Source organism: Gossypium arboreum, chromosome 5, assembly GCF_025698485.1.
Source record: "Gossypium arboreum isolate Shixiya-1 chromosome 5, ASM2569848v2, whole genome shotgun sequence".
Lineage (NCBI taxonomy): Eukaryota > Viridiplantae > Streptophyta > Magnoliopsida > Malvales > Malvaceae > Gossypium > Gossypium arboreum.
Window position 1 is genome coordinate 31,062,189 of NC_069074.1, and position 72,089 is coordinate 31,134,277.

A 72,089-nucleotide genomic window follows, 5' to 3' on the forward strand; every position below is an offset into this window, starting at 1 on the left:
GTAAACGTTTTTCAAACGATCTGAAATTTTACATAATATTTCTTGACACTATTTTAGACTATACAAAAATATTTTTCACAAAAAAAAGTGATCAAAAAAAGAAAGAAAAAAGAAAATATAAAAAATATATATATTAAAAATTTTTGTGGGTTGAATTTTGTGCTGAAGTTTTCCAGATCAAATCTACATTATTTGAGGAGACCCCGGTTTAAATTTCATAATTTTTGGAAATTGGGAACACCTCGAACGAAAAAAATTCTAGTTGTTTTCCATTGTTACGAGTTTTCGGTTGGGTAGTTTATTTTCTTTGATTCTAGCATTAGGTTTTCTTTTGTTTTAGCTTTTTATTATTATTCTATTAAGCATTCTAATACATTTTCATTTCTTGTGCTAATAGGTGCGGAAAGAGTTATCTCTCCTTTCTCCGCGCAACTTACTTCTTTTGGAGTCGAGTTCTTCTTTGGCTTCTTAGAGCCTTAGGTCAACTTTGTTAGAGGGTGATCCCACATCTTTTGTAATATTATTAAGTTTGATTATGCTTTAAAAGTTACAAGCGAGAAAATCTTAATTTCTTTTCTTTGTCTCTTAGAGTTTTTTTTATTGCGAGTGTATAACGGTGAGATTTAATTTTCTTTGATCATTTTTTTTTCTAAGTGTTTTTTATTTCAACCTCTAATAATGTTATGTACACGTAGTAAGGATGATAAGCATGATCTATCCATGGTTATTATGGACCAACTTGCAACAATGCTCAACGAACTTCGACAAGAATTCGAAGAGGCACAACAACGCTTGGAAAATAAGTTCACTACATTGGAAGCTCAAACCCTTCATCACAAAGTGGTCCAACAAAATTTCAGTCAAACTTTAGCTCAAATGGAAACTAACAATGGTGATGATGATGAGCGGCCTCTTCACCATGATGATAAGACTGATGATTATGGTGATGGTTATGAGCCACAACGATCTTCTGAACATATTAAATGTGGCTCGTGTACTCGTGATGCAACCTTTGGTACTAGTTCTCGTAGCCACTTTTCTGTAACTAAACCAAAATTCAGTCTTCCACTATTTAACGGCAAGCATGATCTTGACATCTATTGTGATTGGTAGAATAAAATTGAGCTGTTGTTTGAATATTGCAAATGTTCAGAGGAAGAGAAGGTTTCATTAGCTACCTTCGAATTCTCCGACTATGCTTTAAGTTAGTGGACTCAGTTATTATGGTCCCAACCAACGAACCATGAGAGATCCATTGACTCGTTGGATGATTTACAATGAATCATGCGAAATTAGTATGTACCACCTCATTACTATAGGGACAATAAACGGAAGCTTCAAAATCTTGTTCAAGGTAATAAATTTGTGATGGAATATTTTCATGCAATGAAAATTTTAATGCAACAAGCTAATAAAGATAAAGATGAGGTAGATACTATAGCTCTATTTGTAAATGGGTTGAATGAAAATATCACTGAGATTTTGGATCTTCAAACTTTTATTGATTTGGACGAAGCGATTCAAAAAGCTTGTACGATTGAAGAACGATTGAAACAAAAATCTAAAAATTGATCATGGGGTCGTGCGTCTAATTTGAGTACATCAACCTCTACCTTTTAGGGCTCGAAAATTCATTCTTCCATAAGTGAATTGTCTACCTCTATCTAAAGATGAACCCAAGTGACTTAGTTGGAAAGATGGGGCGCTACCTAAAGGTACTTCTTCTATTATACCTTCTAGTACTTCTTCTAAACCTACTTCGAATCGTTCTTGTGATGTTAAATGCTGCAAATGTAATAGAAATGGACATTATACTTGTGATTGTCCCAATAAAAGGGTAATGTTGATAAGTAATGATGGTACCCTTATTTTTTATTGTGAGAATGACGATTTAAATGCTACTAATGTTGTTTGTCACTATGATGATGAGAAAGACTATGAAGAGGTTTTGGAACCTCCTACTGATGGGGAGGATTTGCTTAAGTCCCATTTTCTTGTAGTGCGACAATCCCTTAGTATTCAAGTAAAGGACGATTCTGACGAAGTGCAACGAGCTAACAGATTCCACTCGAGGTGCTTGATTCAAGGAAAGTTGTGTTCTCTTATTGTTGTTAGTGGTAGTTGTACCAATGTGGTGAGTAGTTTTTTAGTGGATACTTTATCTTTACCTTGTCACAGACACTCTAAGCCATGTCACTTACAATGGTTTAAGGAAGGTTCAAAAGATAAGGTAGTTAAACAGTTCTTAATTGCATTCAAAATTGGGAATTATTCTAATAAGATTTGGTGTGATGTAGCTCCCATGCATGTCGTCCATTTGCTTCTTGGTAGACCATGGCAATATGATCGTGATGTGGTGTACCATGGCAAATTGAATCGTTACTCCCTTCTGTTTAAAGGGAAGAAATTTACTTTGGCCCATTTTGATCCAAAAGATGTACAGAATGATCAACTCAATATGAAAAAGTTTTATGAGGGGGTTATAGTGAAGAAAGATATAATTGAAAATACAGAGAGAAAAGAAGCCATTTGTAACACCCTGTACCCGAGACCGTTGCCGGAGTCGGACACGAGGGGTTAGCAGACTTAATTCACTTATTCACAGTCCATTTTAAAAATTTCCAGACAAGCTGGCTAACTGCGTCACTGTCACCTTAAAAATCATATCTTGAGTTCAAAAACTCGAAAATCAGTTTCGTAAACTTTCCCTGAAACTAGACTCATATATCCATCTACAAATTTTTTTCTAGAAGTTTTGGTCAGGCCAATTAGTACAGTTTATTAGTTAAAGTCTCCCCTGTTACAGGGTTCGACTGCTCTGACCTTCTTGCATTACGACTTATATATCTCCCCATACATGGCTTCAATACTTATGTCGTTTGTTTCTATTGAAACTAGACTCAAAAAGGAATCTATACATATATGGCATGACTTCTAATTATCTCTGGTTAATATATAATGAATTTCCAAAGTCAGATCAGGGGATCCAGAAATCGCTCTGGCCCTGTTCCACGGAAACTTACATATCCCTTAAAATACAACTCATATGATCGTTTCGTTTCTTCCGTATGAAAGTAGATTCATCAAGGTTCGATTACATAATTTATTCACTATTTAATTCAATTCCCACTATTTTTAGTGATTTTTCAAACTTACGCCACTGCTGCTGTCAGCATCTGCCTTTAAGGTAGACTTTACCTATTTCATAGTTTCCATGATTCAACTAGCCCTTTAGCATATATAGCAAAAATTATGATCATGATTAACCATTCCAATGGCCAATCATTGCCAAGCATATCCACACCTCTCAATAACCATATACATACAAAATGATTATAACACTATGCTTAAAATATATAAGCCATTTTCGCATGGCTATCCAAATATATACAACACCAAAGTACTTGACTAATAACACAAGGGCAGTCCTATACATGCCATTTTCAGAGTTCAACCAAAAGTGTACCAAAAGGGGCTTTGATAGTGTGGACAACTTCGACTTCGACAATCCCGAGTCCGATAGCTAACGAACCAAAATCTATAAAACAGAGATTCAAAGAAACGGAGTAAGCATTAAATGCTTAGTAAGTTTTGAGCCATGAAATTAGACACAACTAAAGTGTAGCATTCATATGGCTAAACGGATAATTTCATATGCACAAATTCTCAATATCATACTTACTTCACATTACTAACCCTTATATTCATACATAAAAGATCAACTTAGCCAAAGGCCGGTAGCTCATTTATCGACTGAGCGAATACTATTTGTAAGGGATCAACTAATTCAAAGCATATACGAAACATACCTCATCGCTGGGATTTTACGAGCGTATTAATTGAAACTATTACAGCAAGGTCGCTCATTCCCAAGCCAAGTACCTTCGGGATTGAACCGGATATAGCTACTCGCTCGAATACCTTCGGGACATAGCCCGGATATAGTAACTCGCACAAATGCCTTCGGGACTTAGCCCGGATATAGTAACTCGCACAAATGCCTTCGGGACTTAGCCGGATATAGTAACTCGCACAAATGCCTTCGGGACTTAGCCCGGAACTAGTCACTAGCGCAAATGCCTTCGGGACTTAGCCGGTTATCATCCAAATATTCATGCACATATCAATAAATCATGACACATCTATATTTCATTTTCATAATTAGAGTTCAAACACAAGTCACGTATTAAGCAATCCCATTTTCGGCTCACTAGCCACATACAAACAGCATGGTTTAGTTTGCTTTATGACACGATCTCTATGCACATACGGCTACCCGTCATACGTATAGACTAATTAACTCAACATATAATTCAAGTAGAATCATCATATCACCGTATATTTGTTATGCTCATACGTCATGACTTAATCAAATCGTAAACTAAGTCTCGTTACTCGAAAACTTACCTCGGATGTTGTCGAACGATTTTGATGGCTATTCGACCACTTTTTCCTTCCCTTTATCGGATTTAGTTCCCCTTTGCTCTTGAGCTTAATTTAACGAATAAATTGATTTAATCATTTGAGCATCGAAAAGAGGAACTCAAGGTACTTAGCCCATATATATATATATATACATTAGACATTAAAGTCACATACATATGAAATCATGAATCAACTCAACATATTAACCCACACTCCCTTTTAGCCGATTGTCTAAGCCAAGATAAAAGCATCAATATGCTTGCCTCTAACCGAATACATGCAACACCAATCTTCTTCCTATGGCCGAATATGCATGTCTATGTTGAGGCCGATTATATGCTTAATACTTCCTACAAGTATGGTTACTTGTATTGATTATATATCATCATGTTTCAAGTTCAAAACTCGGCTAATACGCATATATACACTAGTAATCAAATACTAACATTTTGCACTTCACCTTACTACCATTTCACATCTACTTTCTACCATGGCCGAATGCATCAAGACACCATACCATTCAATTTTGGTCATGGGTTACACAAAGAACTTAATGTCTAACTCAAAAATGCCAAAAAGAAAATCCAAGAGTCATCAATCACCATCACATGTATCATTACAAAGCTTTACACTTAGCATGCAAATGACATCAACACAAATCCACCTTAGCCGAAACTTAACTCATCTTCATGCCTCATCACCACAACATCAAACATCAACCAAGAAGACAACACCCATGGCCGAATATCATCTCCATCTCATAGCAAATATTTAAACCATGGGCTAGGTAGAACTCAAACTAACAACTAAAAACATGCATGAATCTCATGGACAACATCAAACATACCTTAGTCTAGCAAACCACCATAGCCGATTTTCTCAAGCTCTTCCCCCTTCTTCTCTTTCTTCTATTCGGCCAAGAACAACATGAGAGCCTTTCTTTTTTTTTCTTTTTCTTTCTCTTTTCTTTTTTTTTCATCATCATTTACCTTTCCATTATTATTTTATTACCCATACTTCTTATTTTATTTTTCCTAACATAAATCATTAACATAACATGTTTATGACATGTTTTGCCCATAACATTTTGTCCACCTTCCTTGTCATGGCCGGCCACTACTAAATTAAGGGGGAAATTGACATGCAAGTCCACCCTTTTATTACATGCACTAATAGATCCTTATAGATTAACCTATCACATTTCAAAAGTGTCACACATAAGTCCTATTAGCTGAATTCACATGCAATCGACTAAATCGAAGCTTAAAACTTTCACACATTCATATTCACATATTTTAGACAATAAATATCATATTCAAATAATTTGGTGACTCGGTTTAGCGGTCCCGAAACCGCTTTCCGACTAGGGTCACTTTAGGGCTATCACACCATTAGTGATAAAAGTCAAAATAAAAACGACCCAATGGTGAGTAAACCCTCTAATGGTAAAAACAGAGTGCAAAATTTATTTGTAGGTAAAAAAGATGTGAAGAGAGCCCTATATTACAAACAACCTTGTATCATTGTGAGGTTTAGGCAAAATTATTTATCTTTAGCTAACCTTAACGATTTTTTCCCTAGTGTCTTTACATATCTTTTATAGGATTATGAGGATGTCTTTAATGAGGCACCTGAAGGTTTACCACCTCTACGAAGCATAGAGCACCAAATTGACTTAGTGCTTCATGCAACCATTCCAAATCGTCCAGCTTATCAAAGCAATCTAGAGAAGAAAAAGGAGTTACAAAGGCAAGTGAAAGAGTTATTACAAAAGGGGTACATTAGATAAAGTTTGAGACCTTGTGTCGTCTCTGTCCTATTGGTGCCTAAGAATGATGGTTCATTCTGAATGTGTCTTGATTTCCACCCAATCAACAAAATAACAGTAAAGTATAGACATCCAATCCCTAGACTTGATGACATTTTTGATGAGTTACAAGGTTCAACAATTTTTACTAAAATTGATTTAAAAAGTGGTTATCGCCAAATTCACATGAGGGAAGGGGATGAATGGAAAACAGCCTTTAAAACTAAGTTTGGATTATATGAGTGGCTTGCTATGTCTTTCAGATTAACTAATGCACCTAATACTTTCATGAGATTAATAAATTATGTTTTAACTCCTTATTTGGGTAAATTTGTAGTAGTATATTTTGATGATATTCTGATTTACTCTACTTCTTTAGATGGTCATATTTTCCATGTTAAATCTGTTTTGGACATTCTGAGATCTGAAAAGTTATTTGCCAGCCTTGATAAATGCACTTTTTGTTATGCTAAACTAATCTTTTTAGGTTTTATAATAAGTACTTAAGGTATTCATGTCGATAAGGACAAAGTAGAGGCAATTAAGGAGTGGTCCACTCATAAATCAATTATCGATGTGAGATCTTTCCATGGTTTAGAAAGTTTTTATAGATGTTTTGTGAAGGATTTATCCACTATTGTTGCCTCATTAACTGATGTTATTAAAAATCTTGTGGGTTTTATGTGGAGAGAAGTTCAGGAAAAAGGTTTTTCAAGCCTTAAAGGATAAATTATGTGCTGCTCCGGTCTTAAATTACATGATTTTTCTAATACTTTTGAACTTGAATATGATGCTTCAGGTATTGGAATTGGTGTCTTGTTGATGCAAGAAAAAATACTAATCCCATATTTCAATGAAAAACTGAATGGGGCGTGTCGAAACCATTTTTTTGAAAAACGGGTCGACTTTGGTTTTGAAAATGATAAATAAAAATTGAAAGTCGCCACCAATATTTTTTGTTTAGGTGTGATCGGATCACCTAGAAATTTGGTCATTTTAATAAAACATTTTGATTTACTAAAACAATGATTTGGTCTACGAAATTTGAGAAAAAAAGTTCGGGAGTCGGTTACGTACGAGGAAGGATTAGCACCCTCGTAACGCCCAAAATTGGTACCTAATTGATTAATTAATGTCTTAATGTCGAAATTTAAAAACTCGAAAAAAAATTAGAATACGATCCATTTTTTTATGTTGATCTATACGAAGAATTTGCTTGAGTAAATCGAAATGGATTCTAAAGACCTTCTTGTCCTGAAGTAATAAAATGCCACATCTAGTACGTTAGGACGCAACATTTCAGACCCTCGAGAATAAGTTGGTCTTTTGATTTTCAAAACTCGCGTGTTTTAATTTTAAAAGGTTATTCGGTCATTTGGATCAAACGAGAAAAATCGAAACCCAATATGTTAGGGCACGATCTCTCGAATTTCCAAATACAGAACATTACCTTACTCTGAATAAAAACGAATGCAACATTTAGCAATATGCGTTTATTTTGTTTGGAATAAAATGAAACAGTTTAGTATACATTTGAGCTTGATACATGATATGATTTGAACTAAATAAAAAAATAATAATATGTGAATACGACATTGTACAAGTGAATAATAAGGATAATAATATGAATCGTGCAATTGAAATATACAATAACTTTAATCTCACCATCATATTTTAAAACTAACATTAATAATCAAAGACTAATGTAATCCTAAAAATTTAACTAATAAGAACAAATTAAAATACATATAGCGCAACATGCTTTTAAATGTGGATGAATAAATTTTAAAATAATAATATGATAAAAGCAAAACTTGAAATCAACACGATATGAAAACAGTTTGAAAAAGAAATGTATAAGAATTTAAAATAAGCCATACACATAATAATACATAAATGATTTTAAAAATAGATGTTATGTATGAATAAATTTGAAAAAATAATATATGAAAAAAAACAAAGCAATTTAAAAAACAAACCATATCGATTTAAAACTAATAATATGCATGAAATGAAAAACTCAATATAAATGATGTATGAAAAATACTAATATACTGAAAATGTTTGAAATGAATGAAATATACAATTTAAAATATGACCTTTAAAAGAGATAAATTATATACATAAATAGATTTAAAAGAAAATATATATATATATATATATATATATATATATATATATATATATATATATATGTAAATAGATTCAAAAAAATGTATACATAAAACAGCATGAAAATGGGTAAAACCAATTTTAATATAAACTATATATATATACAGTGATACATAAAAAAATAATTAAATTAAATACTACACAACATTTTAACAATATGATATAAAAGAATATAATTAAACAGTAAAGAAACAAATAAAAAACAAATTAAAACAAGGCACAACCATCAAAATAATTTCAATGTATATCTAAATAATTAAAAAAATTGTTAAATAAAAAAACTAGAGTATTATGCCTATTGAAATAAAAACTTAATTGAAACAGACTCAAACTAAAAGAGATGATTTATAAACAAAATAAACCATTAAATAAAAATAAGGACCAAAGTGCAACACAAGGGAAAGGGCAGGGACCAATAGGAAAAATATTCTCATTTTCGAAACTGCGCAGTTCACATGGGGATTAAAATGAAACAGAAATAAAATTCTAGGGTAAAATTAAAAAAATAAAATTTAATAAAACACGAACTTAAATGAACGCGCGAATAATATGGGAGGACCAGATGGGAAATTAACCCATCTCCCAAAAATGCGTAGTCAATTAAGGACCAAAATAAAACAATGAAGAAATTTCAGGGGTAAATTTGAAAAATAGAAAAGGCTAAGATGAGGAGCACATTAAGAACCACCTCAAAAGCGGAAGGACTGAGGGCGCAAATAGACCCACATTCCAAAAACACATGGATCCTAGGCGGGTATGGGTCGGGTCAGATGGGCATTAGTAAAAATGACGCCGTTTTGGCCTTTAGTGGCCTAGGTGAAACGATGTCGTTTCACAAATGCTATATAAACCCAAAAAATAAAAAAAAAACACATTTCTTCATATTTTCGAAAAAAAGAAAAAGGGGGGGAGGGAGAAATTCTCTCTGGGCACCCATCTCCGGCGATTGGACCACCATCCGTCCGTCGCTGGCAACCGCTGTGTACGGCAGCCAGATGTGCAAAAGTGGTCCATTTCAACCCTTCGGCTCTCTCCACTCAGATCTGAGTCTCAAACACCCAAAAAAACCACGACCGTTGAAAGAAATTGAGAAAACCATTCGGTTTTCTTCTTTCTAGTCACCCCTAAAGGTAAGAAATGGTGCCCTCTGTATATCTACATGTATGTATTATCTTTGATATGTGTAGGCTAAAAAGCATGGAAATATACCTTCGAATGAATCTCCTTTTGTTATTTCGATTTTTTTTTGTATTTCAAATCTCTTTTTTGTATTCCAAAATAAAATAAAAAAACCCATTTACAATCGGTTCTCCCTCTTTTCTCATAGCCGAATCATCCCTATTTATTTTGCTACCTTCTTCTACTTGTTGCTTGTTGTTTTTTCTTTACTTTGCGTGTCTCTCTACTTTTTTCTTGTTTCGTTTGTAGGTCTAGATGAAAGTGGTGGGATGCGGTTAGGGCAAGGACGAGCAGAGGGGTCAGGCCTCAGGGCCAGGCGAGGACGGTGCGCTCGAGGCACGTGGGGGGAGTAGCGCGACGCAAAGGAGGCTCAAAAACCCTAAGGTTTCTGAGTTGGTTTAGTTTTTGGGCTAGGTGGGCTAGGTTTTTGTTAAGTTTAGATTGGGTTTGGGCTGTTGGGGTTGTAAGGCCTATTCTGTAATTTGGACCTTGTAATAATGGACTGTTATTTGGTTTTATTATTTTTTAATTTTGATTTATAACGGGCCGGGCAAATTGGGCCTATTACAGCTGACCCTCTTTGCTCGTTGTCGTGTAATGAGAATGGAGCAACGACCTTAAGAGGGTCAAATTTGCCTGGACCTGCCGAATCTTGACTTCTTCAGTGCCCTTTTTCTTCAAGTCGACTCGCTCCAATCCACTGCATCCTCAGAGGCATAAGAACTGTTGCTTTGATCTACTCCACTGCGACTACTCATAGCTTTAACCTGTTTCACTGTAACTTCAGGGAAATAAGGTTTGTGGCTTTAAATTATAGCTTGATCAGCTCCATTGCAACTTTAAGGAGATAAGGTCTGCTTTCTTCAGTTTGCTCCACTGCAACTTTAGGGAGATAAGACTTGTAACTTCAACTTGTCCCACTGCAACTTCGGGGAGATAAGGTTTGTGATTTATAGCTTCAATCTGCCCCACTGTAACTTCAGGGAGATAAGACTTGTAACTTCAACCTGCTCCACCGTGATTTCCGGGAGATAAGGCTAATGGCTTCGATCTGCTCCACTGTAACTTCAGGGAGATAAAATTGGTATCTTCAGTCTGCTCCAATGCCATTTTAGGGGGAAGAGATTTGTAGCCTCGATCTACTCCGCTGAAACTTCAAGAAGATACGAACTGTGTCTTCGAGCCGCTCTTACGCCATTTCAAGGAGAAGAGATTTGCAGCCTCGATCTACTCCGCTGAAACTTCAAGGAGATCTACTGTGGCTTCGAGCCACTCCCATGCCATTTCAGGGAGAAGAGATTTGTAGCCTCAATCTACTCCGCTGAAACTTTAAAGAGGTATGAACTGTGGCTTCGAGCAGCTCCCACGCCATTTGAGGGGGGAAGAGATTTGTAGCCTCGATCTACTCCGCTGAAACTTTAAGGAGATACGAACTGTGGCTTCGAGCCGCTCCAATGCCATTTCAGGGGGAAGAGATTTGTAGCCTCGATCTACTCCGCTGAAACTTTAAGGAGATCTGCTGTGGCTTCGAGCAGCTCCAACGCCATTTTAGGGAGAAGTGATTTGTAGCCTCGATCTACTCCACTGAAATTTCAAAGAGATACGAACTGTTGATTTCAACCTGCTCCACTACTACTTAGGGAGATAGGATGGTGGCTTAAATCTTCTCCAATTGCTTAGGGAGACAAGATTCACCGTCTTTGATCTGCTCCACTGCAACTTCAGAGAAACAAGCTCTACAATCTTCAGCCTACTCCACTACTGCTTAAGGAGATAGGATGGTGGCTTAAATTTGTTCCACTACTGGTTCGGGAGACAAGATTCACCGTCTTCGATCTGTTTCACTGCAACTTCAGGGAGACAAGATCTGTAATCTTCAGCCTACTCCACTACTGCTTAGGGAGATAAGATGGTGACTTAAATCTGCTCCACTACTGGTTAGGGAGACAAGATTTGCCGTCTTCTATCTGCTCCACTACTGCTTAGGGAGATAAGATCTGTGATTTCCAACCTGTTACCCTACTTCTTAAGGGGTTAAGGCTTACCGTCTTCGATGTGCTCCACTACTGCTTAGGGAGATAAGATCTATAATCTTCAGCTTGTTAGCCTACTGCTTGGGGGTTAAAGCTTACTGTTTTCGATCTACTCCACTACTACTTAGGGAAATAAGATCTGTAATTTTCAATCTACTTCCTTGCTACTTCGGAAAGATAAGACTTCAATCTTCAACCTGTTTTCTTACTATCTCAGAGAGATAAGGCTGGTGAATTCACCGATGTTGCTACACCGTCTTCTAGAGACATGAGTTGTAGAATCGGTTTCATGTACCTATGCTTATGCCAAATGATTAGGATGCTATGATCGAAATGAATCAAATGCTCCTAACTAGATGTGATGCTTATGTCAAATAATTAGGTTGCTATGATCGAAATGAATCAGATGCTCCTAACTAGATGTGTTATGAATGATATATGAATGTAGAAATAAAAATGATCCTTTTTAAAAGGCTTAAGGTATCATTGCTCGTTGTTCATCAAGGCCTTATCATTGACGTATTATGCTGCCGTCTTATTCAGCTGACATTCTTGATAGAAAACCCAAAGAAACAATCACAATCTGCTGGTCAAGCTTGCCCCACTGAACTTTAGGGAGTTTTTTTTTTGCTTATCCAACCTACGGCAACTCAGGGTGTATGATTTGTTTCATTTTCAATCAATTTGATCTGCTACACCATTCCATGGGTGTAATAACCAGATGTATATGTCTGATATTTGTATGAATGCAAAGTATCATTTTTTTTCCCGAGAAAGATCCCCTTTTACACTTGGGTTGACATTACTCATTATTTGTCGAGGTTGTATCACCGACGAAATGTCTTGTCTTTTGTTCAACCAATAAAAAGTCCAAAGAGATAATCATCTTTCTCCAATATTTCCAACTCTTAGCTTGGTAAGTTCTAAATAATAGTCCTGTTTCAGGTTCTTGTATCATTTAGAAGCTTCTAGAGTAATATGCAGAACTTCTTTTGTGAAGTATTATTGGTCCATTAATCGTTATTTCAATGCAAAGTGCTTGAAAAAGATGAAAACAATGGACAAGAAGGAAATTGATTGGGAGTATAGTTCGAAATGAATAAATTATTCACAGATTGCAAATGCAATAAGAAGGAATTTAACTCAAAATGAATAAGTTAATCAAAGATAGCAATGCAATAAGAAGGAAATTTATTGGGACATATCTTGAAAAGAACAAGGTAATCAAAGATAACAAATTCAAAATAGGTAAAATGGAAGCTAGGTGCCTTAGATATCGTAGCCTAAGCTTCTATGTACCAACTTCTTGAAGACCATTTTGAGCTTAATCTGTGTTTAGGGAATCTGGAGTGCTTTGTCGATGCCTCAAGATGTAGCATATTTCTTCGTTGTTAATTCAGGCATAGCAAGACTGCTGTATGCCTGACCTTGATCCAAATTTGAGCCACCCTTTTTTGAGTTTTCAACTCAAACCCCCTTTGTTCTCAAGGCACCCTTTGCTGGTTTTCACCTTGGCCTCTTTCCTTTTAAGTAGAATACTCTTTGACTGGATTTGAGTTCACCGGATCAGCCAAATCTTTGCTATCAACGCTCCTCTAGAATAAGCCTTCTTTACCACATAAGGTCCTTCCCAGCTTGGCATCCACTTTCCTCTGAAGTCTTTTTGTATAGGAAGGGTCTTCTTCAATATCAAGTTTCCCTCATGGAATTCTCTAGGACAGAACTCTTTATCGTAAGCTCACAACATTCATTTATGGTGCATTGGACCATGATAGATAGCTTTCAACCTCCTTTCTTCAAATTCAACTGATCCTATTGGGGTTGGGTCCATTCTGCTTTATCCAATTTCAGCTCTGACAAGACTCAGAGAAAAAGTTCAAAACTGGTTTTATCCCATAAACCCATGATAAATGTGTTGCCCCGACGAAGGTCCTGACTGGCATTTGATGGTAACTTCTTTACGCCAATCTTTACAAGTCTTAGTCATTTTCCGTATGATCTTTGTTTAGTTATTTTTTTTCTTTCTCTCTCTCATTTTTTCTTTTTTTTTTGCTGCCTTTGCTGCATTGCAATATGGCACCTAATCTTTGAACAGACTGCAAACTTTTCACATTATGCAGTTGTGTTAAACATGATCTTTTCTGGCATTCTTTGTTGGCACCCTTTTTTTTATGACTGTCAATTTAGTAACATTAGCATATGAAGCGACTTTTACCCTCTTGGTGAAGTAATTGATGCCTAGTAGAAGCTTTTGACGAGATCGGCCCAGTAACCTCCATGCCCCACATAGAGAAAGTCCATGAAGAAATTAAGGGGCACATGAGTCTTGTCTTCCTTAATCCGGCATTTATGGCATAACTGATGCAATTCCTTTCTACGGTGGACCAATAGAACCTGAATCTCATGATTAGCCTAGCCATCGTAAACCCATTAGCATGTGTCCTTCTGACATACTTAGGGACCTCTGTTAACAGCATCCACAGGTCTTAGTAGCCCAGGTATATCTTGATATAGACGCTTCATTTTGTCTTTGTGGTGATGCAGGCTTCGATCCTTGCCTTTTTCTCTTTTCTTAGGCTTACTGCTCATTGACCTTTTGTAAGGTGAGATATGTTTTCCTTCTTGTTCTACCATCCTTAACAAATCAGGAGGTAGGTTACCATCTCTGTCATCTTTAAAGTGCTGGGATCCCTTTAGGCCCATATTTTACTCAAAAGGAGACTAGAAGTCAGTAACAGCGTCGCTCACGTCATTAATATCTGGAGACCTATTGTAGGTACGAAGGCAGATTCCAAAGAATAAATGATTCTAAGGATGATTATTTGTATAGTATGATCATGAATGAAAAATATTCGAAAGAATGTCCAAAAAGTAAAAGAATCTAAGAATAACTGTTTGTACGGTATGAAATGGAAAGAATAAAAGAATATTTACTCAAAATGATAACAAATATACATTTTATTGAAATAAAGATTTTGGGTATAAGCCTATTTCACAAAAGGATTCTTGTTACTTCTAGGCTTAAAGCAACAAGCGTGTTTTGAATGTTACTCTAGATTAGCTCTAAAAATACAGGGGTCTCTTCCACAGTCTCATAGTTCAAAATACTACCAAGTATGTGAGGGTAGATGCTCACAAAATTCTATTCCCGGGTTCTCTCTTCTAATACGTCGTTAATGTTCAGGTTCTCCAATATCGAGTCTTGCACTATAGTCCTTAGCTCGATGTACCCTTGGATCTCATTCCCCTATCCATCATGGAACTCATAATGTTTACCCCTTTAACAGAAAGGTTGGGTAGCGAATTTTCTGCACCAGAGGGATCATCGAGTTTCACGATACCCAATTTGGTAAATTTTTTGATTAACTTTTTAAAAGCGGTGTAGTTCTCGATGGAATGCCCCGTGACTCTCGCATGATATGCAAATTAGCCGCTTGCATCGTACCATTTAGGGTATGGTGGTTGTATTGGTTCTATGTAAAAAGGGGACACAACATGTGCGTCAAACAACATTTGGTACAACTTCCTATACGTGATTGGGATAGGTGCAAACTGAGGTTTTTCTGAATTCGATCTTGGATCGGGTTCTTGCTTTGGGAAGACTTGATGACTAATAGTTACCATCCTTAGCTGACTTACTATAACCCGCTTAAAATAGCCCTTGTTATACCTACTCGCATCATTCACTTCCTTTTTCTTCTTCTTCGAGGCCTTTAAAGTCCACTCTCCCCTTTCCTTCATTTCTGTCAGAATAACTGGTTTGGCTCGATCATCTTTTGGGTTAAAACCTAAACCCATCGGGAAGCTCAACAGTGCCGATGTATCAGTCTGATATTAGGGTCCGATAACGACGGGTACCCCTTGCATGTCGATTGGGTCAGGATGCTTATTGGGGTAAAACCTGGGGAATAGGTGATGTCTTCATTATCATCCTCACTATTGACCACTGGGCCACTCATTTTTTGAAATTCTCCGGCCAGTAACTGGGTTAACTGGCCCATCATATTTCTTTGGAGTTCTAGCATTTGTTCTCGCATATCTTGTTGAATTTTGATTAATTGCTCTTGCATCTGTATTTGCCTTTTCTCTATTCTCTCCAACCTTTGGTCCATATCCTTTGTCAGTTCTGAAATTATTTTACCTAATTAGGGTCCTTCTGGGAAAATCTAATGCAAATGATGCAATGCAATGCAAATGCGTGGAGTGAATACAAAAGAAAGAGAGGCGTTGACTCTGAATTCAATTCCATTAGAACAACTTTTCTAGAAAACAAATTTCTTTACATAAAATGGATTAAATATGCGGCCTTGCTTTCATATTCCGGACGAAGACACCGATCTCTTTTCTTTATGGAAGTCAAATCTCGCAAGCTTCCAATAAATGCCTTCACTAATTCCTTTTTGCTTAATCCAGACCGTGACTTATTATCCTTGCGATGTTGATTAGCTTTTTTAAGAAAATCGGGACGCGACGACTCTCGAACAATTTTTATCGGCTTGAATCTTCAGGTAAAGACTTGTTTTCCTCCGCGAATCATCAGCCTTTTTCCGTTTTGTTTACTTGGACCATATTTAGACAATCGTATTATAATCCACTTTATCAAGGAATTCGTTTTCTTATGACAAACTGTTCTATTTAGCAATCAAATATGAATCAACACCTCCTTTCTATGAAGATGTAATGCAATGCAGTCATCATAAAAATAAAAACAAAACACGTTAGTACAAAAAAAATAAATAACAAATACAGTACCTATTCAGGTGATTACTAAATTTAGGCAAGGTTCTACCTAAGGTGGACTCTCAAGGTTCACTATATGTGGCTCGGTTCTAGAGAAAGGATACCTGAACTAGCAGATTCCTCAATCGTCACCCATTATAGGTTCATATGGATCGAGTTCAGTTCAGGGGAACACATTTCCCTATGACCATGCGGAGATGAAAATCTCACGAAATCATAGGTACGGATGTATCCCAGAAGCAATCCACTAGCCCATGTAGAGGTGAAAACCTCACGAAGGCATAGCTTTTCACTCCCACTTAAAGGTGTGACCACAACGGTCATGCAATGTAATGTGCAAGGATATATGCATAAAAAAAACTTGAAGCAATAAAGAAAATATGAATAAAATAATGAAAACCGTAAGAAAACAGATGAAATGCAATGAAGGGATCATAAGTTTAAAACGAATTTTCAATTTTTGACAAAGGACAAAAATCAATCAATTTATGGCTCGACTCTCAAATTCCCCAGTGGAGTCGCCAAGCTATTGAAACCATTTTTTTGAAAAATAGGTTGACTTTGGTTTTGAAAATGATAAAAGAAAATTGGGAGTCGCCACCAATCTTTTTTGTTTAGGTGTGATCGGATCACTTAGAAATTTGGTAATTTTAATAAAACATTTTGATTTACTAAAACAACGACTTTGGTCTATGAAATTTGAGAAAAAGGGTTCGGGAGTCGGTTACGTACGAGGAAGGATTAGCACCATCGTAACGCCTAAAACCTAATTGATTAATTAATGGCTTAATGTCGAAATTTAAAAACTCAAAAAAAATTTAGAATACGATCCTTTTTTTTATGTTGATCTATACGAAGAATTTGCTTGAGTAAATCGAAATGGATTCTAAAGACCATCTTGTCCCAAAGTAATAAAATGCCACATCCAGTACGTTAGGACACAACATTTCAGACCCTTGAGAATAAGTTGGTCTTTTGATTTTCAAAACTTACGTGTTTTAATTTTAAAAGGTTATTCGGTCATTTGGATCAGACGAGAAAAATCGAAACCCAATACGTTAGGGCACGATCTCTCGAATTTCCAAATACAGAATATTGCCTTACTTTGAATAAAAACAAATGCAACATTTAGCAATATGCGTTTATTTTGTTTGGAATAAAATGAAACAGTTTAGTATACATTTGAGCTTGATACATGATATGATTTGAATTAAATAAAATAATAATACTATGTGAATACGACATTGTACAAGTGAATAATAAGGATAATAATACGAATCGTGCAATTCAAATATACAATAGCATTAATCTCACCATGTAATCCTAAAAATATAACTAATAAGAAAAATTAAAATACATATAGCGCAACATGCTTTTAAATGTGGATGAATAAATTTTAAAATAACAATATGATAAAAGCAAAAACTTGAAATCAACACGATATGAAAACAGTTTGAAAAAGAAATGTATAAGAATTTAAAATAAGCCATACACATAATAATACATAAATGATTTTTAAAAATAGATATTATGTATGAAGAAATTTGAAAAAATAATATATGAAAAAAAACAAAGCAATTTAAAAAACAAATCATATCGATTTAAAACTAATAATATGCATGAAATGAAAAACTCAATATAAATGATGTATGAAAAATACTAATATACGAAAATGTTTGAAATGAATGAAATATACAATTTAAAATATGACCTTTAAAAGAGATAAATTATATACATAAATAGATTTAAAAGAAAATGTATACGTAAAACAACATGAAAATGGGTAAAACCAATTTTAATATAAACTATATATATACACAGTGATACATAAAAAATAATTAAATTAAATATTACACAACATTTTAACAATATGATATAAAAGAATATAATTAAACAGTAAAGAAACAAATAAAAAACAAATTAAAACAAGGCACAACCATTAAAATAATTTCGAATGTATATCTAAATAATTAAAAAAAATGTTAAATAAAAAAACTAGAGTGTTATGCCTATTGAAATAAAAACTTAATTGAAACAGACCCAAACTAAAAGAGATGATTTATAAACAAAATAGACCATTAAATAAAAATAAGGACCAAATTGCAACACGCGGGAAAGGGCAGGGACCAATAGGAAAAATATTCCCATTTCTGAAACGGCGCAGTTCACATGGGGATTAAAATGAAATAGAAATAAAATTCTGAGGTAAAATTAAAAAAATAAAATTCAATAAAACACGAATTAGGACTTAAATGAACGCGCGAATAATATGGGAGGACCAGATGGGAAATTAACCCATCTCCTCAAAATGCACAGTCCAATTAGGGACCAAAATAAAACAATAAAGAAATTTCAGGGGCAAATTCAAAAAATAGAAAAGGCTAAGATGAGGACCACATTAAGAACCACCTCAAAAGCAGAAGGACTGAGGGCGCAAATAGACCCTCAGTCCAAAAACATGTGGATCCTAGGCGGGTATGGGTCAGGTCGGACGGGCATTAGTAAAACGACGCCGTTTTGGCATTTAGTGGCCTAGGTGAAAGGACGCCGTTTCATCCATGCTATACAAACCCAAATTTAAAAAAAAAACACATTTCTTCATATTTTCCAAAAAAAGAAAAAGGGGGCCGGCGATCAGACCACCGTCCCTTCGTCACCGGTGACCGCCGTGTACGGCGACCGAATGTACAAAAGTGGTCCATTTTAACCCTTCGGCTCTCCCCACCTCAGATCTGAGTCTTAAACACCCAAAAAAAACCACGATCGTTGAAAGAAATCGAGAAAACCATTCGGTTTTCTTCTTCCCGATCACCTCTAAAGGTAAGAAATGGTGCCCTCTGTATATCTACATGTATGTATTATCTTTGATGCGTGTAGGCTAAAAAGCATGGAAATATACCTTCGAATGAATCTCTTTTTGTTATTTCGATTTTTTTTGTATTTCAAATCTCTTTTTTGTATTCCAAAATAAAAAAAAAAACCCATTTACAATCGGTTCTCCCCCCTTTTCTCATAGCCAAATCATCCCTATTTATTTTGCCACCTTCTTCTACTTGTTGCTTGCTGTTTTTTCTTTACTTTGCGTGTCTCTCTACTTTTTTCTTATTTCGTTTGCAGGTCTAGACGAAAGTGATGGGACGGGGTTGGTGCAAGGACGAGCAGAGGGGTCAGGCCTCGGGGCCAGGCGCGGGCGGTACGCTCGAGGCACGTGAGGGGAGCAGCGCGACGCAAAGGAGGCTCAGAAACCCTAGGGTTTCTGAGTTGTTTAGTTTTTGGGCTAGGTGGGCTAGGTTTTTGTTAAGTTTAGATTGGGTTTGGGCTGTTGGGGTTGTAATAGTGGGTATTAAGCCTATGGCCTGTTCTGTAATTTGGACCTTGTAATAATGGACTGTTATTTGGTTTTATTATTTTTTTAATTTTGATTTATAACGGGCTGGGAAAATTGGGCCTATTACAGGGTGCAATTAAACTACTCAACTTACGATAATGAGTTGCTTGCATTACTTCGAGCTCTACAAGTTTGGTAACATTATTTGCTGCCACATGAGTTCATTATCCATACAGATCATGAATCCTTAAAATGGTTACAAGGACAAGGTAAGTTGAGCAAGAGATGTAACACTCCCTACCCGTATTTCGAGCCTAGAATAAGGTACGAGGCATTACCGAACTTATTATGATCAATCATGTAAAAATTTGCCATAAAATTTCTTCTAAATTAAAAATTTTCACACATATGTTTAACGTCCCTTATATGGGCCTACGGGGCCCAAAACATACATTCAGGGTGGTTCGGGACCAAACCGTAAACATATGAAACTTTTGCAACACTTAGAAAATTTTCACACTTTGGAGAGTCACACGCTGTGTTTTCAACCCTCTCTGTTATAACTTCATCACCCTTGTCGTCACTTCATATAAATAACAAGAAACGTGTATGGGCTCAATTCTCATTAAATTTCTCATATATATACACAATTTCACGTTATATAATCATACAACATATATCACCATATCTCGTAATCTAAATATATTTTCATAACAACTTATCTTGATTTCATACTATTTCATATTTAAGCTTAAATAACCAAAGTATTTGAAATACCATCTTTATGCAAATAGTACACACGAGGTATATAATTCCATAATTATGAATAAACACATTTATCAAACATTTTCCATATTCATATATCAATTTCTCATGTCTCCATATATCAATAACCATCATTTTCATGAATTCCAAGTTCAATCATAATTATTTGTCTCGTGTTCAATTTATTCCATGTCGGAACTTTATTCATTAAAACATTTGAATTATCAATACATATGGACAGTACATTCAAGATGAACAATTATATAATCACAAATGAATTCATTTATCAACCAAGTTCTATACTCATATCTTATCAACTCGTGCTTCCTTGTATCACATAATTCCATGTAACACTTACCAAACTTTGTCAAATTAGTGAACGTCTTACGGAATTGAGTACTTCATTTTCTCGATGCCATAGTTCAACTATGGTCTTACACATCTTCACATAATGATGCCATAGCCCAGCTATGGTCTTACACATATTCATATATTGATGCCATGGCCCAGCTATGGTCTTACACGTAATCACATATCACATATCGATGCCATAGCCCAGCTATGGTCTTACATGAATCACATATCTCACTGATGCCATATCCCAGATATGGTCTTATACAGTAGCATATATCATACCGATGCCATATCCTAGATATGGTCTTATACGGAAATCACTTGTCACTTGTAGCCGAAGCTACCACTATTCACTGATCAGGTAGCCGGAGCTACCACTTTTCACTGATCAGGTAGCCGGAGCTACCACTTTTCACTGATCAGGTAGTAGAAGCTACCACTTTTCACTGCTCAGGTAGCCGAAGCTACCACTTTTCACTTGTTATTTTTCCTTGATCAGATAAGTGTAGCCGAAGCTATCACTTATCACTTTCACTTGTCCTTGATCAGATAAATGTAGCTGAAGCTATTACTTATCACTTTCATTTGTCCTTGATCAGATAAGTGTAGCCAAAGCTATCACTTATCACTTGTTGCCATGGTCCAACCATGGTCTTTTCCTTCAATTCATCTTGTCATTGAACTGAAATGCTCAACTTGATAATTTATTCAATTTTCATGCTTTTACATTATTCACGATTTTATCATCAATACATATGAAATAACACATCATGAAATTCATAAAAATAAAAAATAATCACTAAAATTTAGTCATATAAACTCACAAGTTCAATTTTTGTATTATAACGATAATCATAATTTTATAATAAATATTCCAAATAAAACATTATATCATTTCTAATCCAACACTTATCGATTATAATCGGGCATGTGATCAATTTATACACAAGTCATTTATATATTTTTCCTCCTCCTCTCCATCCACATCCTTGGTATAAATAACACACTTGTAAGTAACCTTATCCATAATTTTCACTAATTACTTATGTGAATATTCAAGCTATCCACCCGTGTCATAGTCACTAAATTATTTATATCTGAAGCTACAAAACTCCAAATTAAGATCCTCTAATTTTCCCTGAAACTAAACTCACATATCTTCTTACCATAAAAGTTTCATAATTTTTGGTATGGCCAATTAATATATTTTATTCATTGAAGCCTCCCCTATTCTGCTGTCTAATAGTTTCGACCCTTCTTTATTAAAAATTAATTATCTCTTTGTACAGGATTCGACTGATGTTCCTATTTGTTTCTATTGAAAATAGACTCATTTAGGATTCTAAACATATAAATTTAAGCCTCTAATTATTTTTATCCAATTTTTATGATTTTACAAAGTTAGAACAGGGGAACCCGAAATCATTCTGACCTTATCTCACAAAATTTATCATATCTCATGATTTACAATTCCATTGCTTACATCATTTCTTCTATAAGAAACTAGACCCAATAAGATTTAATTTCATATTTTATTCATCCTCTAATTTCATTTCCACAATTTGTGGTGATTTTTCAAAGTTAGAATACTGCGGCTGTCCAAAACAGTTTTAGTGCAAAATGTTGATTTCCATTTTGCCCCAAATTTCACAATTCATACAATTCAGTCCTTGCTCAATTAACCCCTCAATTAAGATAATTTTTTCAATTAATACTTTTACTAGACATTATAAGTTATTTCATAACTATTGAAATTCAGAATTTCCACATAAAACTCTAACTTCAAACTCTTTTACAATTAGGTCCCAAACATTCACTTTCTATACAATTCTTTCAATAAAATCAGCATATAAACAATTTAAAGCTCTAATTCCATGCCAAATCATCATATACTTCTAGCACATATTCATAGAAACTTTCAATTTCTTTCACAGAATCAAAAACTAATGAATTCAACAAGTGGACCTAGTTGTAAAAGTCACAAAAACACAAAAATTTTAAGAAATAATCAAGAATTGAACTTACTTGAAGTAAAAATGTGAAAAACCAGCTTAAGGGAACTCTTCCATGCATTTTTGTTGATGAGAATGCAGAAAAATAAAGAGAAATCTAGATAATTCCATTTTAGTCCTAGCTTTATTAAGTAAATTTTACAATTTTCCAATTTTGCCCTTAATTCTCCTGATTTTCTTGCTGATTTCATGCCCTCGCTGTCCAGCCAAAAGAGACCTTGGGTCTATTTTCCTTTTAAACCCTCTTTCTTTTATCATTTAAGCTATTTAATCATTTTCCACAATTTTGCATTTGATACAATTTAGTCCTTTTTGTTTAATTAACTATCAGAATTTTAAAATTTCTTTACGAAACTTTAATACTAACTTATTAACACTCCATAAATATTTATAAAAATGTTTATGGCTCCATTTAAAATTTTTGAGTTCTCGATACCTCGTTTTCAATTCTAATTATTTTAATATTTATTTTTAGTACACTATTCACTATTTCAAAATTTTTCCTAACTTCACATTTAACTTATACTCACTAAATTAATAATATTTCCTACTCATTTGTCGGATTTAGTGATTTCGAATCACTGTTTCGACACCACTGAAAATTAAGCTATTACAAGAGACATGTTCGATGGGTAGAATTCATAGAGACATTCCCATATGTAATTAAATACAAAACATGTTGAGAAAATGTAGTTGTTGATGCCTTATCTCGTAGATATTCTTTGATAGCTACATTAAATGTTAAAGTCTTAGGGTTTGATCATATCAAATAATTTATACTTAAATGATGCTAATTTTGCAAAAAAAAAAATTCCAATTGTGAGAATGGTGCCATTAACAAGTTTTATCTTGTAGATGGGTTTCTCTTTCGCCTAAATAGGTTATGTGTTCCACAATGTTCCATGAGAGAGTTATTAATTCGTGCGGCACATAGTAGAGGCTTAATGGGACACTTTGGTGTCGCCAAAACACTAGATATTCTACAAGAACATTTTTATTTGTCACACATGAAGAAGGACGTTAAAAAGGTATCTTCTAAATGTATTACTTGTAAACAAGCAAAATCAAAGGTAATGCCTCAAGGGCTCTACACTCCTTTGCCTATTCCTTCTTTTCCATGGGTAGACTTATCCATAGATTTCATTCTTAGTTTTTCATGAACTAAAAAGGGTCAAGATAGTATCTTTGTTGTTGTTGGAAAGTTTTCAAAGATGGCTCACTTCATTTCGTCACAAAACGGATGATGCTACACATGTGGCTCACAAAACGGATGATGCTACACATGTGGCTGACTTATTCTTTAGAGAAGTGCGCCTACATGGGATACCTTGCACCATTGCATCTGACAGAGATGTAAAGTTTCTAAGCCACTTTTGGAAAGTGTTGTGGGGTAAGCTTAGTACTAAATTATTATATCCTACTACATGCACTACAGGAAAATAGGGCTTTAGCGGCATTTTTAGCGGCGTTTTATCAAAAAACGCCGCAAAAATTGTAAAACACAGAGCAATAGGGGCATTTTACCAAAAACGCCGCTAAAAACGGAGCAATACCGGCGTTTTTTGTTAAAACTCCGCTAAAAAGAGAAATAGCGGCATTTTTTGTAAAACGCCGCTAAAAACTAGAGCATTAGCGGCGCTTTTGGTAAAACGCCGCTAAAAACCAGAGTATTAGCGGCGCTTTTTGTAAAACGCCGCTAAAAGTCATATAACCCCTAAAAATTTAAACCCCAAAAAATATCATAAACACTAATCTATAACCCTTAAAAGAGTAAACCCTTAAACCTTAAAAACCCTAAACACTAAATTATATCCCCTAAAACCCTAAACCCTTCCACCGCCAAGATTCACCCCTCCCACTTGCCTTCCAGTCAATATCCCGTAATCCCATCTATCATTTTCCCCTTTTTTTCCCATTTCTATTTCCCCCTTTTTCCTCATCCTAAATCCCTAAATTATTATCACCCATTCCTGAATTCGACATCCCAAATCCCTAACGATTTTTCCCCGATTTGAAATCCCCAAGATTCACCCCTCCCACCGGCCTTCCAGTCAATACCCCGTAATTATTTTTGGTATATGACAAATTATTTTTTATTTTATATGTTAAATATTTTCTTATATAATTGTAAAAGAGATAGTATTAATTTTAAAATATTGAATTAATTAGCATTATAGTTTAGGGTTTATGGTATATGGTTAAGGGTTTAATGTTTATGAGTTACTATTTTAAGGTTTAGGGATTATGGTTTAAGTGTGGTTTAAGGGTTGGGGTTTAAGGTTTAGGTGTTAGGGGTTAGGGGTTAAGGGTTAAGGGTTTCTGATTTAGGGTTTATGTTTTAGGATTTATGGTTTAGGGATTAAGAATTTAGGGTTTAAATTAATTAGTGTTTTTTAATTTATATGATAAATATTTTCTTATATAATTATAAAAGAGAGTATTAATTTTAAAATATTGAGTTAATTATATTTATAGTTTAGAGTTTATGGTTTAAGACTTATGATTTAGGGTTTAGTTTTCAGTGTTTAGGGATAAAGGATCGGGGTGCAATTGTATATATGAACTTTAATTTAATCTAGTTCTTATAAATTATTAACACAATTATTGATATAACATCATTTTATATTTATATATTGCATACATAAATATTTATATTTATTCAATATAAAGATATATTGATGTATTTATTTTTAAAATCTCTATGATTAAATCAAAGATAAAAACTTAAATATTTAATATTTAAAATTTAAAATTTTAGTCCATATTTCAGTTAAAAGTTTAATATTCAAAATTTTAAAAAATCTAAAAATGATAATCTCAACACAAAAATTTTGAAAGAAAAAAATAGAAAAAAATATGTAAAAATAAAAAAAATTAAAATTGAGCAATAGTAGCGTTTTTAGGTAAAACGCCGCAAAAAGTTGAGCTATAGTGGCATTTTTAGTGGAAACGCCGCAAAAAATCTAAGAATTACCGGTGTTTTTTAAGAAAATGCCACAAAAGGCCATTATTTTTTATAAAGAAAGGCAAAATCCCGCTCACCCAATTTGGTTACCCGCTCGTTAACCAAATCCCCAAATACAAATTTGTATTTATTTCTTTTTCTCTTTTACTTTCAAAATTTGAATTCACCCACCATAGCTACTCCTTTTCTATCGATCTGTTAGGGTTTTGGAGAAACAAATAGATATTGAAGAGAAGGAGAACGAGGAAGAAGAAGAAGAAGAAGAGGAAGAGAAGAGGGGGGAGGAGGAAGAAGAAGAGAGTGAAGATGAAAGGACTAAAAAGGTCAAAGGTAGTAGTAGAAAGGGGAGTTCTAGGAAATCTGGTCGAGATTCGGCTGAGAAGAAAGAGCCAGTGACGCCTAGTAGTGATAGGCCTACAAGGGAAAGGAAAGTCGTAGAAAAGGTATGCTTTCTTTTCTGGGGTTAAGGCATGGGTTCATCGCCTGCACCACTTCCGTCCAACGATGGTACTGCCATTGATCAAGGAGTTGCTTTCATTCTCCTTTTACTTGCTCTGGCCCTCTTTGTTATACCATAGCTCTAGTTAACGATGGGATTAATTAACGATGGGATTAATTAAAGTTGCATAACTCCAGTTAATCTTAGCCCTCTTTGTCTTTTCTCTTTGGTATCTAAACTGGTTATATTAACGTTTTTGTTTCTAGTATTTATAGCTTCTACTTTGGAATCAGAAATTATTGGTAGGAAGTGCTGAGAATTGGAGCTAATTTGGTGTAATATGCTTGTTTGACAGGCTCCGTGGTTTCTTTTGGAAGGCAGCCAGAATAGGTGGGTCTCCTTTGCTGCTTGGTTAACTTCTTTCTGGTTGTATTGAGAATTTGGAATAGTCATGTAGTGTCCCCCTATTCTGAATCTTATTTGGATATATAATGTTTATCGTGTATGAAGCCTTTAAATTAGTTGATAATAAATATGATAGTGATTGGCTCAAAAATGCAGGATGATAATTATCTATGACTCTAAAATGATTCTGGAAATGAGACTAAAAGTGAAAGACAAAAATTTAGCTATATCATTTTTAAATAATCATATTGTATAGAGAACTTGTGCTTTGTTTTAGAATTAAAATCTCATAAAGTCGTGAATTAGAATAGGGTGGTAATGATATTTTGACTGGGAGGGGATGGGGATTAATCTTTGAACACAATTGCAGGGAAATTGGTTTAAATGAATTATTTAGTCCAATGCTATGTTAGTTTAATTATATTGTCTTCCTTTCTTTTGGGGGTAGAGACTTTAGAGGTTGGGGGAATAGTTGAATTGAATTTCATAGATTTTGGCTTGGCTTTTTGGAGAAGAAAGAGGAGTAAAGGGTGTTTCCTTTTGATTTATGTTAAGTTTGTGCTAGCTGAAAGTCAAAGAATGGCCTGAAGATGCATTTGTTGGGTCTAATAATGAGCATTGCATCTTATAGTTTTACTTCGGTTCTTTCATCTGTAACATTTTCATTAATCAATGGAAGTACAATGACATCAACATTGCAGCAAGCAGGCTAAAATTCATGGGGGCTGTTCTGAGCTTGGCTGCACCAAGGAGTTCGATAAATGACTGCAACGAGGTCTTACAAAGTGGAACGTGCAAGAAAAATAAGTCCTCATGCTTGAATAAAGATAACTCAAGATTGATTCCTTGTCTTCCTGATGAGATGTCATTGCAGATCCTTGCTCGAATTCCTAGAATTCACTACTTCAATTTAAGGTTGGTGTCACAGAAGTGGAAGGCGACTGTTATGAGATTTTTAAATAGTATTGTTCATGGTCACTGAACTTTGTTGTTACTGCATGGCTTGCACTATTTATTTCTGATGCTGTAACTCGTTTCAGTGGCTTTCAAGTTGTCAAAGAACCTTCAAACTACATGTTTTATTGGAGATTTTAGTGAAGGTATCTCAGCTGACTTGGGGTTATCTCTGTTATTGAAGCTTACAAAATCTCCAAAATCATTGATGACTCAATTCTAGAAGACTCCAAGTCTGGGCAAGTTGTGTGTCAAACCTGAAGATTGAATTTTGTAGATGTTCAAATCATAAGCACCCATTCAAGCATTTATAGCAGAAAATTAAGTAAAATTTTTGTTAAGGATAGCTTTGAAGATTCATTATATTAACTTCTGTAAGTACTTTGAATGAAGTTTTAGCTTTTCTTGTCGATAATCAGGAGAGTATGACGCTTTGTTATACAGTTATTGTTTTCGGACTTTCCAAGTAATGAAGCTAAGTCATATAACTATAGTTTACTTCATACATATTTAAGTTTGAGGCTTTGACATAATGATAATATCAATGTTTGATTTGAAATGAGTTGAGGGAAGAGTTGATTACTGTAGCTGAAGTTGCATTGTTTCTCCCTCATAACAAAGTGTAAGAAGATGACGATTTGTTTTACAATTGTGTTCAGGAAATAATATTGATGCATTGAATCTATCCTGACATTTATTCACATGCCTTTCACTTGGTAACATGGTCCTGGCTGCATCCTTTTGTTTTGTTTTATTACTTGAATTGTAAACATTGTTCTTGTAATTGGTTCCGAATATTGTCAAAATTCAAGACTTATGATCCATGTCTAGGTGTTATTTAATATGTCCGTTTGTTTTAAAACCTTTTGTTTTATCGAAGAAAATCATTCTGAACATTTTCTTGCAATGCTGTTTTTTCAGGTAGTTTAGGAGTTCCAAATATTTTTCCAAAGTTGTGTTTAGGGAAAGTAGGAGTTGATAATTCAAAGCTGAATAATGTTAGAATTTGTATAAGGCAAAGACCATTGCGATATACTTCCCTAGTTAAACACTTGGAGAAGGCATTCAGCATAGGTTTGAGGCAATCTGTTTGGTTTCTAATATAGTACTTTGGAAACCCAGGATAAGTAACTTTTTCTAATATAGTGCTCACAATTATAAATTTGTTTGATAACTGCTGTTTGAGACAATCTGCTCATTTTCTTGCCCATAACCATGATGATTTTTTTTGAAAGGGAAAAAAAGAAAAAAAGTGAAGAGCTTTTTAACTATTTTCTAAAATGAGAATAAAAGCACCAATCCATGGTGGATGAAAGCAAATTATAATCCATTCAAACAAACAAAAAACAAAACCACCAAACGAACAATGAAAGCAAATATACCAAAAACATAAAAGTCATTAAAATTTTAATATTCTGTTGTAAAAAGCTAGTTTATATTATAGATAGATAGATATAAAACACTGTTAAAATTTTTAGTTAGAGATAAAAGATAAAAAAAACAAAAGATATTTTTGACCTAAGAAATTTATTAATTATCATCATTATAATATAACAGTAATGTAAAATTTTTAGAGATATTTAATTGAATAAAAAATAAAAAAAGAAGACAATTTTGATCCTATTTATTTCCCTTATATTCCGCCATTACTTAAGTCATTCCTCGACAAAGAAAAAAGAAAAGCAAATGGATGATGCTGGATTCAATAATGAAGGGAGCAAAAATTCTAGTCTTTATTACATACATGTAATTTTGATTTTTATATTATATAAATACACTCGCTTTTTCTCCATCTCACATGAAAATTTTGCCACTTCCATCCATGGTGGATGTGCTCACATGTCAATAAAAGTCCTTTGGATATTATAATCCCTAATAACTGCCATAAATGTTAAATGGCATGATCTAGGAAGTAATAATTTACAATATTAAATAAGAATTAAATATAATAGATATTTACTAGAAATATGAATTTTGCTTAATAGTATAGTACAGATTCAAAGGGTTAAAGATCCAAATCTCGTAGCATAAAATAAATTTAAAAATTAAGTTTAAAACCAATTGAAATCCTTAATAAATTTTTAAATTCAGATTTCGTTATGCCATTTCTTTAAGGTAGATCAGATTATTTTTAATTTTCAAATTAATTGCACATTGATTTATAATAATTGCATATTAATTTGTAAATTTTTGTGTGATCTTATGGCAAGCTTGTATCTTTTTTGTAGTGATCAAATATTTGTGTGACATTATTTTGTGTAGATGGACCGTAATCAAGACCAAAATGCAATTGTCGGGGTCGTGACTTCAGTTTTAGCTTTTGAGGCTCTTTGGATTAAAAAATTAAGAACTAGGAAGAAAATTGCTTCTCACCCTCGTATGAATCGAGACTATGAAAGAGAAAATTATATTAATAGAATTTTATATAGTGGTGACCAGCATTGTATTGGTGTGATAAGGATGAGACCAATTGCCTTTTTTAATTTGTGTGATATTCTTAGTAGGAATAATTTGTTACAATCAACTAAATCAGTGAATATTAGGGAGCAAGTAGTTATATTTTTACATATAGTTGGTCATAATATGAGGTTTCAAGTGATTGGATCTAGATATTATAGATCAATTGAGACAATTCACGTTACTTTAGGGTTGTATTGAGAGCTATTTTGAAATTGTATAAACTATTTATTAGATTACCTGATGAGTCAACTTCTAGTGAAATCAGAAAAAGATCCAAGGTTTTATCCTTATTTTAATGATTGTATTAGAACATTAGATAGAACTCATGTTCGTGCATCCATTCCACTTAGCATTCAAGGAAGATTTCGTAGCCGTAAATGGGGAACGACACAAAATGTATTGGCTGCCATTACATTTGATTTGAAATTTTCCTATGTTTTAGCTGGTTGGGAAGGTAGTGCACATGATTCTCGTATTTTAAGTGATGCACTTTCACGCCCAAGAGGATTAAGAATTCCGAAAGGTGAGAATTAACATTAAATACCAAATAGTTCAAGTAAGCTAATAATTTTTTAATAATAATTATGTTTAGTAAATTTGTAGGTAAATATTATCTTGCTGATGCTGGATATGGCATCCGAAATGGATATATTACCCCATATTGTGGTGTCTGATATCATTTAAAAGAGTTTAGTGCTCAGGGGCCTGAAAATGTAAGGGAACTCTTTAATCTTCGTCATTCATCATTGCGAATCACTATTGAACGTATTTTTTAGATTTTGAAGAAACGATTTCGTGTGTGAGATGCTATTGGAATTTTCAAACTCAAATTGATATAATTTTGGCTTGTTGCATCATTCATAATCATATAATGGGAATTGATCCTAGTGATTTACTTAATCAAGGATTATACGAGAAGCCTAAGTCTGATTTGATAATACCAACTCTTATGGAGCGAGAAGAAAGAGAAGAAGCAAGAGAATGGTTTGCTAAGAGAGAGGAAATTGCACAAACTATGTGGACTGATTATATGGCTAGAAATATTAGGTAGGTTTAGGGCTTAGGGTTATTGTTTCTATGTTATGTATGTTTTAGTATTAAAATTGTTTTTTTAATGTTGATTGGATAATGATATTGAAATTAGTTTGTTCGATTTTGAAATTATTATGTTTTAAATTTGTTAGACATTGAATTTATTATGTTTTAAGCTTGTTGGATATTGAAATGATTGACAATGACAATTATTAATGTAGAATGGGTAAGGCAACAAAGAAAGGGACATCAAAGCAATTCAGGTGGACAAAATCGATGGAACATCTTTTTCTCGAAATTCTAGCAAAGGAGCCCAGAAAGGAAATAAACCTTTTAACACTTTCAAAGCAGTTTCTATTAATCGAGTTGCCGTAGCTATTTCTAAAAGATTTCAAATCCAATGCGATGTGAAGCATGTGGACAATCATTTGAGGACTATAAAAATCAGTGGCAGATTATATGCACAATTCAGGTTGAAAGTGGTTTTGGATGGGATGATAACATGAAAATGATCACATGTGATAGAGCGAAATATGATGTAGCAGTGATGGTAATATATGTATATATATATTAAGTATATTTCAATTGTTTTTTTTACTTGTTATTCTAATTGTATATAATATCCAACAGGCACATAAGAAGTATGAACCATTTTTGAATAAAAGCATTGATCATTATGATGAAATGACTATGATTGTTGGCAAAGATATGGCAACAAAGAGTTTTGCTAGAACATTTGTTGACATAGATTTGGATGATGGTAACCAAGATTCAGTGCCTATAGACTGTGACAATGAAGAGATTGAGGAGGTAAGAACAAAAGTATCTTCATCTAGCACATCTAAACGTAAAAGAAAAAATTCTCGAGAAAGTGTCGTTGATGAATGAATTAAATTTGTGGGTGAACAACTTGGCAAAATTGCTAATTCTTTGGAACAATTTACTGCGGATAAGGCACCACATCTTTACGAAGAAGTGATGTCGACAGAGGTAGAAGGATTTGATGATGACTTCCTTTGTATTGTGTTTGATTATCTTGTAGGCCAAAGCTTTTTTAGTTAAAAGTAAGAAGCATAGAAAGATTAGGCCTAAAAAAATTTCTCAAGGTTGAAGATATCGACAATGTTGTTGTTATCATGTGATGTACTACTAATTATGCACTTGAATAATATTATTAATTTCTAGTATTAATTGTTGTTTGGAAGCTAAATTATAATTAATCAATCTTTGTTTTTTTATTTTTATAACACAATTAGGAATAATTTATTTGCTTTGATTGTTCTCAATTTATGACGGTTAATATTCTAGCTTAATAATTGAGTGTTATTATATATTTAATTTGATTTATTTATTTAATAAATTATTACAATATATGTAAAAAATGATGTAAATTATAAATTTATTAATATATATAAAATAAACTCAATTAAATAATGAAAAGATAATAAATTCTCAAATATATATATATATATATATATATATATTGTTTTATTTAAAACAGTTTTTAAGGAATATTTGTAGGAAATCTGGTAAACAACAGAAAATATTTTACACAGATTTATTCAAACACCAGAAAAGTAAATTATTTTTCAAAAATTAATTTTCAAAAAATATTTTCCTGACAAACAAACAGAATATTAACTTATTCAAAATTTGAGCTCCAACTTGAGTCAAAATTAGCTAAAGTTTGATAAAATTTCACTTTCAAAATTCAACTTATTCAACACAAAAGTTGAATTATTTGAGGAGGTTGTCAGGCCTTGGCCCTTAAAAATAAAAACTTATAGTTAAGTCCATATAGAAATAATAAAATTATAATTTAATCTATAATAAAATTATATTTTGAACCTCTTAAAAATTAAAAAAAAAATTCTATTTAGCCTTTTAAAAAATAACAGAATTATAAGTTAATACATGATAAAATTATATTTTAATTTCTTAAAATTTTATAATTCAATTTCGACCCGCTAAAAAAGTTTCTAGCTTCGCCCCGATTATTTCAGCTCACTAAATTAGATTTACAATCGCAGATTAAAAAACACAAATAACATATTTGTTGCTATAACGCAGGTTTTGGCAATCATGAACATCGCTTTGTTTGCAGACCAAACATTCGACATATAGGGTTAATAAAATAGGAAAATAAAAATAGAACAAGTAAGAAAAGTATGATTCATCACTAAGAATCATATTAAGAAAAGGAGATTCAGATTCATAACCAAATATGGGAAATTAAAAGTATTACCATCAATAGCTTTCCAGTGGGTCGATAATGTTTGGATTTGTTACAATTGTTGAGAACACAGTTTGGTAGGTATTTTTCCCTACCTTATATCATGAAATTGGTATTAGGCGACGACATTGGAACCGCAGTTCGGAAGGCAACATGAGAGACAACCCCTATTCAATTACGTTGTTGTTGCATGGTAGTTTCACTTATGGCCTGTAAGTGGCATTCCAAATCTTTCTTCCTCTCTTGGCCATCACTATTTTGAGTCTGGTCGACCTTGCTGTTCAACTCGTCGCTTTTCTCTCTTTCTATCATTTCCGCTCATTCATTGGGTTTCGAAACAGAATATTGACAAAAACCTCATCTCTTGGGATAGCTTCACATATGTTGCCTAATAAGGATTGGACCTAAAAAGATATCCTCCCAGCCCCTTTACAACCAGATTCATGACCTCACGTTTCGCATAATAATTTATTTTGTCATCCAATTTTATATAAAAATAATTATTTTTACTTTATATTTAATTTTTTCACCTTTTCTAATTTTTAAATTTATATTGTTTGATAAACCACCTCAAAATAGATGGAGAAGTTAATGTCTATTAACCTAATCTTGTTAGCAAGTAATTATTTTTTAAACTTTTTAAAAAATTATTTAATTGTTGATGTGTCATACATGTGGACTGCCACATCAATAAAGTTAAATAACTAAATGAAATAAAAGATTAAATGGAGGGTTAAAATTGTTAGAATAAATCAATATAGTTTATAATTTTAATAAAATATTTAATATTACAATTTAATTTTAATAATAAATTTTAAAATTAATAATTTTATAATTTTAAAATATTCTTAATGTATTATTGAAAATATTTATATTAATATTTTTCTAATATATATAAATACTACAATGATAAATATATCAATAATAAATTTTTTTTATTGTATAAAGGTTTTAATATGTCATAAGTCTTTGTACACTTTAAAACTTAGAATTTAATTCTTGTAATTTTACTTTCAAGAATTTGGTCTCTCTACTTTTCATATTTAAAAATTAGGTCTAATTGTTAACATTGTTAAATTTTTTTGTCAAATTTACTAATATGATTTTTTTAATGAAAAATACTCACTTGGTAGTCATGTATTAAAATATAGCGTTGTAATGAACTTAAAATTAACAAAATATATTTAATGGCATTAATAATGGGATCTAAATTTTAAAATCTAAAAGGTCATACTAAATTCCCAAAAATCGAAATACTCACAAGGACTTACAGCATTATTTAACCTAGTATAAAATATGAATATTTTAATTGTATAGATATGAGTATTTGTTTAAATAATGCTCAACTTCATTTATGTCTCACAAGTCTAATTCATCAATAAGTACTCTCATGTAGAGAATATATGTAATTTAAATTAGGCATTATTTATTATCGTGTTTATACATGATATTGATTATTATAAAATATTATCTTATTATAAAATAAATTTCAATTGTCAAAGAAAATTGTATTATAATATTTTGTAACAAATATATTTATACCATGTTCTTTTCACAAAAATAACTTTTAAAAATAATTTCAAAAAATATTACTAAATAACGAAAATATTTTACATAAAACCGTCCGAGATACCTTAATATATCAACTATAAAAAAAAAATTCTATTCTTTCTTTAAAATTCATTTTCCGAAAATTATTTGCAATTAAACAAACGCAACTTGGACAGTTACTAACATAAGATAAGATGTGTCGGAATCTTAATGTGGAAAAGTCCCCTAACATAGTCCCGAAAGCATACGATACTCCTTTTATTTCTATTGCAGCTAAAGCATAAGATACCTTTTAAGTTAAAATCATGTTAGATTAGGTGAATGATTGAAAAAATATAGATGAAATTTGTATCTTGGAGAAAATATAAAATAAAATTTTAATATCAAATTTCGATATTTCGTATTCAACTTATATTTGAAATAATTTCTTTATACTTGTATTGTATTGGTATTACTTTTTATAACTTATCATATTTAATGTCATATTTAATTATTTTTAAATTGCGCATGCAATTTACCATGTATAATATTAATGACATTCTAGATTTTAATTATTTTTTAACTTTGAATTTTCTTCTTTTTTTTTTTTTTATTTTAAGAATTTAACTAAATAAGACTTTGATTCACTTGAAAAAAATTTAAATTTAAGATTTATTATGCATAATTATATGCAAAGAGTTTTTGAGTTTTAATTTAATTAATCTTAATTTGATTTTAATCTTGACTTATTAATACGATCTATTTATAGTTATTTATATTTGTAACTATATTGTACTTATTACGCTTAAAAAAATTTAAATTGTTTCACTTTTTCTTTTCCTTTCAGAATATTTCATATTAATTCCTAATCGATCTAGACATCTCTTTTGTGGTGGCATCCACTTTAAACTTCATAAGGTGTGCAGATAAGAGATTTGCCTGCCAATTATATATTCTGACTAAATGAATATATGCCTCTTAATTTCCTTTTTGTTTTTCTTAGGAAAAAAAAACAGAAAAAGAAAAGAATATGCAAGTACCTTCATTCTTCATCATCTTCATCGTCATCATCATGTGCTTGATTTTGCCTTTTACCTGGCTAATTGGAATGTATACATGTGTGTGTATATATACATGCTAATTGTCACCATATTCACCTCACCTGCCTGATCAATTATAGAGGAATATATGACTGTTAGCATCCTCGCAATTTCAGACTTATTTATTAAAATGAGATATTTAATAAATACAAGATTTATGATACACTTACATTCATAATGTATATGAAAAGGAAAGTTATTTAATAAATATATTTATTAAAAATTCACATAAAAATTAATTGATATTTTGATTATAATTGTAAAGTTAATTGTTTACTGTGCATGAATGTAGAGTTGTCTAAGGGTTGGGTTATCTATTTAAACCTGAAGGCCTGCTTGAAATATGGAAGGGTTTGGACAAGTAGATAAAGCCACAAAAAAAAGGGGCTTGGGAAAATGTATAGACCCATTTTTTGTTCTAGTCGAGCCTCTAGTAAAGTTTTTATGCTTGAGCCTAACCCAACCTGAATGTATATATAGCTTCTATATTGATTCTATTCCTTTGTTGGGTATGAAAGATTTGAAGGTGTGCGATTTACTTAGTGAGACTTGTAACAACCCGATTTTTAGTAGTGTCGAAAATAGTGGTTTGAGGCCACTAAATCCGGTAAGTAAGTTTGTAAATATATTATTTAATATTTACGAGCTAAATATGATTTTAGAAAGGTTTTTAAATTATTAATTTGTGCTTTGTAATGATTTATTCGGTTAAGTGGTTTTAGAAAATGAGGTATCGGGATCTTATTTTTATAAACCGAGCCGTAAATATTTTTATAAATGTTTACGGAGTGTCAATAAGGTAGTACTAAAGTTTTGTTAAATTTTTTTATCATTTTGGTAGTCAATTAATTAAAAAGGACTACATTGAAAAAGGTGTAAAACTTTCTAATTATAATAATAAAGTGACTAAATGGCTTGATTAATAAATAAGAAGGGACTTAAAGGGTAAATAATCCTAAAAGAGAGGCTGAGGCAGCATATGAATAAAAAAATAATAAAATAAAAAGAAATAATGGCAAAATTGTAATTATAATGAAATCAAATAAGACAAATTGAAATTTAAAAAGCATTCGAGGCTTTTCTTCTCCAAATTTCGGTTTAAAAACAGAGAAGGGGGAGAGCTCAACCTGGTTTTTATATTTTTGGATGTAGGTAAGTTCAATTTAGCCCCGTTTTCAATAATTTTTATGTTTTTGAGATTTTTACAATTAAATTCAACTAAACATTACCTTTGTTTTTGATTTGGTTAAAGATTTTGAATGTTTCCATTGATGAATATATATGATTCTTGATGTTAAATGATGAATTTGAGATATTAGTTGTTAATTAAAAGTATTTTATTAAGTAATTTTTGATGAATTTCTCGATTATGGACTAAATTGTTGAAATGGTAAAAATACAAGAGTTTGTTGTGAATTTATTGCAAAAATGGGTTGTATTGAATGCCATTAATATTTGGCTAGCTTGAATTTGTATTAAAAATGGTTAATTTGCATGATTTGGGCTCAGGGACTAACTTGAATAAAAGTAAAATTTTAGGGGAATTTTTTAAAAATTTCAAAAATGACCAAATTACATGAAATAAATTTTTTATTATTTAAATTAAGAAATTAAATGAAATTATTAATGTAGAACAAGATTGGGTAGAAAATTGAGGAAAATAAAAAATTACCAAAATACCCCTGAATCTTGGTAGTTCTGCAATTTAGCCAGGTAAGTTCGTATGAATTGTAGTCTGTATAATTTTGATTAAAGTGAATGTTAATTGCTGATGGGTATTATATATATGTAACACCCCTAACCCATACCCGTCGCCGGAGGGTTAAAGAGTATTACCATACAAGCACGAAATTTCAATTAACTTTATTTGAATAACTCCTGTTGGCACACTTATAAAACCGAATTCCAACTTGTTTTTCCAATTATACAATATACAAAAGAGTAATCTCAAGATAATGGGTATATTGATTAATTCATAAGTTCAATTCACATCAAAACATTGAAAACTTTAATCGAATATCAACCACATATTCACATTAACTATGTGGAGCACATATAGTAACTTAACAAGCCATTTTCGCATGGCTATACATATATACATCATCAAAAAGATACTTATTTAACAACAAAAAGTCAAGCCTATACATGCCATTATCAAAGTTTAACTACTAGAGTACCGAATGGGCTTAGATAGTGTGGACGACTTCGACTTTGAGATCCCCGAGACCGTAGCTAACGAACGAGATCTATAAAACAGAGGATTAAGGGCAACAAAGTAAGCATTTCTATGCTTAGTAAGATTTAAGTAATGAAATCATTAAAAATTAAAGCATAGCATTCATAATGCTTATCATCTTTTCTTTGACCGAATATAACATGACTAAATATACTACTATTGTTCATGCAAGTCATTTTAAATTATTCCTTAAACACCAATTCATATCACATAGATAACTTCTTTTTATTCAACCAACTTCATTATTTGGCCGAATACATCTAATTCAATTTCAAGGCTAAATAAATACATATACCAATATTCACATATTCATGTTACTTCACACTTCAACCAATATACTCACATGCTCAGAGCCAATCTTAACATATTTTCACTTGAATCAAAATTCATGTATCCTGAATAAGTTATAGACTTCATACAACCATAAGTAATGGTTGACAGAGCACTATCTAAATGAATAATCACAATTTAAACCAAATCAAATTTTACAACGTATATACGGTACATACCTGACCATATTAGGGTTGTGAGCCTATTAATTTGAATTATTTCAGCAAGATCACACATTTCCAACACAATTGCTTTCGGGACTTAGCCCGGATATAACACCAGCACGAATGCCTTTGGGATTTAGCCCGGATATAACACCAACAAGAATGCCTTCGGGACATAGCCCGGATATAACACCAGCACGAATGCCTTCGGGACTTAGCCCGGATATAAATATCAAACAAGGCCTGCGAGTCTTAGCCCGTTGAAAATCCTCAATTATCGTGCACATATATTTATATATATATCATAGTACATTAGCATTTCATTTACATTACTAGAACACAAGCACAACATGCTTATCAACCATTCCACTTTCGGCTCAATAGCCATATACAAAGAACACGACTTCGTTTCGCTATCCAACATGATTTCTATAACCATTCGGCTACAAGTCATATGCACAAATTATTTATCTCACTACTTAATTCTAGTAGAACCATTAGGTTACAATTTATATATTATACTTATATATCATGATTTTATCAAATCATAAACTAAGTTCCATTACTCAAAGACTTACCTCGGATGTTTTGAACAGTTGCGGATAGGCTACTCGATTGTTTTCTCCTTTCCCCTATCTGATTTAGTTCCTCTTTGCTCTTGAGCTTTAAATTTAAACAAATGAATTTGTTTAATTACTTACTCAACTTTGATTCCTTAATAATCACATTTGGCAAGCATATAACTTCAATGCATATTATGTTTTATAAAATGTGCCATGACTCGATTTCATGCTTTTTATATCAATATCTAATTCGCATACACTGTGACAGCCCTAAAGTGACCCTAGTCGGAAAGCGGTTTCGGGACCGCTAAACCGAGTCACTAAATTATTTGAATAAGATATTTACTATCTAAAATATGTGAATATGCATGTGTGAAAATTTCCTATTTGAATTTTGTTTAATTGTAGGTGAATTTTAGTAAATAGGACTTATGTGAGAAAATATAGAAATGTGCTAGGCAAATGTAAAGTGGCCTATTAATGCATGTTATAGAAATGATGGGTTTGCATGTCAATTTGCCCAAAATTTGAGCTAGTGGCCGGCCATGCTATGGGTCATAGCATATTTTAAGCATGGTGTGTTAATGTTTCATGTTGGAAAGAATAAAATAAAAGAGTTAGTAATAAAATAAGGGGATGAAGGGTGAAGAAAAGAAAAAAAAAGGGTATCACCTTGTTCTTCTTAGCCGTACAAGAAGAAGAAAAAGAGGGGGGGGCATTCGGCCTTTTGAATGAAGAGAAGGTTAGTAAATTTTGTTAATCTTTCTTTTGAAATCTTAGTTTGTTCAGGTTAATCATCATGTTTTTCTTACCTAGCCATACTAAAATTTTGAATTTAGAAGGTTGGATGGAACTTTCGGTTATGGTATGTGTGAGAAGAACTTGATTTTTCTTTCTTTCTTACCCTTAAGTTTTGATGGATAAAGAAACAAAAAGATTGTTGATGAAAGAAATTAATCTTGTTAAAACTTTAAACTAATAACACCCATGTGTGTGATAGCCGAACATAGACTTTGTTTAAAGTCTTGATCAAAGGCCGGTTAAGTGTCTTGAAATGGATATCTAAGGTGTTAAATAATAAAACTCTTGATGACTTGGGTTAAATAGCATTCGGTCATCTTAGGTTAATATTAAGGTAAGGAGCATATACTAGTGGTAGCCGAATTAAAGAATGCTTGATGTCATGAGTAAATGTTATTCATGTTATTTGGATGAGAAATGGTAGTTAGGTGAAGTAGAGTCTAGCAAATGAGCTCATATGTGCATTAGTTGCTAGATGGAGAAGAATCGGCTAGCAAGTTGTGTGCTAAGGCCGAATATAATTTTGAACATTATTGAGTAATGTATGTGTTTTGGAATTGATGGAATGGAGAGCATGCTTAAATTGTGTTATGAACAATTATATGTTAAATCAAGGTTTGCTAAGCTAGCTATTGAGGTGAAGTGCAAATGTTAGTATTTGATTACTAGTGTATATATGTGTATATTTGGCCACATGAATGAGTACATAGGTTGATGTGTATATTCGGCCACATGAATGAGTACATAGGTTGATGTGTATGTTCGGCCATAGGTAAGCATATTGATGGCTTTATCTCGACTTAGAAAATTCGGCTAAGGAGAATATTGGTTAATATGTTGAGTTGATTCATGATTTCATATGTATGTGACTTTAATGTCTAATGTATATATATGAGCTAAGTACCTTGAGTTCCTCTTTTCGATGCTCAAATGATTAAATCAATTTATTTGTTAAATTAAGCTCAAGAGCAAAGGGGAACTAAATCTGATAAAGGGAAGGAAAAAGTGGTCGAATAGCCATCGAAATTGTTCGACAACATCCGAGGTAAGTTTTCGAGTAACGAGACTTAGTTTACGATTTGATTAAGTCATGACGTATGAGCATAACAAATATACGGTGATATGATGGTTCTACTTGAATTATATGTTGAGTTAATTAGTCTATACGTATGACGGGTACCCGTATGTGCATAGAGATCGTGTCATAAAGCAAACTAAACCATGCTGTTTGTATGTGACCAAAGGAGTAGAAAAAGGATTGCTTAATATGTGACTTGTGTTTGAACTCTAATTATGAAAATGAAATATAGATGTGTCATGACTTATTGATATGTGCAAGAATATTTGGATGATAACCGGGCTAAGTCCCAAAGGCATTTGCGCTAGTGACTAGTTCCGGGCTAAGTCCCGAAGGCATTTGTGCGAATTACTATATCCGGGCTAAGTCCCGAAGGTATTTGTGCGAGTTACTATATCCGGGCTAAGTCCCAAAGGCATTTGTGCGAGTTACTATATCCGGCTAAGTCCCGAAGGCATTGGTGCGAAGTTACTATATCCGGCTATGTCACGAAGGCATTCGAGCGAGTAGCTATATCCGGTTAAATCAAGGTACTTGGCTTGGGAATGAGCGACCTTGCTGTAATAGTTTCAATTAATACGCTCGTAAAATCCCAGTGATGAGGTATGTTTCGTATATGCATTGAATTAGTTGATCCCTTACAAATAGTATTCGCTCAGTCGAGAAATGAGCTACCGACCTTTGGCTAAGTTGATCTTTTGTGTATGAATATAAGGGTTGGTAATGTGAAGTAAGTATGATATTGAGAATTTGTGCATATGAAATTATCCGTTTAGCCATATGAATGCTACACTTTAATTGCGTCCAATGTCATGGCTCAAAACTTACTAAGCATTAAATGCTTACTTCGTTTCTTTGAATCTCTGTTTTATAGATTTTGTTCGTCAGCTATCGGACTCGGGATTGTCGAAGTCGAAGTCGTCCACACTATCAAAGCCCTTTTGGTACACTTTTAGTTGAACTCTGAAAATGGCATGTATAGGACTACCCTTTTTTTTGTTGGTCATGTACCCTTTGGTTTTGTGTAAATTTGGATAGCCATGCGAAAATGGCTTAAATATACCTTGATCATAGCATTATAATCGTTTTGTATGTTGTTCATTGAGAGGTATGGAAATGTTTGGTAACGATTAGCCATTGGAATGGTTAATCATGATTATTTTGGTGCTTTGTATGACAAAATTTTAGTTGGTCCATGGAAGATCATGAAATAGGTATAGTTTACCTTAAAATTAGATGCTTACAGCAGTAGTGATGTGGATGTGAAAAAATCACTAAAAATAGTAGTAATGGAATTAAATAGTGAATAAATTATGTAATCGAACCTTGATGAATCTACTTTCATATGGAAGAAACGAAACGATCATATGAGTCTTATGTTAAGAGATATTTAAGTTTTAAAACAGGACCAGAACAGTTTCTGGATTTCCTGTTCTGACTTTGGAAATTCATTATAAATTAAGCAGAGATAATTAGAAGTCATTCCATATATGTATAGGTTCCTTTTCGAGTCTGGTTTCTATAGAAACAAACGACATTAGTATTGAAGCCCTGTACAGGGAGATATCTAAGTCGTAATGCATGAAGGTCGGAGTAGTCGAACCCTGAAACAGGGGAGACTTTAACTAATAAACTGTACTAATTGGCTTGACCAAAAATTCTAGAAAAAAATGTATAGATGGAATTTTGAGTCTAGTTTCAGGATTACAGAACTGGTTTCCGAGTTCTGGAACTCGAGATACGATTTTTAAGGTAACAGTGACGCAGTTAGCCAGCTTGTCTGGAAATGTTAAAATGGACTGTGCAAATAAATAAAGTAAATCTGTTAGCACCTCGCATTCGACTCCGGCGACGGTCTCGGGTACGGGGTGTTACAATTATATTGGTATCAGAGCTACGGTTTAGTCGATTCTAGGACTACCGTAATACGTTTGGGTCTAGCTATACATGCCATCATGTGATTATCTGATAGTGTGGTGATTTCTGACATTTGCAAATGTGTTTATTTATAGTAATGGATCCCGATCCCGACCGAGCGGTAGCTGATGATTTTGAGAGTGTAGCGCTGCTCCCGCAAGGGGACAATACGGACTCTCAACCTATTGCTAGCAATCCGAATGATGAGGCTAGGCAAGCTTTCTATAGCGTGATGAATGATTGGTTCAACCAATACATTCGAACTAATACTTGTTCCACAACCTCCATTCCCGACTAATGCCACCCTCAAGACCTACAATACCTCCGAGAATCGACCAAATAAGGTCCAATAAGCCCCAATTGATGAATCCGAAAACACGGGCTCTGAATTTAAAGCTACTGACAATGATGATGCCGAGCAAGCTGAATTTTGGTTGGACAACACTATCCGGCTACTCGATGAGCTATCTTGCACACCCGATGAGTGCCTAAAGTGTACTATCTCCTTGCTACGTGATTCTGCCTACTATTGGTGGAATACGTTGATTTCTGTTGTGCCCCGAGAGCAAGTAACTTGGGAGTTTTTCCAAACCAAGTTTCGAAAGAAGTATATCAGTCAGAGATTCATTGACCAAAAATGGAGGGAATTTCTTGAACTTAAACAAGGTTCCATGTCGGTTACCGACTATGAACGAAAATTTGTGAGGCTTAGCCGGTACGCACGAGAATGCATTTCTTCAGAAGCCGTAATGTGTAAATGTTTCGAGGATGGACTGAATGATGATATAAAGCTGTATGTTGGCATCTTGGAAATTCGAGAATTTGTGGTACTTGTCGAGCGAGCTTGCAAAGCCGAGGAGCTCAGTAAGGAGAAAAGAAAAGTTGATATGGGATCAAAGGAGTTTCGTAAGAGATCTTCGGGAAAGCCCTTTCAACAGTCATCGAAGAAATTTAGAGATGACTTAGGCCGATCTAGAGACACTTTGGGCTTTTCTAGACGAGATCGTGATCGACCCCCTGTGGGTACACGAGTCACTTCGGTTGCCAGTGTTAGAAATGTTCGTCGAGATAGAACGGAGTGCCAATATTGTGGTAAATGGAATTCGGGGAGTTGTAGATTCCATGACCGATCCTGTTACAAGTGCGGATCAGTTGACCACTTTATTAAAGATTGCCCGAGGTTGTCCAAACAGAATGTAAACCAGAGTGGGAAACCGGGTGCTACCACTGCTCGAGGTAGACCATCTAGAAATACGGGCAATGCTAGTGGCGGTCAGAGAGGATCTAGAGATGCTACAACCAGATCTGAGGCTCGTGCTCCTGCTAGAGCTTACGCTATACGCGCACGCGAGGATGCTTCCTCGCCAAATGTTATTACCGGTACTTTTACTCTCTTTGATACTAATGTGATTGCTTTGATTGACCCTGGTTCTACTCATTCCTATATATGTGAAACCTTAGTATCCAGTAAGACTCTACCTGTTGAGTCTACTGAGTTTGTAATTCGGGTGTCAAATCCTTTGGGTCGTTATGTGCTTGTCGACAAAGTGTGTAAGAAATGTCCCCTAGTAATCCGAGGTTCCTGTTTTCCGGCCGATTTGATGCTTTTACCGTTTGACGAATTTGATGTTATCCTCGGTATGGATTGGTTAACCGTACATGATGCAGTTGTAAATTGCAAAAGAAAAACCATCGATTTGAGGTGTGTAAATAATGAGATAATCCGAGTCGAGTCTACGGACTTGAATGGGTTGCCAGCTGTAATATCGTCGATGTTGGCTCAGAAATACGTAAGAAAGGGGTGTGAAGCATACCTTGCGTACGTACTTGATGATAAAGAGTCAGGAAAGAAACTTGAATCGGTACTAGTAGTTTGTGAATATCCGGATGTTTTCCCCGAAGAGTTACCAGGATTACCACCTGTTCGGGAGGTAGAGTTTGGCATCAAACTTGTACCTGGTATCACTCCAATTTCGATAGCTCCGTATCGTATGGCACCAACTGAGTTAAAAGAGTTGAAAGCTCAGTTGCAAGAATTGACAGATAGAGGTTTCGCTCGACCAAGCTTCTCACCTTGGGGTGCACCAGTATTGTTTGTGAAAAAGAAGGACGGGACCATGAGATTGTGCATCGACTATCGTCAGCTGAATAAAGTGACGATAAAGAATAAATATCCGTTACCGCGTATCGATGATTTGTTCGACCAACTAAGAGGAGCCTCAGTGTTTTCAAAGATAGATTTAAGATCGGGTTATTATCAGTTGCGAATTCAAGATTCGGACATACCCAAAACTGCTTTCAGAACGAGGTACGGTCACTACGAATTCTTAGTAATGCCGTTTGGGCTCACTAATGCCCCCGCGGTATTTATGGATCTGATGAATTGGATCTTCAGACAGTATTTGGATCGATTCGTAGTTGTGTTTATTGATGACATTTTGGTCTATTTGAAAGATGAAACCAAACATGCTAAGCACCTGAGATTAGTGCTGCAAGTTTTACGGGATAAGCAGTTATATGCTAAGTTCAATAAATGCGAGTTTTGGTTAAGAGAAGTTAGCTTTTTGGGTCATGTAGTATCTGCATCGAGTATTCGAGTTGACCCGAGCAAAATCTCAACCATACTTAACTGGAAGCCTCTAAGAAATATTACTGAAGTTCGGAGCTTCCTGGGGCTCGCCGGTTATTACCGACGATTTGTAAAAGGTTTCTCAACGATAGCCACGCCAATGACAAAGCTACTTCAAAAAGATGTTAAGTTCGAATGGACGGAAAAATGTCAGAAAAGTTTTGATCAACTGAAAACTTATTTGACTGAAGCTCCAATTCTAGTGCAGCCCGAATCGGGCAAAGAGTTTGTCATTTATAGTGATGCCTCCCTACTTGGGTTGGGTTGCGTATTGATGCAAGAAGGTAGAGTTGTGGCCTATGCGTCGAGACAATTAAAGCCACAAGAGAAAAATTATCCGACCCATGATCTCGAATTAGCTGCCATCGTATTTGCTTTGAAAATATGGCGACATTACTTATTTGGTGAGAAGTGCCATGTATTTTCGGATCACAAAAGTCTCAAATATTTGATGACTCAAAGAGACTTAAATCTGCGACAAAGATGTTGGCTCAAGTTGTTAAAAGATTATGAGCTTGTCATTGACTATCACCCGGGAAAGGCTAATGTGGTTGCGGATGCCTTAAGTCGTAAATCACTGTTTGCTTTACGAGCAATGAATGTACACTTGTCTGTTCTATCCGACAATGTGTTAGTGGCGGAATTAAAGGCCAAACCATTGTTGATTCATCAAATTCGGGAAGCTCAGAAAGTCGATGATGAATTGGTTGCAAAACGGGCTGAATGTGTTCCGAATGAGGAATCAGAGTTTCATATTGATGATGACGATTGTTGAGGTTCAAAAGTCGTTTGTGTGTCCCGAGAAATTTGGAGCTTATTTCGATGATTCTGAACGAAGCTCATAGTAGCCGAATGGCAATTCACCCGGGGAGTACGAAAATGTACAACGATCTGAGACGTCAATTTTGGTGGCATGGTATGAAACGAGACATTTCCGATTTTGTTTCGAAGTGTTTAATATGTCAGCAAGTAAAGGCGGAACATCAAGTGCCTACGGGTTTACTTCAGCCGATCATGATACCTGAATGGAAATGGGATCGAGTCACAATGGATTTTGTATCTGGGTTGCCATTGTCGACAAGTAAGAAAGATGCGATTTGGGTTGTTGTTGATAGACTGACTAAGTCGGCTCATTTTATCCCCGTACGTATAGATTTTTCATTGGATAAACTAGCTGAATTGTATGTTTCTCAAATTGTGAGATTACACGGGGTACCGATTTCTATTGTGTCGGATAGAAATCCGAGATTCACCTCGCGATTTTGGAAGAAATTGCAAGAAGCTTTGGGTACCAAGCTGCATTTTAGCACCGCTTTTCATCCACAAACCGATGGTCAATCCGAGTGGATAATTCAGATACTTGAGGATATGTTGAGATGTTGCATCCTCGAGTTTAGTGGTTCATGGGAGCGGTATTTACCTTTGATTGAATTTGCTTACAACAATAGTTTTCAATCAAGTATTAAGATGGCACCTTACGAGGCTTTGTACGGGCGTAAATGCCGTACGCCATTGTTTTGGACCGAGCTCGGTGAAAGTAAAATTTTCGGAGTGGATTTGATTAAAGAAGCTGAACAGAAAGTAAAAATAATTCATGAAAGTTTGGAGGCAGCATCAGATCGTCAGAAGTCGTATGCGGATTTAAAGCGAAGAGATATTGAGTATCAGGTGGGAGACAAAGTGTTTCTTAAGGTCTCACCTTGGAAAAAGATACTCAGATTTGGCCGTAAGGGCAAACTGAGTCCGAGGTTCATAGGGCCATATGAAGTATCCGAACGAATTGGTCCAGTTGCGTATAGATTGATTTTGCCCCCTGAACTTGAAAAGATTCACGACGTCTTTCATGTTTCGATGCTTCGACATTATAGATCTGATCCATCACACGTAATTAATCCATCAGAGGTTGAAATTCAATCCGACATGAGTTATGAAGAAGAACCGATTTGTATCCTAGCTCGTGAAGTGAAAGAGTTGCGAAACAAAAGGGTTCCGTTAGTAAAAGTGTTATGGCTCAAACACGGAATCGAAGAAGCTACTTGGGAAACCGAGAACTCTATGAAAGAACGTTACCCAAACCTATTTATCGGTTAGATTTTCGGGGACGAAAATTTCTTAAGTGGGGGAGAGTTGTGCCAGCCCTAAAGTGACCCTAGTCGGAAAGCAGTTTCGGGACCGCTAAACCGAGTCACTAACTTATTTGAATAAGATATTTACTGTCTAAAATATGTGAATATGCATGTGTGAAAATTTCCTATTTGAATTTTGTTTAATTGTAGGTGAATTTTAGTAAATAGGACTTATGTGAGAAAATTTAGAAATGTGCTAGGCAAATGTAAAGTGGCCTATTAATGCATGTTATAGAAATGATGGGTTTGCATGTCAATTTGCCCAAAATTTGAGCTAGTGGCCGGCCATGCTATGGGTCATAGCATATTTTAAGCATGGTGTGTTAATGTTTCATGTTGGAAAGAATAAAATAAAAGAGTTAGTAATAAAATAAGGGGATGAAGGGTGAAGAAAAGAAAAAAAAGGGTATCACCTTGTTCTTCTTAGCCGTACAAGAAGAAGAAAAAGAGGGGGGGCATTCGGCCTTTTGAATGAAGAGAAGGTTAGTAAATTTTGTTAATCTTTCTTTTGAAATCTTAGTTTGTTCAGGTTAATCATCATGTTTTTCTTACCTAGCCATACTAAAATTTTGAATTTAGAGGGTTGGATGGAACTTTCGGTTATGGTATGTGTGAGAAGAACTTGATTTTTCTTTCTTTCTTACCCTTAAGTTTTGATGGATAAAGAAACAAAATGATTGTTGATGAAAGAAATTAATCTTGTTAAAACTTTAAACTAATAACACCCATGTGTGTGATAGCCGAACATAGACTTTGTTTAAAGTCTTGATCAAAGGCCGGTTAAGTGTCTTGAAATGGATATCTAAGGTGTTAAATAATAAAACTCTTGATGACTTGGGTTAAATAGCATTCGGTCATCTTAGGTTAATATTAAGGTAAGGAGCATATACTAGTGGTAGCCAATTAAAGAATGCTTGATGTCATGAGTAAATGTTATTCATGTTATTTGGATGAGAAATGGTAGTTAGGTGAAGTAGAGTCTAGCAAATGAGCTCATATGTGCATTAGTTGCTAGATGGAGAAGAATCGGCTAGCAAGTTGTGTGCTAAGGCCGAATATAATTTTGAACATTATTGAGTAATGTATGTGTTTTGGAATTGATGGAATGGAGAGCATGCTTAAATTGTGTTATGAACAATTATATGTTAAATCAAGGTTTGCTAAGCTAGCTATTGAGGTGAAGTGCAAATGTTAGTATTTGATTACTAGTGTATATATGTGTATATTGGGCCACATGAATGAGTACATAGGTTGATGTGTATGTTCGGCCACATGAATGAGTACATAGGTTGATGTGTATGTTCGGCCATAGGTAAGCATATTGATGGCTTTATCTCGACTTAGAAAATTCGGCTAAGGAGAATATTGGTTAATATGTTGAGTTGATTCATGATTTCATATGTATGTGACTTTAATGTCTAATGTATATATATGAGCTAAGTACCTTGAGTTCCTCTTTTCGATGCTCAAATGATTAAATCAATTTATTTGTTAAATTAAGCTCAAGAGCAAAGGGGAACTAAATCTGATAAAGGGAAGGAAAAAGTGGTCGAATAGCCATCGAAATTGTTCGACAACATCCGAGGTAAGTTTTCGAGTAACGAGACTTAGTTTACGATTTGATTAAGTCATGACGTATGAGCATAACAAATATACGGTGATATGATGGTTCTACTTGAATTATATGTTGAGTTAATTAGTCTATACGTATGACGGGTAGCCGTATGTGCATAGAGATCGTGTCATAAAGCAAACTAAACCATGCTGTTTGTATGTGGCTAGTGAGCCGAAAAAGGGATTGCTTAATATGTGACTTGTGTTTGAACTCTAATTATGAAAATGAAATATAGATGTGTCATGACTTATTGATATGTGCATGAATATTTGGATGATAACTGGGCTAAGTCCCGAAGGCATTTGCGCTAGTGACTAGTTCTAGGCTAAGTCCCGAAGGCATTTGTGCGAATTACTATATCCGGGCTAAGTCCCGAAGGCATTTGTGCGAGTTACTATATTCGGGCTAAGTCTCAAAGGCATTTGTGCGAGTTACTATATCCGGGCTAAGTCCCGAAGGCATTGGTGCGAGTTACTATATCCGGGCTATGTCCCGAAGGCATTCGAGCGAGTAGCTATATCCGGTTAAATCCCGAAGGTACTTGGTTTGGGAATGAGCGACCTTGCTGTAATAGTTTCAATTAATACGCTCGTAAAATCCCAGCGATGAGGTATGTTTCGTATATGCATTGAATTAGTTGATCCCTTACAAATAGTATTCACTCAGTCGATAAATGAGCTACCGGCCTTTGGCTAAGTTGATCTTTTGTGTATGAATATAAGGGTTGGTAATGTGAAGTAAGTATGATATTGAGAATTTGTGCATATGAAATTATCCGTTTAGCCATATGAATGCTACACTTTAATTGTGTCCAATGTCATGGCTCAAAACTTACTAAGCATTAAATGCTTACTCCGTTTCTTTGAATCTCTGTTTTATAGATTTTGGTTCGTCAGCTATCGGACTCGGGATTGTCGAAGTCGAAGTCGTCCACACTATGAAAGCCCTTTTGGTACACTTTTGGTTGAACTCTGAAAATGGCATGTATAGGACTACCCTTTTTGTTGTTGGTCATGTACCCTTTGGTTTTGTGTAAATTTGGATAGCCATGCGAAAATGGCTTAAATATACCTTGATCATAGCATTATAATAGTTTTGTATGTTGTTCATTGAGAGGTATGGAAATGTTTGGTAACGATTAGCCATTGGAATGGTTAATCATGATTATTTTGGTGCTATATGTGACAAAATTTTAGTTGGTCCATGGGAGATCATGAAATAGGTATAGTTTACCTTAAAATTAGATGCTGACAGCAGCAGTGATGTGGATGTGAAAAAATTACTAAAAATAGTAGTAATGGAATTAAATAGTGAATAAATTATGTAATCGAATCTTGATGAATCTACTTTCATATGGAAGAAACGAAACGATCATATGAGTCTTATGTTAAGAGATATTTAAGTTTTCGTGAAACAGGGCCAGAACGGTTTCTGGATTTCCTGTTCCGACTTTGGAAATTCATTATAAATTAAGCAGAGATAATTAGAAGTCATTCCATATATGTATAGGTTCCTTTTCGAGTCTGGTTTCCATAGAAACAAACGACATCAGTATTGAAGCCCTGTACAGGGAGATATCTAAGTCGTAATGCATGAAGGTCGGAGTAGTCGAACCCTAAAACAGGGGAGACTTTAACTAATAAACTGTACTAATTGGCTTGACCAAAAATTCTAGAAAAAAATGTGTAGATGGACTTATGAGTCTAGTTTCAGGAAAAATTTACAGAACTGGTTTTCGAGTTCTGGAACTCGAGACACGATTTTTAAGGTAATAGTGACGCAGTTAGCCAGCTTGTCTGAAAATGTTAAAATGGACTGCGCAAATAAATAAAGTAAATCTGTTAGCACCTCGCATTCGACTCCGGCGACGGTCTCGGGTACGGGGTGTTACATACACAAACAAAGATTCACATAACTTACCATGCTTTCCTATACACGAATTTAACTATATATAATATATATATATATGTATATCCGAATGTCTCTATGTCACAAGGTGCATACAGAAGGTATATATATTTATACCTATGTGTGAATATCACAATTTAATTGATTACTTGTTCATGCACAACCATGTATACACCTATATATAATTAGAGCATATCTTAATATCTTATATACTCTATTCGACCCTAACCACTCAAACTTAGCTTTCATGTACAATCTCCATTTCATGAGCAAATGTAGCAAATTGCACACCGGTTTCATTCTTGCCAAACAATGACCGAATATGCATGTCAAATAAATAGCTTACATAACACATAACTCACATAGCCAAATTTCATATAACCCTAATGTCCAAATATGTATGTCACCCAAATTTTCTTATGACTTAACCTTTAACTCCTTTTTGTCGAATATCCATTAAATATCTAGTCATCAAAAACCTTATTTTTAACCACATATATATATATATATATATATATATATATATATATATATTAGCAAAATGGATTGATTATACATATATACTATCAAAACCGAACATAATAATCTTACCTATGCATAACATTACTCACATTCCAATACCAAATTATTCAAATCATACTCTAAAAAAAATCATGAACAATGCCGAACCCTTAAATGTTCAAACATCTAATTTACTCAATTCAAAACACCTAAACGGCATTTGTTCAAGACATTAAGCAACCCCATGTTCGGCTATTACACATATGAGCATTAACAATTCATACTTTTAACAAGATCAACTTATTCAACCATCATTTAAGCTATTTAACATATAACTAACATCTTCCCAAAAACTTATCAAAATAACAAAAATTTAGCACTTGCTGAATGGACACTTGTTCATTGATTCATGAATTTAAACCATGGGTTAGCTATGCTATGTATTTATAAATTATATTTCATAATCAATTTCAAAGAAAATTTACAATACATACCTTTAAATGGAGATAACCATGGCCGAATGCCTTGGCTTCTTCTTCAATATTTTTCTTTCTCAAAATTCGGCAATTGAAGAAAGAAGATGAACATCCAATATTTTATCTTATTCATCTATATTATTAAGTATAAAGCCATTTAACTAATAATTAATATATATTTTAATATAAAAGTATCATCATGGCCGGCCACTATAAACAAAAATGGATATTTGACATGCAAGTCCAACCTTTTTATAACATGCATTAATAGACCACTTTTAAATTTACCTATCACATTTCACAATTTTCTCACACAAGTCCTATTTAATAAATTTCACATACAAATGACAAAATAAAGCATGAAACTTTCACACATGCATGTACACATACAATAAGCATAGAATATAATGGTTAATTATTTTTATGACTCGGTTTTGTGGTCCCGAAACCACTTTCCGACTAAGGTCAAATTAGGGCTGTCACAATATATATATATATATATATATATATGTGTGTGTGTGTGTGTGTGTGTGTGTGTGTGTGTGTGTGTGTCTATTGTTGGAATTGAATTATTGTTGGAAATATATTATCGAATTTAATACTTAGTTTGGATTGAATGCGGGATTTGAGCACATCCATAAATTGATGTATGGTGGTATTGGAAGGAGACATCAGAATATTACCCAAGTAAACTGGGGTTCAACATCTATTGCAAACTCTAGTGTTTTACTTTCTGTTTGGAGTGATTTGGGTGGATCAACTCTCACTAGCTTTTGTTTAGCTCTTATGAGCTTCCGTTGGTGTGTTTTGGTGGACTAGCTCTATGAGCTTCCATTGATGATGAACTCTTATCCGTAAGTCGTTCTTCGTATGGAAAATCTCGATAAAGTAAATTGTTTAATGAATTTAAAAGATTTGTTAATTATTGAATATTGACCCAAACATAAATGAAAATGAGACATGTTGTGACTAAATGAGATACATGAGTTATGTACTCGTGAATTGAGTATTGAATGACTAATGCAAATGTATAAGCAATTGTGGTTTGATATGTGAACAGCTATTTATATAGCAATTGTGTGAATTGGGACATTGTTAATCAAACAAAAGATGTTAGCATGTGTAATTTGAGTATTTGACACTTTATCATTAAATTGAATTTAAGTTCGATTGAATGTATTGAAATTGATATATATATATATTGAATATATTGATTATTTGAATTGAAATGAATATTAGTTGTATTTGAAAAGTGAATTGAAACCCTATTAACTGTATCAGGCTGACTCAGATATAGATAGCATGCCATAGGATTGGAAGAGTTTAGGGATTTCTTCGACTTCGAGTCGATGAAACACGGGCGTGAGTCTCAGTTGTGTGTGACACACAGCCAGGTGACACATGGAAACACAAAAAATTATATACATTTTCCTACCCATTTTTACTTAAATTCATGCAAATCCGGTTAAATTCTTGTCGAAAAATAATTAAATATTATAAAATAATTAAATTGTGTTAAAAATATGAACATGGTGAATTTAGTTAATTTTATACTTAATTTTGATTAAATTTTGACTATTTTCGACAGATTCGCGCAAAGGGCGAAAATTGGCTCGACTGACACTACTGAAAGCACAAAATCGAGAAGCAATTTGAAGTATTGAGGCACATTAATTTCCAGCATAAGATGGTCCAAAAATGTGTTTTAATTCATAATTTAATTAATTTTAATTTATTCCCCATTAAATTTGGGTTAAATAAATTATTTTTAATTAATTATGAAGAAAGTGTCCAGTTGATCCGCACTGATCGAACCATATTGAGTGAACCGAACCAGCCACTAAATGGGCAGCCTAGAACCCTCCATAGGCTGACCCAAACCAGCATTTTATCTGATTAAATATGCTTGCAAATAGGCCCTTGAAGAACTTTCAAAATGCATTCAAACCCCTCCTTTAATTGTGGCTTTATGAAATTGCCCCAAGCTTAAAATAGCAAAGTTGAAACTCTCAACTCTGCCATGTGTGTGGCTGGCCATAGGGGACTCTTTGGCTTCTGGAATTTTCTATTTTTATCAGCCACAATCAGCTATAAGATCCACCCCTTGCTGATCATTCAAACCATCCCTCATTCCACAACATTCTCTCATTCCCTTTCTCACTTTTCTCTCATTTTTTCATCCCATTTCCCTCTTATTCAAGTGCCGATTTCTTCTCTTGGGAAAGAGGATCTCTTCAGCCATTTTGGAGTAGCAATTAGGTGTTCATATGCCACCTTGATAGTCGAGGGCAACGAAGAACGAAGAACGGAGTAGCTAGTCAAGCCAAGGAGAAACACCGGATTTGCTTTTTGTTCCCTATCTATTTAAGTTTTGTTGTTGTTTTGACGAACATGCTTATGAATATTTATGCTATCGAAATGGTTACTTTAATCAATTTAGCTTAAATTAATTTTGTGTTGGGTTGATTACATTCTGCCTGCTTGAATTGTTAAAATGATGTTTATGCTGTTATAGGCCTCGGTAAATTGCTTGGTTAAGTAAAATCATGCCTAAGTTATTCTTGCGTTACGACTGTGAGGTAGCTAATGAATTAATTATTTAAACAGATTGCAATTGTAATTAATTGACACAATACTTAATCAGTGCATGTTTATTCATCTAAGGTAGCTGAAGGTTAAAATGTATCTGGCAATATTATTGCCTTACATAACTTGCAAGATTATTGTGATTAAACTGTTTCAAGGTAGGGATGCCTTGTTACCTCACATAGTCTTTTATATGCTTATTAGATTTAATTATTCGTTTGAATTGACATAGGGACATGCAAGAGATTAGTTCAGTTTAATGAGTATGTATGTGCAATAACATGTTTGCTTACTAGAATCTGTTTAGTCGGTTGAATTGACATAGGGATATGTCAAGAGATGAATGGATTTTTGTATGTAAGTTTGTTCATAAGTTAGCAAATTACCGGGTTGCTTTGAATTTATTCGTAACAGTGTAAACATGAGTTTAATAATTCTGAGTTCAAGAAATATAATTAATCCAACACAAGTATGTTACCTTGATTAAATCTTATTTGAAATCGTGCATTAGAACTCCTTTGTTTTATTTTAATTATTTATTTAGTTTTTTTAAATAGTTTTTGACCATCTTTTAAAACCAAATTATTTTTACCTCACTAAAGTATTTTACAATTAATTTCATAAATAATTCTTTTTACAGTCCCTATGGGTACAATAACTCGACATTACTTGTTACTTTATTAATTATTACGATTGTGTACACTTGCACATTTCCATCGTTCCAAGTTTTTGGCGCCGTTGCCGGTGACTGTTTTAAAAAAAGCCATTATTTGTGAATTTGTTAGTTTTACATTTTGGTTTATTTTCCTGTATAAATTTTTTCTTAATTTTTTTTCTCTTGTGATTATTTTAGGTGTTTATGAGTATTGACCTGATTATTGACTTATTTCCTGTAGACCCTGAGATAGAACAAACCTTTCGACAATGAAAAAGACAAGCAATCCAGAGAATGACCGAAGAAATGAACTTTGAAAATCCGATCCAAGGAAATAGAGCAAGCCTTGCTCAAAATCCTATCCTTATTGTTGACGATATGGATAGAGCCTTAAGACAATATGTCGTGCCAATATTTAACGATCTTAATTCAGGTATTAGAAGACCCGAAATCGAGGCGTAACAATTCGAGCTGAAGCCAGTCATGTTCCAGATACTTCAGACTGCGGGGCCAATTTAGTGGAATGCCTACTGAAGATCCTCATCTTCATCTAAGATTATTCATGGAGGTGAGCGATTCTTTCAAATTAGCTAGAGTACCCAAAGATGCACTACGATTGAAGCTATTCCCGTACTCACTAAGGGACAGAGCTCGAGCCTGGTTGAATTCATTACCACCAAACTCAATTTCTACATGGCAAGAGTTAGCCGAAAGATTTCTCATGAAGTATTTCCCACCTAGCAAGAATGCTAAGTTGAGGAACGAGATCACTGCCTTCCAACAAATGGATAATGAGTCCTTGTATGAGGCATGGAACGATACAAAGAACTATTACGAAAATGCCCTCATCACAGAATCCTACATTGCATCGAACTTGAGACATTTTATAATAGTCTCAATGCTCACACGAGGATGGTAGTGGACGCTTCTGCTAACGGTGCTCTCCTTTCTAAGTCTTATAATGAAGCTTACAAAATCATTGAGAGGATCACTAGTAACAATTATCAATGGGCAACCAATCGATCCGCATCAGGAAAACAAGTCACTGAAATACATGAAGTGGACGCTCTCACTTCACTCGCATCTCAGGTATCCTCAATATCCTCAATGCTTAAGAATCTTACCACTAATGGGTCTAATAGTTTTGCAGCCCAACCATCTCACCAATTTGAGAGTATAGCCTGTGTCTGTTGTAGGGAAGGACATTTGTTCGAAGAATGTCCATCGAACCCTGAATCCGTATATTACATGGGCAACCAGAACCAAAATCGAGGAAGGCAAGGACTACAATCCAACTTCTATAACCCATTGTGGCAAAACCACCCGAATTTTTCCTTGAGTAACCAAGGGGCTGGAACCAGTAACAATTACACCCAACATAGACTGATCCAACCGTCTAGTTTTTCCCAACAAGTTCAGAAACCAGTTCAAACTAAACCATCCAATAGCTTGGAAAATTTGCTAAAGGCATACATGGCGAAAAATGATGCCTTAATTTAAAGCCAAGTAGCTAGATTGAAGAATCTAGAGAACTAGATGAGCCAGCTTGCAACTGAACTTAGGACCCGACCACAAGGTGTTTTACCTAGTAATACGGAGAATCCAAGAAATTCGGGAAAGAAACATTGCAAAATGTTAACATTGAGGAACGGAAAGACAATAGAGCCCAACTCTATCGAAGCTGAAAAAGAGCCAGCTGATGCTCAAGACTCAGAGGAAGTTCAATCGAGTGTTGAAATTTTAGTTTCACAAGAACCAGAATTTACAAAACCCGACAAGGTAATTCCAAAACCAGCTAATTCTGATCAACTAACATCTCTGTTAGATGCAGAATTGCCACATAAAATGAATCAACTAGTTCCAGTAAAAAAACCACCACCACCCTACCCTCAAAGACTTTAGAAGAAAAAACAGGAAATTCAATTCAAGAAATTCCTAGACGTACTCAAGCAACTTCACATCAACATCCCGTTGGTTGAAGCACTTGAACAAATGCCAAACTACATCAAGTTCATGAAGGATATCCTGTCCAAAAAATAAAGACTTGGAGAATTTGAGATGGTAGCTCTGACGAAGGAATCCAGCGCATATCTTCAAGACAAACTACCCCTAAAGCTGAAGGATCTTGGATGTTTTACCATACCTTGCAACATTGGGGCAACATATTGTGGTAAGGCAGTATCTGACTTGGGTGCAAGTATAAACTTGATGCCTATGTCAATATTTAGAAAGTTAGGGATAGGGGAAGTTAGACCTACTACGATTACACTTTAACTAGTAGATCGATCCTTAGCACATCCAGAAGGAAAAATCGAGGATGTATTGGTACGTGTAGATAAATTTATCTTCCCAGTTGATTTTGTTATCCTAGACTTTGAAGCAGACAAAGAAGTGCCAATTATCCTAGGAAGACCATTCTTAGAAACCAGAAAGACCCTTATTGATGTGCAGAAAGGTGAGCTTACGATGCATGTTCAGGATGATCAGGTAATATTTAATGTTTTTAAGTCTTTGCGATTTCCTGACACAATTGATGATTGTTCTGTAGTATCTGATTTAGGGGATTTAATAGTGGAAAAGGAGCTCAACTGTGTTGAGGATCCGTTGGAACAAATTTTGACATTAGATCTTCCAAAGGGGATTTAATCTGCAATCCCGTTTTGAATCTTTAGAGTTAGAGAAGAGGGAGTATGCCCAACCAAAAAGGTCAATCGAGGAACCACCTAAATTAGAACTCAAGGTATTACCTTCACATTTAAAATACGTTTATTTAGGTAATGATTCTACTCTGCCTGTGATTGTTTCAGCAGTATTAACTACTAAGTAAGAAGAGAAACTCATCTTGGTGTTAAAACAATTCAAGAAGGCTATTGGATAGACCATAGCCGATATTTGCGGTATTAGTCCATCTGTATGCATGCACAAGTTTATCTTGGAAGATGGCGAAAAAGGGACGATTGCTGGACAACGAAGACTGAACCTTATCATGAAGGACGCGGTGAAAAAGGAGATTATCAAGTGGTTAGATGCGGTATCATTTATCCTAACTCTGACAGTTCGTGGGTAAGTTCGATCCAGTGCGTGCCAAAGAAGGGAGGTATCACAGTCATAGAGAACGAGAATGACGAGTTGATACCAACTAGAACAGTTACGGGATGAAGGATTTACATCGATTACCAGAAGCTGAACAAGGCGACTAGGAAAGATCACTTTCCTTTACCGTTCTTGGACCAGATGCTGGATAGACTCGTAGGGCAAGACTATTACTGTTTTCTCAATGGATTCTCGGGGTATAATCAGATTACAGTAGCACCGGAAGATCAACACAAGACAACGTTCACCTGCTAGTACGGTACATTTGCATTTAGACATATGCCATTTGGTTTATGTAATGCACCTGCTATATTGTCTATTTTTACTGACATAGTTGAGAAGTATTTGGAAGTTTTTATGGATAACTTTTCAGTATTCGGAGATACTTATGATGATTGCGTAGCCAATCTAGCTAGGGTACTAAGACCATGTGAAGAAACGAACCTCGTACTTAACTGGGAGAAGTGCCATTTCATGGTGAGAGAAGGAATTGTTCTAGGGCATCGGATAACGAGACATGGGATCGAGGTAGATAAAGCAAAGGGAAATATTATCGAGAAACTCCCACCTCCAACATCTGTAAAGTGTGTTAGGAGCTTTTTGGGCCATGCCAGTTTCTATCGAAGATTTATCAAGGGCTTCTCCAAAATTGCTAAACCCTTATGCAAACTATTGGAGAAGGACACGACGTTCAATTTCGATGATGAATGCTTAAAAGCTTTCAAGGATTTTAAGAGTCGATTAGCTACGGCACCCATAATCATCACAACAGATTGGGATTTGCCATTTGAATTAATGTGTGATGTAAGCGACTTCGCGATAGGAGCTGTCATGGGCCAGCGAAGGAACAAGGTTTTCCATCCCATCTACTATGTAAGCCAGACTCTTACAGGAGCTCAACTAAACTATACGGTAATAGAAAAAGAGTTACTTGCTATTTTATTTGCTTTTAACAAGTTTCAATCTTATCTTTTAGGTACCAAAGTAACTGTTTATACAGACCACTCGGCAATTAAGTACTTACTTGCCAAGAAAGATGCTAAGCCAAGATTGATCTGATGGGTGCTTCTACTTCAAGAGTTCGATTTAGAAATTCAAGATCAAAAGAGAGTAGAAAACCAAGTAGCAGATCACTTGTCCAGATTGGAGCCGCAAGAACGAAATTCTACTATCATACCAATTCAGGAAACATTTCCAGATGAACACATACTGAAGGTAAGTCATGTCCATAGTACCCCTTGGTTTGCTGATATTGCTAACCATTTAGCTTTTGGTTTGATGCCAACAAAGGAGAAAGTTTCTTCACTATGTGAAGTACTATTTCTGGGAAGAGCCATATTTGTTTAAAAGGTGTGCAGATCAGATGATCAGGAGATGCATGGCAGAAGATGAAGTACAAAAGATTTTATACCATTGTCACTCAGCTCCGAGTGGGGGACACTTCGGAGATACTCGTACGATAGCCAAAGTATTGCAAGCCAAATTCTTTTGGCCAACACTATTCAAGGATGCATATGCGTACGTAAAGAGCTATGACCGATGTCAAAGGGTCAGAAATGTCACCAACAGAAATGAGATGCCTCGAAAAAACATCATTGAGGTAGAATTGTTTGATGTATGGGGTATTGAATTTCTTGGTCCTTTCCTTCCGTCTTTTGGTCACAAGTATATATTGGTAGCAGTAGACTATGTGTCCAAGTGGGTCGAGGCTGAGGCTTATCCGACAAACGATGCTAGGGTTGTAATTAAGTTCTTGCAAAAACACATGTTCACAAGGTTTGGAACCCCAAGAGCTATCATTAGTGATGAAGGGTCCCATTTCGTGAACAAGTTGTTAAGATGGTTATTAGACAAGCACGGAGTGAAACACAAGGTTGCAACAGCTTACCATCCGTAGATGAATGGGCAAGCTGAACTGACAAATAAGGAAATTAGAGGCATACTTGAGAAAGTAGTTTGCCCAAACCGACGAGACTAGTCCAAAAGGTTGGACGATACTTTATGAGCTTACCGAACAACATAAAGACGCCTTTAGGGATGTCACCCTACAGGTTGGTCTTTGAGAAAACATGTCATCTATGCTTAGAGTTAGAGCACAAGGCTTACTGGGCTCTTCGACAACTCAACTTGGATCCTAAGCTTGCTAAAGAGAAACGGATGCTCCAACTCAATGATCTAGAGGAACTCCGACTATTCTCCTACGAAAATGCCAAATTACTCAAGGAGAGACTTAAGAAATAGCATGACAAGCACATTCGAGTTCGAGAATTTGAAACAGGTCAGCGAGTTTTGTTATTTAATTCCAGGTTAAAGTTCTTTCCAGGTAAGCTAAAATCACGTTGGTCAGGTCCATTTACGATTCATCGCGTCTATCCATACGGAGTTTTCGAGCTCCAAGGTAAGGGAGGTAATTTTCAAGTTAATGCTCAGCGCCTAAAACACTATTGGAGAGATAAGATTGAACGGAATGAAATTTCGTTCATTTTATCGGATGTTTAAAATTTTCTTATTTTCCTTTTTAATAAATGATTTAGGGTATATTTTCAGGATTAGCATGTTTAAATAAATTCTGTCTAGGAGATTGGAACTTAAGTAGGACCGCTTGTGACCTCTCCAATCTTCCTTGGGAATTGATTTTAACAAAATTTTCTGAAAAATTATTCTCTAAATAGAAATTTTAATCTTTGATTTTTCAAATAAAAGGGTCAATTTTGATCCAAGTCTTAAATCGCAGCTCAATTCCAAATTTTCATTAAGTCTAGGACTTAATTGAATTATTTTTAAAATTTGGTTGCTCTTTTCGTAAATAATAAAAACTAGATGCCTCCTTTTGTAAATATTTTCAAAAGGCTTATAGAATAAATGTTTTTAGTTTAAAAAAAGATAATTATTAATATATAATTATATCCATTATCATATATATTAATTATTATAAAATTTTAGTATTTTATATGATAAGTTTTAATAATAATAATAAGATGATAATCTTTAATATATAATTATATCTATTATAATTTATATATTAATCTTTATTAATTTAGCTTAGAATTAGGATTAGTTTTAATCATATTTTATCTTTGTTTAAATAAATTAAATAGCAATTAATAATTTAATATGCATATATCTAATTATTAATTGTTGTTATCTTTGTATAGGATTAGAACTTAGAATTTTTATTAATTAAATTGTTTTAAGAATTCTATTCTAATTCCTATTGTTCCCTCTATAAATTCCACCCATATTCCCATTCATCTATCACTCAAAACCCAAAGCACTAAAACACCAAAGTGCCGAAACCCCTAGCCACAGCAGAAACCAGCAGTTGGCCAGCACAGGCCCAGCTCCATCGCAAGCCCATCTCGTACACACCACGCGTGCATTGCCGCTTGCTGCACCAGCCTCAGCTTGCGCCAGGCCTTCATCCCGCGCGCTATACCTGCCTTCTTGCATCATCCTGCACGCGCCCAATTGATACCTGTTGCCGAACGCCCATGTCACTACCTGCTTGAAGCCCTGTTGGGCATCACTGCTCCCACACGCACCACGCCCGCACGCCCTAGCTACTTGTGCGACATTCTTCATTCATCCATCCTAAGCTACAAACCCTCCAAACATCCTTTTAAATTGCCATCTTTTCCTTAATTATTATTATTATTATTTTTTTTACAAAAGGTGGTGAGACCAATTTTTCTCTTAAACTTTTAATTTTATTAAGTTATTTAATTTGTTCAGGTTATTGAATTATTAATTTCTATAAATTAAATTTTTGAGAAAATAAATTTTCCCATCTTATGATCAGGTTAATTATGCCTTGCAAGAGAAGTCGTGCTTCCGCTCAAATTAATGAAACACAAAACAAATTCCACTATGAAGAAACCAGAGTGAGATATGAAAGTATCTTCAAAAATCAACAGATGCATCCAGAAAAAGACTTTACATTAAAGGAAAACAACTATAGAGACTTTATGGCAAGTATTCGTCAAGTTGCTGAAACCCTCAATTGGGAGCTATTTTGCGAAAAGAGACCTAGTGTGGATGAGGAGCTAGTTCGTGAGTTCTATGCAAATTTAACTTCAAGCGAGATGACAGAAGTCCCAGTTCGCGGAATCAAGGTATTGATAAATTCAAATGCTATTAATGAGTTCTTTGAATTACCAGATTTCAAAAATGATGAATATTCCACATTGATGAGCAATATCAAGCCTGAAAATTTGCAAGAAATTCTCGAGGAACTAACAATTCAGGGGACTGTGTCAAAACAAGGAATCCACACTTGTCGAAGAGAATATTTGACGCCACTCGAGAAGATATGGTTTTACTTCATCCGATTCAGCCTTATGCCTAGCTCACATGGGACTACAATCTCATTAGAGTGAATGGTCTTATTGTACTCGACCCTAACTGGAAAGACCATTGATGTGGGGAAGAACATCTTGAGGGAAATACGGAATTGTACTGTTAAGCACTCTGGCCCTGCTCACTTCCCTTTTACAATAACAATTTTATGCTTTAAAGCTGAAGTTCTTGTGAATGTAAGGAAGACGGGGTATAGCCAAGGCACAATCACGGATTGGACCTTTACCGAGTAGCTAGAGACTCAGTTCTATAGAAACGAGTTGAAGTAAGTAAGGACACGGAGGACCTTGATGAAGAAGAAGATCCCACGATGCAATCATTTGAAATCTCTGATAAGGTAGAATCAGTGGAGCCAGAAGTTGAACCTGATACTGAAACTTCAATGTTTAGAGCTCAATCGCCTAGCCTGGACCTTCGAGATGAGCTATCAAATTTGATCGACTTAATGCAACATATGCAATGGCAGCAACAAGCCTACTGGAGATACTAAAAAATAAAGGATAACTTGATGAGAAGTGCTTTTAAGAAAATATACAATGACCCCTTTATTTTTGTGCCTAAGTTTCCAGATTTCATAGTTGAACCATGGAGTCCATTATCAAAGAAGGAGCGAAGCGATTCATACAAAGGCGATAGCGATGGAGCAAAAGATGAGTCAAATTCGAAAGGGTCTGCAAATAAATAAAGGGGGGATCTTGACTTTACTTTATTTTTTCTTAGACTTTTTTTAGGATTAAGTTTAATTAGAAATCTTTTATTTTTTGCATAATAAAACAAGAGAGGAAAATCACTAATAAAATGTGAGCAAGTCACAAAGTTTAAAGTGTAGCAATAGATATATACATGTCTAGGATTGGATTTAGAAAGAGCTTGGTACTTAAGTAGTCAAATTGACTCACCTCTTATTTTCTAAAATCCTACCTGGTGTATAGTATCTATTCACTTTAAACAATAAGGACATTGTTCATCTTAAGTTGGGGGGACCGAAAATTTGAATTATTTCCACTCAGAATAAAATTTTTCTTTGAATTATGATTAGGATATATTTTGTTCAAAAATTTGAATTTTGTTAAGTATGCTCAATATGAGTATGAATAAAGTTCTATTATTTCAATAAATTATTATATTAGCTTAATAATGACATGAATGTATTTTTAATAAAGCATGCAAATTCGTACCATAAAATTTTTAGTTCTTTAGGAAAGTTAGGTATGCATGAAAGGTTAAGTCTTTAGAATTGACTTAGTAGTTTCTTGAGGCGAAATCCTAGGGAGCATGAAACGTTGGAAATGATTTAGGCAACTATTGTTTGGACTGTTTGAGCCTTTCAAGCCCACCATGGTAAAATTTTATCCTTTGAAACCCAACTTTGAGACTATATGGCCTAATTTTATTTCGACCCTTGCAATAATTAGCTATTACTTTTTCGCTTAATGATCTTAAAATTGTCCCAAACACTAGACTCAGTAATATTCAAATGTACTTCGAAAATAAGTTTGGGGGAGTTGAAAAGAAGCATCAATTACTCGAGAATTGCGGTATACAAAGTAAGCGCTCGTAATTAAAAAAAAAAGAAAAGAAAAGAAAAGAGAGCACATGTATTTGAAAGAGATGTACAAAAGAGCATATGAAAGTCAAGTTGGTGTATTGAAGGTGGAAATTTCGAAGGTTCGATTGACGCTAAGTCTAGGGTTTTTAAACCAAAATTTATCCATCTTTCACCTACCCCTAGCCTAGCCACGTTACAATCTTGATAAAGACCTATTGATTCAAAGTCCTAATGCTACCTACATTAGTGGAGAGAAATTGCTACGATCAACATATGAAGACATAAGTTAAGCTTAATGATTGCAGCCTAGTCTTGAATAAAGGACTCAAAGTCAAATTGGTAAGGGTTAACATGTCTTTGTTACAAAAGCATTTAGTTTAAATTTTGCTATTATAATAAGTTGTTGAATTTAATTTGAATGATATGTATACTTAAGTAGCATAACTATCAGGTTTCTTGTCTTTGAGCATAAGTATTCTAAATTCATAATTTTGGGAAAAATGTTGTTCTAAAGGAATTTTTCAAAGGTGTTTTCGAGAAATTCTTTTCAAAATTTGTGCATTATTCAGGACGAGCAATGAATTAAGTTTGGGGATTGTGGAAACACAAAAATTTATATACTTTTTCATACCCATTTTTACTTAAATTCATGCAAATCCAGTTAAATTCTTGTCGAAAAATAATTAAATATTATAAAATAATTAAATTGTGTTAAAAATATGAACATGGTGAATTTAGTTAATTTTATACTTAATTTTGATTAAATTTTGACTATTTTCGACAAATTTGGGCAAAGGGCAAAAATTGGCTCGGTTGACACTACTGAAAGCACAAAATCGAGAAGCAATTTGAAGTATCGAGGCACATTAATTTCTAGCCTAAGACGGTCCAAAAATGTGTTTTAATTCATAATTTAATTAATTTTAATTTATTCCCCATTTAATTTGGGTTAAATAAATTATTTTTAATTAATTATGAAGAAAGGGTCCAGTTGAACTGCACCGGTCGAACCATATTGAGTGAAGCGAACCGGCCACTAAATGGGCAGCCCAGAACAGTCCATAGGCTAACCCAAATCAGCATTTTTGCTGATTAAATATGCTTGCAAATAGGCCTTTGAAGAACTTTCAAAATGCATTCAAACCCCTCCTTTAATTGTGGATTTATGAAATTGCCCCAAGCTTAAAATAGCAAAGTTGAAACTCTCAACTTTGCCATGTGTGTGGCAGGCCATAGGGGGGCTCTTTGGCTACTAGAATTTTCTATTTTTAGCAGCCAAAATCAGCTATAAAAGCCACCCCTTGCTGATCATTCAAACCATCCCTCATTCCACAACATTCTCTCATTCCCTCTCACTTTTCTCTCATTTTTCCATCCCATTTCCCTCTTGTTCAAGTGTCGATTTCTTCTTTTGGGAAAGAGGATCTCATCATGTGACAGCCCTAATTTGACCCTAGCCGGAATATGGTTTCGAGACCACAAAACCGAGTCATAAAGTTTATTAAAAATTAATTTTCATATATTCTATGTGTGATAGTGCATGTGTGAAAAATTTGATGTTTTAATTTAGTCATATGAATGTGAATTTCACTTGAAAGGACTTAGTTGAGAAACTTAGAAAATGTGTTTGGTAAATGTGTGAGGACCAAATAATTTCAAAGTATGAAAGTTTGGGTTTGCATGTCAAAATGCCTAATATGCATTAAGTGGCCGGCCAAGTAATGATGTCCCTCCACTAAGTTTAATTTAATTAAAATATTATATTGATAAGTGATTAAAACATCATAAATAATATGAATTAAAAATAAAAAAAGATGAATAAAAGAAGAAATTGAAACATAAGTGTTCATCATCTTCTTCTTGCAAAATCGAAACAAAAGGAAAGAAAAAGAGAAATTACACTAAGGCAATTTGACACCTTCTTTTGCTAGTTGGAGGTAAGTTTTGAAGTGATTTTGAAATCTTTTTATATGTTTAAGTTAATTGTTAAATGCATTTCTTGGCCATGTCAAGAAAATCAAATTTCTATGGTGGTTTGGGCACTAAGCCGTGTATCAAGATGTTGGAATTAGAGGTTGTTTTCATGTTGTATTGAATAAGTAGATGTTAGAATGAGGTTAAACTTGTTGAATTGTTAGTTGGGTAATACTTTGTGCATTCGGCCATATGGGGTTTGAATGGAATGTTCATTTTATTTTTATTTTCTTGTATGAGAAATGGTTCAAATAAGTGTTAAGGCCGAATGAGTCATGTCGAAACCATTCTTTTGAAAACGGGGATCGACTTTGTTTGAAAGTGAAAATTAAAATGGGAGTCACCACCGATCTTTTATTAGGTGTGATCGGATCACTATTGTTTTAATAAATCAATTTTAGTTTACTAAAACAGGGCCTTTGGTCTACGAAACTTGAGAGAATGAGTTCGGGAGTCAGTTACGTGCGAGGAAGGATTAGCACCCTCGACACGCCCAAAAATTGGTACCAAATTGATTAGTTAGTGTCTTAATGTCGAAAATTAAAAATCGGGAAGGGACTTGAAATACGATCTTTTCTATTAATACTGATTTTAAAATTCTTGAATTGGCTTAAATCGATTTGTTTAAAGATTTCCTTATCTCGAGATATCGGAGTATCACATCTTGTAAGTTAGGACACAATACCATGAATTCCCAAGCACAAGGTCGTCTTTTAATTTATATTGGAAATCCGTGTATTTCAAAACTCAAAAGGATATTTAGCTATTTAAAACCAACGAGAGAACCGAAACCCCGTAAGTTAGGGCACAATTCTTCGACGTTCCAGAATGCGAAACATTGCCTTATTTATTGAAATTAGTAAAACATGAATAAAAATCTTTAAAGTAATGAACAACGAATGATATAAAATGGGCGGAGACAAAAATAAATGAGTTGGAAATACATTGAAACAAATAATAAATATGACAAAAATATTAAAACAATAACAATGCATGCGATATATTAAACGTAATAATAACATCCAACGTGAAATAAAAACAATGAATATATACATAATAAAGATATTGAGAGTATGTACGTAATATATATATATATATATATATATATATATATAAATAGTAATAGTGTTAGAAATATACTATATATAGTGTTTGAAGTATATACATAAGATAGTAAAAATATATAACTAGTAATGTTAAAATATATAATATATACATATATATATAAAATAAATATTGAAAATGTATGTACATAACGTATATGAAAAATATATACATAATAATATTAAAATAAAATAATAAATGATGACAAAGAAAATAATAGATATAGTAATAAATATAATGATATATGAAAATAATACTATGTATAAAAGTATATATATACTCATATAATAAAATGTGTATACTAGTATTAACAATATAATAGGGATAAAATAGATATAATAATAATACATACATAATATGGTATTAAAAGTATTTACATAGCATTTACATATTAGAAACAATAATGTTAAAAGTACCTATTAATAATATTATATAAATATAATAAATAATAATAATAATAATAATAATAATAATAATAATAATAATAATAATAATAATAATAGCAATAATAGTAAAAATACAAAAGAAAGTATGACGTAATAATGAGGTAAGGAAAATAAAATATAATATATTAGATATATAAATATAATAGTAAATATAATAATGTTAAAAATACCATACATAAAGAGTATATATAAACATAGATAATAAAAATATACACTAATATTTATAAATAATAGTAGTAAATGTAATAATAATAATATTAAGTATAGTATAAATAATATGTACATAACAGTAATAATAATAAGTAACAATAATAATAATAATATAGAAATTCAAAAAGTAAACATAATATAATGATATTAAAATAAAATATACACTAATATTTATAAATAATAATAGTAAATATAATAATAATAATAATAATAATAATAATAATAATAATAATAATAATAATAATGATAATAATAATAATATTAAGTATAGTATAAATAATATGTACATAACAAGTAATAATAATAAGTAACAATAATAATAATAATAATATAGAAATTCAAAAAACTAAACATAATATAATAATATTAAAATAAAATAATTTAAAAATACTATGTAGATATAAATACATATACGTATGTAAATAAAATATACACTAATATAATAATAACGATAATTGAATAATATTTAAAATGAAATAAAATAACAAAGATAATACGAAAATAAACTAAAATCTAAAAAAGGACTAAATTTTGAACAAAAACAAAGTTTTAGGGTAATTTTAAAGAGAAATAAAGAAAAAGGATCAAAATGCTACACGCGCATAACCTGGGAGGACTAAAATAACAAATATTCCTTCCCATCAAAACACAATATATCAGTGGGGACTAAATTGAAAAGCGCGACAACTTCCTGGGGCAAATTTTAAAATTAAAAAAACTTGATTGCAAAAGCTTGAAAACGCGGAAGGACCGTATGCGCAAATTCCCCCTTTTCCAAAAACACGCGGATCCTGAGGCGGATCGGGTCAGGTCGGACCGGGTCACATCAAAACGACGTCGTTTTGGGGTTAAATGGCAGCCCCCAAAACGACGTCGTTTTGGGAGGCTATATAAAGGCCAAAATTAACAAAAAAAATCATTTGGTGAGGAGAGAAAGAAAAAAAAAGGGAGAGAAGGAAGAGAGAAGGGAGAGGGACGAAGACTTCCAGCCATGGACCGGTCACCGGTCTGATCGCCGGACCGTCGCCGGCTGCAGCTGCCGGCCACCGCCAGCCACCGTGGACGGTGGCCGAAAAAGGTAAATTTTTTTTTTGCTTAATAATATATGTATATATATATATTTATATGTGATTGAGTAAACGAGAAAGGAGTAAAAGAAACCGATTTAAAGAAGGAAAATCACCTTAAGGTTTCAGCTACTGTTTTGATGTTTTTGATTGTTTTTCTTTGGACTGCTTTGTTTATTTTTGTGTACTAACACATTGTTTGGCTTTTATTTCAAAGATCTGATATTTTTATTTCTCAAAACAGCCCCCCTGTACATTGATCTCATTTCGGCTTTTATAGCCTTTACAAGTTCTTTTTCTATTATTTTTTACTATTATTGCGTGCTTGCTTCCTTCCTCTGTCTTTGCAGGTGCGGTGGGAGTGTGTGATGGTGCTGATGGCAGACAACATGGGAGATTGGGGAGAGGCAAGTGGCTGAGTCAGCCGAATTTAGGGACTAGGGTTTCGGTTGGGCTAGCCTAGGGTTAGGGGTAATAGTTGTAAATGGGTCAAGGGATTTGGGTGTAAATGGGCCATCCAGGTTTGGGTAGTTAAAAGGGGTAAATGGGTAATTGGGTTTATCTTATTGGGCTCCGGGTATTGTAATGTAAATGGCTTATGGGGTTTAATGTAAGTGGGCCCAAAATTGGCCTATAACAAGTCATGGTAGATAAGTTAAAGTGCAAAATTCATGTTTATGGGGTAACTTGAGCAATTGACTGAGACATGGATGAAGGAATAAGATTGATATTTTTATGTTTTAGGAGTGAAAGGCATAATGAAAATTGAGTAAGTTTAATGTGCATATTTTAGTTTAAGTGTTATGGAGAATTTGGCTAAGATAGTTTGGTATGTGTGTTTGTCAAATTTAAATTAAGATTGTTTGAGTGACTTAATTTATGTATTGGAAATTTATTTGAGTGATTAAAATGGGCATTAAGATGTTGAACTCATGAAATTAGAAGTATATGAGCTTGATAGTATTTAAATGAATACTAACCGAAAATGAGCTTAGCTAATTAATTGACAAATTGTCGAGTATTGAAAAATTTGGAAATGTGAGTTGCCGAAATTGATCTTGTGTATGTATCGAATTAATGGAATAGATGAGAAGTATGTTTGGATATGCATTAAGTTTAAAGGTTAAATTTTAAATTATGTGTGGGCAAATGCCGAATGGGGTCTTGAAGGAATAAAAAAAATGGTTCAATAAATTTGATGATCGGTTTTAGTTATTAGGTGATAAATCTTGAATATTTAAATGTTATATTGTTATGGCTTGGTTAATATTAGATGGAATACTGAATCTGTGTGTGTGTCTATGAGGAATGAATATAAATTGGGGCTACGATGATTGAGTTATTTTATTTGCTTAGTTGGAGCTCAAGATCAAAGGGAGCGAAGTTCGGCCAAAGGGAAAGCGAAAGCGGTTGAGTAGCCGATTGGAGTTGTTCATCCAACTAAAAAGTAAGTCCTTAAGTAATTTAAGCTATGGTTAACATTGCACATAAATGACACAAAATAAGTTGGATAAGAAACCATGGTATGTATGAGTTTTTGAAAATCGAATGTGAAAATAATGACCTATCTATGATATTGTGGTAGCTATAGATAAGAAAATACAGCACTATGTGTGCAAGGCTATGCGGCACTATGTGTGCGAGATTTCATGGCACTATGTGTTCGAGAAAACGTGGCACTAGGTGTGCGAATAAGTAAGAGCACTATGTGTGCGGACTTTCAAATCGAGCACTAAGTGTGCGATATCGATCGTGGAGCACTACTTGTGCAAATGAAAATTCATTAAAACATTAAATTGGGAGTAATGAAATGTGCATGGATACTAGACATGGGATTTGATTCTAATATATGTATTAATATATAATGCTTGGGAAGAGAGAAAGAAGAGAAAGGTAATCGGCTCAATTAGTATATAATTGAACAAAGATATAAAGTAGTGATAAATGAATCTAAATGGATTGGAGATTGGATTGATAGATGGAGCGGCTTGGTTTGTGCTTTATTTAAATAATTGGACATTGTATGCCATTTACATATACGCCAATGATTTGTATATGACATTTACCATGGTATTTTCAATTTGTGATTAAATGGTGTAGGAGTACATAGTGAATTCGGGTAAGTATGTACCAAATTCCTAATGTACGTATGTAACATAAGATTTCCTTGTGATATCATGGTTGAATTCGGCTAGTATTGGATTGAAATTTTATTTTGATAAGATAATCGGCTTATTACATTCTTGAAATTTCTTAGAACTTACTGAGTTAATAACTCACTTGATCTGTTTATTGGTTTTGTATAGATCATCTTGTCAAGGAAAGCTTGGAACCATTATGAAGTCATCGCATCTTTTGATAACCTTTTTGGTACCTTTGTTTAAAACTCTAGTAGACATTATGGCATGTATAGGATAATATTTTTGGGAGGTTTGTTATTTTGATAGTATTGTATATAAATCCATGCGAATATGGCTAAAGTCCTATGTATGGATTTGATAATGGTTTAGATATAAATCTTGAAGTGTTAATCAACTTGACATATAAGTTCATATTTGTGATATGAGTGTGATTATGTTATGCTTGAACTAACATGTTAAGTATTTGAGATATATATTATGTATGTGTATTCGGTCAAGAGGAGAAAAGTCACCAAATGAATAGAAAAGTTTTAGTTGTATGATGTTATTCATTAAGCTCAAGACTTTACACTTTTACCCTTTTGTATGCGCATACTATAGAAGTTACTCATGGAAACATGCTATTATTGTT

At 33.9% G+C, this 72,089-nt stretch overlaps 1 long non-coding RNA gene and 1 other non-coding gene across 3 annotated transcripts; one reads left to right on the top strand and one right to left on the bottom strand.

The window, feature by feature from the left end:
* The first annotated feature begins 25,793 nt into the window (after window positions 1-25,793).
* On the top strand, window positions 25,794-28,019 carry LOC128293275 (uncharacterized). 2 transcript variants are annotated; one of them, XR_008283430.1, is made up of 4 exons: window positions 25,794-26,223; window positions 26,575-26,609; window positions 27,326-27,539; window positions 27,665-28,019. It is a non-coding gene; the product is annotated as an uncharacterized LOC128293275 (long non-coding RNA). The 2 variants fall into 2 exon arrangements; XR_008283429.1 differs by having other exon boundaries at window positions 27,326-28,019.
* A 28,250-nt stretch (window positions 28,020-56,269) lies between these two features.
* Window positions 56,270-56,375, bottom strand: LOC128293523 (small nucleolar RNA R71). Its single transcript, XR_008283704.1, has one exon. It is a non-coding gene; the product is annotated as a small nucleolar RNA R71 (small nucleolar RNA).
* Window positions 56,376-72,089: the final 15,714 nt, after the last annotated feature.